Consider the following 72089-nt stretch of genomic DNA (forward strand, 5'->3'; position numbering starts at 1 on the left):
TCAACATAAACGGGTCCGCATGTAGCACTGCATGGCCAACTAGCCTGCCATCAACACAGAGATCAATGGCTTCCATATGTGTGTGTGTGTGTGTGTGTGTATGTGTGCACCTGCTTTTCTGTGTATTCAGTGTGAGTATATATGTGTGTGTGTGTGCGTGTGTATTCCTGATTAAGGAAGCCATGGAGGAGGAAGCACAGAGATGTTTTCCAGTCGGCTCCAGGGGCATCTGGGTAACTGCCCATAGCATAGACAGCTGTTTACTACATCCCTACATTCCTATATCCACTCTATTTCACATCAGGAAGTCAGAGTCCTGGGATTGTTATACTGTATATTTCACGTTGTAAATATTATACGCTCATTTCTTCTTTGCCTCAATAAGTTTTACTGATCCCCCACACCCCAATCATGCTGTCCAAAAATCCAGGCTTTTTGCCATATTCCCCATTCATACATTCTCCTGAGCATGTGTTGAAATTGTCAGTTGTGTGTTTACATAACCCCAATTTGATATATGATTGTTTATATTTATATACTGTATATATATTGGTTTTATATGTATTTATAAAAAACATATTGTATCCTATTACTATTTGCTGTTGCAATAACCCAATTTCCCCATGAGTGAAGTTTCTTTTTGCTGTATGTTATGTTATGCTATCTTATCTTAGGTACACTAAGTAAAATATACTTACCTGACAGCTGCCAGTTATTGCTTTATAACATGTCAAATGCCCAAGCAACATAGCTAGAAACCATAGCGATATATACTGTATTTATCCCGCTACGAATTAACAGCTCTCCACAAATACTGCAAGGTGCTGCAATTTTGATTAATCATAGCGCTTTTAATGCATAACTTCCACTCCACTGGTTGGGATTTCATGGGAAATCAAAACCCACGAACTCTCACACGGGGCCAAATAAAAGTACAAAGGAGATTAGTTGCATTTTTTAATAGTATTACTGCATCATTGAAAGTCATTTCACCTTGAGAAGCTCCAACACGAAACATCTTAAAAAAAATGACAAGACTGCTATTTTCATGAATCAGCCCCGCTTTACTCAAATGAACAGACTTTGCCATTTGAGTCACTGTTTTTAACAGTCACTTCACTTTATAGCCAATAAATGCATAAAACTAAACAAAATGGTCTTTTTTTGTGCAGAAGCTCATATCTATGGTTTTATATCGCCCCGTTGTATGTACATTAATGCTGGCATGTTGAGCAGAGAGAACAGAAGCTGCAAATAAACCATTTCTTCATTAACAATGCATTTTCTGATACGTGGCAACAAGCTATCACTCACACTGATCTATATAGGTCTGCATGCACACACACACACACACACACACACAGAAGCTGTGTAGATTTATAGGCGTGGCCCGAGGAATCAACCTAAGGCGATTGGTGGACGATAGATGCCTCCTGTTTCTCCGATTACACGCATGCAAATCATTCTAATTACTCCAGCGCTAGCAGTCTAAATTTGAATTTGTGATTATAACGTGGAGATCTTTAATTAATACACAGCAATAAATTCCTTTCTGTTCCATCTCTAGGGCACAGAGGAGGGATGAGGGAGAGGAGAGGGAAGAGGGGTGGAAGCTATAAGAGCTTAAAAGGCTCTCTCTGCAAAAATATAGATACATAAATCATACATACACAGGATAATTAGTTCAGCGAGGCAGGGTGACAGTGGAAATGGAAGGGGGAGGCGATAAGCTAGCGGAGGATTGTGAATCTTTAAAGGACGAGTGAAGCCGGGATGGGAAGACACCGTGGACTGCAGGACATTACTGTTATCTGTTAATGAAGACCATCATCTGAGACATTATGGTGAATGATGGGAGAGGGACAGGAAGAGAGGAGGAAGAAAAGAGAGGAAGAAAAGCTAAGAGAGAAGGAGAGATAGATGAAGAGAGATAGATATGGGGAGACTGTGAGTTAGCGTTGTCTCTTTTCCAGAAGGTGATGGTGTCCTTTGGAATGCACCATGCAGTGGACAGAGAGGAGGAAGGCTTTCAGATGACGTAATGACATAACAAATGTTGGAGGTCCACAACATCTGAGAACAGCTGATATGTATTTCTAAAGATATGACTCAGTCGTCTCAACAGAATTGAATAGACATGGTTCATGTGCTGTGTTTGACTGGGAACTGATAATTTCATCACTGTTACACCTGATCGATTTTATGTCAGCTTGTTAGCTATAGCTAACCATACTGTCTGCTCAGTTCACCATCACTGTCTTGTTAACGCATCTGATTCACACACTAGCTAACATGCAAGTTAGCGTTCATAGTGGCTCGTAGGGATGGACTGGGATCAAAAATTGGCCCTGGAATGTTTTTTTGTCCAGACCAGCCCATTGCAATCGGCCAGACACCAACCATCCTTGCTGGTGATTTACAAATCTCTGGCCTCTCTTTATTGCTCTATTGTAAGTCATTAAGTAGAAATGTTTGAAATAAGTAGATGTGGTTGAATAGACAATACGCTCACAGACATAAAAGGCCGCCTGGCTGTAAATGATCCGCTTCTTCAATGAAGACTGAAACAAGAGATGAGGGAAAACAAACGTGAATGAAACTTAGACACATCACATTATGTTCATTCTAGAATCAGGTAGAGACGGTTGAATAGACAATATACTCACAGACATAAATGGTCTATGCTCTGCTGTTCTGCACATGAAGGACTGTCCTCCTGCCTCTCACTCAAACTCTCAGGTGTTACCAGGGAAACTGAGTTATGGCTTGTGAAAAACTTTAGATTTTGAGTACAAAACGCATGAAAATATAAATTGGTCTTAATTTTTTTTTCTTTGGCAAGTGACCATGGTATAAGCGGGATAAAGCCCTTCGAGGTGTCCATTATCAGGAATTAATGGACAACGGGGAGGCCAGAACCGGACACCTCGTCGGGCATTATCCCTTATGTAGTACAGCTTCTGCGAGCGCCCCAGCTTGTCCCTGTTAAAACTGTGGGAGTGAACAGTCTCCTGGTAATTATAATACATCTCCAGATAGAATGCTAGATCAACAGCTTGGTTAATAATGTTACTTAGGACTGAAGTGCTTGCTACTTTGTTGCATAATGTTTAGTTAACATTTTAATACACAAATATTATCACAACACGTGTTTGGACAGTTCTGTCCAAATTCAGCACAGACAACGTTGGCAAATTAGATAACTAGCATATCTAGCTAACAGCATCATGTGCTTACCACATCTGCACTCTGGCCCTGCTGTAGTCCATCACTCTGACGTCCAAAGAAAACATTTATTTTCTTACATTTTACCTCTTGTCCTAATAATTTTATTTTTCTCTCCCATAATTCTTCTCCCTGCTAAGTTTTTCTCCATCTGTTTCTTGCCTTGAATGCCGCACTCTCTCTAACTTTGGTTAGGTAGGTGGCGGTGGTGGAGTGTGTGTGGGGGGGGAATTCTCCCGGTAGTCCCGATGGCTAGTCCATTCCTAGTGGCTAGTAGTTGCATAACCATAGACCGTAAAAATGTATTTGCAGGGTGAACGGAGGCATAAATGACATCAGTTTGTTTAATTCTTGCTTCCCAAATATAATTTAGGTTTCCACATCAGTAGAAATACACTAGCAATTACAAGCTTTGAAAATTGATAACTAAAAAACTCAAAATAGAGATTATTCATTTCACCCCTCTCCCACTCCTGACCACTTTTACCTTTGCACACGTTGAAGGACCTGAGTCTCCTCAGGAAGCCTGCTCTGTCCTTTCCTGTAGAGGGCCTCAGTGTTGTCCGACCAGTCCAGTTTGTTGTTGAGCTGCACTCCTAGGAACTGATAGGAGTTCACCATCTCCACCTCCTCCCCCTGGATGGTGACAGGGTTTGGGGGCTTCCTGCTCCTTCTGAAGTCCACCACCAGCTCCTTGGTCTTCGTGATGTTGAGCTGGAGGTGGTTGTTGTCGCACCAACCTACAAAGCTCTCTACCAGCTCTCTGTATTCCTCCTCATTGTCCTCTGTGATGCAGCCAACAATGGACATCAGAGAACTTCTGTTGGTGGCACGATTCAGAGTTGAAGCGGAAGTCCGAGGTGTAGAGGGTGAAAAGAAATTATGACAGTACGGTTCCTTGGGGTGCGCCGGTGTTGCATACCACCACGTCTGACAGGCTGCCCCGCAGCCGGACGAACTGCGGCCTGCCAGTGAGGTAGTCTGTAATCCAGTCCATGAGGTTGTGGTCTACCTGCATCTCAGAGAGCTTCTCCGCCAGCAGCTAGCTAACTAGCTAACAGTTTGTTCAGGTTAACTGAGCTGACTCTTCTCAAGCTACAACTCAGAGTGATTTGAGACTAGAGCTAAAGACAAGACAGTTTACTGTGTCACAGTAACCTGCATTTGGAAACAAATCTACCTTATCAGACAATTTTGCTTAGAACGTTACTGAATGGATCAGCCACACCACAACAAACTTTTTCAGCTAGCTCTCTTTTTCTAGCCTGTTTTTTTTTTTATAGATTTAGATATTAACAGACAGCCAATTCTCCATTGGACCTCCATGATGGAGCCACATGGTTGATAGCAGATTTGTGATGCAACTGCAAAGCCTCTCTAATGAAAAGAAATGGAGAAATATAAATGAGAAAGACCAGAAATATAGAAATGTGAGAAAGGGAAATCGAGGTTAGCAAGACAGAGTGAGAAGCGATTCTCTCGCGGAGGAAGAGGAAGGAAGGAGTTGTGTTTTAATCTATTCCTCCATCAGAGAGCCTTCCCCTGACTCCGACCAGTGAGTTTTACCTCTAATTAGATTTGATTTAGTTGGGTGTCTCGGTGGACGGCTGCCTGCTCCATAGCAAGGACCCCTCCTCTACACACACTGATCACCAACACCTGTCACCCTGAACACACACACACACACACACCCACACCCACACACACAGTCACAGGTAGCAACAGAGAAACGGCAAACAAAGGGTAATGAGCGCAGACACGTACACACACACCTTTAATGGCAGAACGTCAAAATGGGCATCCAACTCCCTTTCTCTCTCTTTCACACACAAACAAACCCAGCAGACACAAGCCAACAGCACTCAGCAGTTTGTCAGCAACACACACACACACACACACACACACACACACAAACACAAACACACACACACACACACACACACACACACACACACCCAGCCCTTGGCAGGCTTCCCTGTGTCAGACAGGTGCCGGTGGCCTTGTGAAGAGCTCTCTATTCACCGTCTGATTGTACTGACAAACACCAACATCCGCCACACACACAGGCCCGGCGGGAGAAACAAATTCGTGGACGGGCATTAAATTTTCTCGGGGGGCACAATGATTTTTCAACGTAACATAAGAAAAATCATAATAGAACGCCATTAGTTTACACTTTTTGAACGATATTTCACTAACAAAGTTTATTAATTTAATTCTTTGTCAGTTCACAGATTGTTTTGTGGCAAGCAAATATCTCGTTTAAATAGATTTATTTCTTTGCATAAGCAAAACGCCTCTTGTTAATAAGGGTTTCTCTGCAAATTTACAATGTTTATATTTTTTATAATGCGCATTGATTTATTTACTGCTGCTGCACGTCTCCCGTCCAAATGGACCAATTTGCTTTACCATGCTAAAATACAACGACACTAATATATAACTTGTAGCCTACTATATTGTAGGCTATATTATGTATTTTAACCCCCTCAGGTCAACAATGTCGGACTTGTTGCGTATACGACATACTTTATTAATATGTCTGGAACGCTGCATTAGAGAGACTTACTTTTTTTTGCCCAGAAGCTAACCATTGAGGGCTCCGGTGCGATCGTATCCCTTCCAGAAGCTTTGTAATCCAGCCTTGAACTGCAGTGTCTTTTTGGAGACTTTGTAAAATAAATCCATAATGATAAATCCAACACTGAATGTCTTCTGTGATTATTTATCCATTTTTCCGTGTTGAAAACAGTTATTGTTGTTGTTAGCCGTCCACTAGTCTAGCAATTCCACGATGCCTTGGGTTGAGTCTGTTGACCAATCAGAGGCTGTGTTCCTGACTTGTCGACCAATCAGAGGCTGTGTTTCTGATTGTGTGGCAGCTCTGATCTCAAACGCATGCGCAATGGAATAATATGAGATTGACCGCATCCTCCTATCTATATTATTAGGGCAGCACCCGAAATAATGAGTAGAATAGCGTAAATGTAATAAATATAAATATAAATGTAAATATAAAGTATAAATGCTCAGAAATCTTGTGTGTTTTATTTTAGTACCTTCTAGGCTTCAATTTTGGGGGGGCACAAAAGCCCATTTGGACAGGCATTGCCCCCCAATGCCCCCCTGTGCCGCCGGCGCTGCACACACACACACACACACACACTAACCAATGTGTACACACAAAAACGCACACTTATGTTTAGGCTCCCCATACACTTCAACACAAAACCTACAAAAGTACGTGTGTGTGTTTGAGTGTACGTCCACACAGTGTGTGTGTGGCAGGGTTTGGAGTAGATGTGTGTGTATGTGTGTGTCCAACTGTAGTGAAGCGAGACGCTGTTTCTGCCTGTCTATTTGTGTGTGTGTGTGTGTGTGTGTGTATGTGTGTGTGTGTGTGTTTGGGTGTTTGGTAGGGAAAAGACAGGTCAGGTATGGTAGAGTCAAGTCAGATCCCTGTTTAACTTAATGAATGACTGGAACACCATCATCACACACACACACACACACACACACACACAGAAAGAGCGAGAGAGAGAGAGAGAGAGAGAGAGAGAGAGAGAGAGCAGACAGTGGTGCTAATGAGGTCAGGTCTTTCTGTAGCGAGACAGGCTGGCTTTAAACAAGCAGCTGCCACACACACACACACACACACACACACACACACACACACACACACACACAGTGAATTTCACATATGGCATCTCTGCCGCCTACATACAAACACACTGCTGCATGCAACTCACATACATGTATAGAGACATTTGCCTGCGGCCAGTAACAGCTCTATAACATATTGACTATGCCAGGTGCAAACACACACACACACGCACACACACACTCACACACACACATCTAGTCCACTAATGAGGTGAGGCTGAGTTGTCATTTCGAGGTTTTCCCCGAGCCTTCTGGACTCAGGAGGATAGCATGCAGCTGCAGGCCATTTTAGCTTCCCTGTATGCACATAAATGCCGCTTACACACACACACTCACACACACACACACCTCTCGATGTCACACCCTGCCTCTCTGAGTTTCATTCCTTCTCCCCATCTCTCTCTTCGCCTCCATTCCCTCGGTGTCCCCCTCTAGTTTTCCTTTCTGTTCTCCAGCTTCCCTTCATCCCCCCCCCCCCCCCCCCCCCCATCTCTCTCTCACACTCTCTCTCTCTCCTCTACCTACCAGCAGTGTTGTGTGTTGGGTGTATGGTGGTGTGTAGAATACTAATCCCCCTCCAGGCTGCTGCCTCCATCTCCGGGGTCTTCCCTCTCCACCACCCACTTAACCCTGCCAAGGAGACGACCCTGCATTAATGCACTGGAGCTGCTCAGACTGGGACTCGGCTTCATATTCCATTAATACAGTTTAACATCCTTCCTTTGGCTGTTTTTGAGGAGGGTAGCGACGCTTTTTTTTTTTTTTCTTAAATTAGAATTTTGAATTATCCAGGGAAAGTTGACAGAGCTCCATGCTCTTTTCCAAGCAACTCCCTCAACTCTCACATTCACACACTTTCACACTGGGAATTGACCAGTACAACCACAGTCTTCTACTTCAGTACATCGCAGGGGCATCTCAAGAAGTAGTTGTTGAGGGAGGGGAGAGTGTCATGCCAGAAGCACATTACACAACCTTATGTTTCAGGATAACTCACATTTACCGAGCTACCAAGCTACCGTATCCCGTCTCGCATCAAAATACTGCACACGCTTTGCACATTACAAGAGTCAACGACAAGGGACTGCATAGTCTCACTTTGGCCAGACTTCAAACGGGAATTGACGAGACATTGAAGTCTTGCGGGTCTTGGCCCGTGGGACTAGGGCTCGCAAGACGGAAAGCCAAATGGGTCATTCGTGTCGACGTTTGCGCTTTACCGCCAAACAACAAAAATGGATGAACAGCAGCTGGTCGCAATTTTGGAAAAAAGAATAAGAAAGGAACGCTTCTTGGATCTGAGGTAGAAGAAACAGGTGCTCAGTGGTTGGTGGGTACAATACCGAAGAAAATGTACTAGGGATATTCCTTGCTAGTCACGTAGATACATATGAGAAAATAAAGGCATGAATTCCCCAAAGAAAAACCACGGCACTCGGGTACACCACGTGTACAAAAATGTGAAAAGTGTTTATTATATTGGCAACATATTCAACTGGTAACGCGTATTGACCGAGAACTGGTCTTCGTCAGAGTCAAACTGCTGACTTTGACTGCAGACACAGTGCCGTGGTTTTTCTTTGGGGAATTCATATCTTTATTTTGGCAAGGAATATCGCTAGTATATTTTCTTTGGCTGCAATTTTTGTTTGTATATTCATACGTGCAGATGGAAAGAAGAAGAAGAAGACTAGGGTTTGGGCTCGTAGATGGTTGGGTTCTTTGTAGCCATGTTTCCCAGGTGTGCTTTGCAGTAAACAGATTGATGACATATCCTGCTGCAATTGGCCAATGTGACAAATCGCGTCGTACCGCTCTCACACTACAAGAGCAACGACAAGAATATCACATCTTTGAAAATGATTGGGACGTCCTAGACTGCATCGGGAGATTGGGACGTGGTGTGCGGACCTTCTCGCACCATGCCATTTTCAGTCCCATCTTGAAAATGTGTCTGGGACACCTAAATCCCAACCGGCCCGTAGATTCCAACCACCGACCTTCCGGTAACAATCCCGCTTCCACGTCTCCTAAAATCACTTCTCAGGTCTCCTGCCTCTCTAACAGCTTCCTCTCCTACTGACAACACAAGTGCACTTAGCTTCCACCCCAAAGGCCACGTGGGAAATATTACTCTCTCTCTCGACTTCTAACCCCTCCCCTTCATCTACCCAGAATTCCCCCCAGGGGACAAATTCACTTCCTTAGCCTTACCCCCCTTCCACACACACACATGCGCTAGCCTCGTGCAGAATATAAATCACACTTTTAGCTGGTTTCCTCACAGCTCTGGCATTATCAGGAGATATGACATTGTCTCGCCTCCTGTCTCGTCCACTCTCTCCATCCATCCCTCCTCTTCCCCTTCCTTCTCTTTGTCTCATCTAGACTTCTTTATGCCGTGGATCTTTTTAACCTCACCTTAAATGAATGTGTAGGATTTTGTGGCTGTTATGCTGCCCAATCAGCGCCAATAACACCTTCTCATGCGAGCATAAAAATGTCAGTATAGCTGTGACAAACTGCAGCCCCAGTGTTTCATGTTCAATTTCAGCATTTGAGCATCAGATTTGCTGCAAAATGTGTTTGAATTTCTTCCTGGCGGGCTGGTAAACGATGTGAGTATCGGTGATGAAATCTGCCAGTGGGTAAATGACTATGATGATTCGACTGCTGTATATGCGGTGCACATATGCGGAGCACATGAAAATCCTGAATCCATTCTGTGCCCCGCTTCCCACCTCTTCTTTTTCGCACGGTGTCTCATCATTAGAGTGCCATCCTCCTCTATCCATACGCCACCACATCCGTAAATTGTGGAGTGGCTTGAAAATAAACGAGTCTAATGAAATAAAGGGCTTTAATGACAGATCCTACTGCTGAGTAACAGTTTTAATTAGCGCTCCAATTAGCTTCCTTTTAGAAAAACAGCATGTTGCTAATCCTGCCTTGCGCTGAATCCATATTGTTTTGGACCAGAGTGTGACTCCCGTCAAGGGGGGAGAACTCAGCCTCCTCTCCTCTCTTCCAGGCGAGGTTCAATTAATTAATTATTTTCTAAGGATATTTTTGTCACTCCACCTCCTCACATGTTCACGGAGGCTGCTCCCCCCCTCCACCGCCTCCCACACACACACACATACACACTAGGGGCTGAGAGGGCATGGCGACTTTGTACAGCGTCAAACTCTAGCAAACAAAACAATACTGAACTTTCAAAGTGCCAACGAAAATATGCAACCAAAGCTTTTCTTCTTTTTTTTGGAGACAAGCTAGAGAGCTGCACAATTGAGAAGCAGTTAAAGTAAAAATCCACCATAAAACACTTTAACACTGTTAAAAAAATACAGCTATTGCACATTACTTTTCGGTCTATTACCAAACTTCACTGTCCAAAGTGTTCAGCTATTTATAATATCAATGGTAAATGTCAGGTTTTGGTGTCAGTCCCTCAGAATCAAAGAGCGAGGGCTTCTTTCTAGAGCTGCCATTTTGCACCAACGTTCAACAATCACACAGAGAGAAATCCATTGTAGAAGAGACGGAGAGTCCAATTTCTCCATCAACAGTAGCCTCAACAGACCAGAATGCAGAAAGGCATTGTGGGAAATGTGACTAGCCAACGTCTGACATTAGTTGCCCCTGGAGTGTTTATTCACTACAAGCTTTCTAGGACAGTATCAGAGTTATTTTTGCCCATCTTCTATCGATTGTCTTTGTAAAATTTTGAATTAAAAAGGACTCCCCCAGTGTCTCAATAATGCAACGAAAACACACTTTACAGACACTTCGGAATGTATACGTTTCTTACTGTGACAACCAGGCCATCGTTCGTGTATAAAATACTCTATTCTAATGCTCCATAAACAGCTTTCAGGGAAGGTACTTCAAGTGAAATGAAGAAAATGTCAGGAAAAGGTCAGGAAAACTAAATGGTGTCAATACAGGATGCTGTCATCTTTATGCACCAATAGGCAAGACAGGGAAAAACAGATTCCAAGGCCCTGAGAGATTATAGCTGTTAAAGTAGCTGCATTGTGGTTCTTACAGATTTAGGAAGCCTTACAGTTCTCACAGATTTGATTTAGAAGACAAATAAACAAACAAACAAACAAATACATAGCATATGAAATGAGAGTTACGCATGTAACTACGGTTTATGAATTCTGGATGACCGCCAGAGACAGTGCTTAACACTGGATATCATCCTTCTCGGGCACGTGCAGGTCGAGTTGTTTATACCAACGGAGTCACCTGTGACCCAGGATGACGTAGGGCGCTACCAGCCCCACCGTATAAATGGCTCTGTCATCCTGAGTTTTGTCCCTACAGAATCTTCTCATCAGGATTCTGAGTGACAAGGAACTCTGGCGGTCATCCCGAATTCATAGAACCGTAGTTACATGCGTAACTCTCATTCTATATCATTCTTCCTGACTGCCAGAGGCAGTGCTTAACACTGGATGACTATTACCAACAAGGTCACAAGGAATCCCTCACCCACGTCACTGAGAGCAGGCCGCGGGCTGAGGTAGAACAGCAGTCACCATCGCTTTGGGAGCAGCAACATTGACCCTGTAGAATCTGGCAAAGGTGCACGGCAAAGCCCAGGTAGCCACTGCGCATATGTCACCTAGAGGCACACCCCTTAGTGCTGCCCAGGATGTGGAGACACTCCTGGTGGAATGGCCCCTAACATTAAAGGGTACAGGCAGGCTCTTTGATCTGTATGCCTGAGCGATGGCTTCCACAATCCAGCTGGAAAGCCTCTGTTTAGACAAGGCGTGACCCTTCCTGTGCCCACCGTAGCAAACGAACAGCCCATCAGACTGGCGAAAGCTAGCTGTCACCTCCAAATACTGCTTAAGGACCCTTACTGGGCAGAGCAGCACTGCTCTCTCACTTGCTTCACCTTGCATGAGCCCAGGATCATATGCCACTAGCTCAATGCCCCGATTGGCATAGGAAGTAGACAGCGTCTTTGACAAAAAGGAGGGGTTAGGCCACAGGACCATCCCTGAACCGTCAGAGTTCCAGCGCATGCATGCCTGACTCACAGACAGGGCATGAAGCTCACTCACCCGTTTTGCTGAAACTATGGCCAGCAGAAATGCTGTCTTTTTTTTTTTTTTTTTTTTTTTTTGTGATTACATTTTTTTATTCCTTTTCATGAATTTCTTGGTCCTCCAACGTCTGATTGGGTTAGATCCAGACCCAGATTTTAGATCCAGACGTTTTCCAAACTGTATAACTGATTTTCAGTATCAGTTATCACAACCTCAGACATTCACACTGACCAATTTAGCAAGTGGTTAATTTAAGGAAATTGGATTCCAGTGAAAACTGGAAACCCAATTATTGAAATTGTAAAAAAGCATTTGAACCACAAATTAGACTGTAGAAATGAATTGAGATTATCTGTACATATTTGTTTCATATTTTGATTTGGACTGACATTTTAGTGTCAATCACACCAAAATATTTAACTTTCACACATAAAAGTAAAATCCTTTGCTGGCAAGATTATCAAAGTTGTGCTGTATTTTCCTTACACCACTCCTTGGGCTCCAACAGTCTGGTTCCCCACCCCTACATGCCGAGCTGAGATCGCAGTTACGTACACCTTCAGGGTCGAGACCGACCGATTGCCCTCCAACAGGGACTGCAAGAACCTTAACACCATGGGCACGGAGCAACACTCAGGGACCACCTCTTGAGCCCTACACCACTCGCTAAATAACTTCCACCTATTTGCATAAAGCAGCCTGGTGGAAGGTGCCCTGGAGTCCAAGATCGTCTGAACCACCGCCTGGTCGCAGTCATTCAGAAGCGGGTCCGACCCCTCAGAGGCCAAACGTACATCTTTAGACGCTCCGGGTTCGGATGCCAAATGCGTCCCCCCAGCTGAGACAGCAAGTCCTGCTTCCTCGGCAGGGGCCACGGCTCCCCGTCGAGGAGCCTGTGTAGCATGGGAAACCAGGGTCTCCCGGGCCAATACGGGGCCACCAACAACAGTCTGTGATTGCCCTCTTGGACTCTGTGTAGCGTCTCCAATATCAGGGGAACTGGTGGAAAAGCATAAAGGAGGCGGTTCGGCCAGGGATGGCCCAACGTGTCCTGTCCTAGTGGGCTTGTAGTCTCTGCCAAGGAGAACCAGAGGGGGCAATGTGTCAAGGCCTCCGTTGCATAGAGGTCAACCTCCGCCCTGCCGTATTTGCCCCAGAGCATGTCCACAACCTCTGGGTGGAGCCTCTATTCCCCTGCAGGAGGTTTGTGGCGAGAGAGGAAATCTGCCACAGTGTTCTGTAGGCCTGGTAGATAGATGGCCCTGAGACTCACCACTCGAGGGAAGGCCCATAACAGGAGCCGCCATGCCACCCGCAGTGACTGGACAGACCTGGTGCCCCCCTGGTGGTTTATATGGAAGACTGCCAAAGTGTTGTCGGATCGAATGAGGACATGCTTGCCCTTTAGAGATTGCAGGAAGTGTTTGAGCGCCAGAGTTCCAGCACATTTATGTGCTCCACAGCCCCCTTACCATTCTGTGCTGCCACACCGCCCCCCAGCCAGACGTGGAGGCGTCTGTCACCACCACCGTGGGCCCCCATAGGAGCCACCAGGGCGAGCTGGTGGACGGAAGTGATGGCTATTCTGTCCTAGGGGGGGCCGTTGTCTAGAAAAGGATGTAGGCTCCCTTCTCAGACTGGCAAACTGAAGTCTGTTGTGATTCACCTGAATGCTGCGCTCCAGTGCCTGCTGAGCCGCAGGACCAAACATCTCACCTGGGACCACAGGGAGAGAGCGGAGGACCCTCCTACATGGCTCTGACAGCGGAGACTGTGCTAGCCATACCTGCCGGCGGGCCAGCGTTAATGTTGACATAAGCCTGCCAAGCTCTCTTGTCATAAATGCAAATGTCTGCAGTGAAGTGTCACTAATGCTCTGGGTAGAGGAGTCTGCCCCTGAGGCCTGCAAGGACTGGGAAAGGGCCAATATGAGGTGGGACATTGAGTTCCCCATGCGGCCCATGCGGGCAGCAATGTCATAGCTCCTCGTGAGCAGATCGTCCGTGATGCGACACAGCGGCCTGGGGCAGCAGACTGCAGGTCTCAAGGCCTCACCCGGCGACACAATTAGGGGAGCAACCGATGGTTCCACAGCAGGCATGCGGTCCAGTCCATAGCTGCCTGCTTCCTGCATGGCGGCAAGGGCCCTGCTGTCACTGGTATGGTGAGAGAGGGATCTAGGGTCCGGCCAACACCTCCAAAGGTCCTCAATGTAAGGCTCTGAGGGTGGTACTCTGAAGGCAGAAGGCTGTGGAGCTCCCCTAAAGAAGGCACTTGAGGAAGTAGCCACCACTGGGGCCTCATCAAGCCCCAAGCGCGCTAGAGCCATACGTATTACCGGCTTAACTGCAGCTGGGCCGGCCTGCGAGCCCTCCCTGGAACCGCGCTCAGTCCCCTGGGAATTGGCCTCAGATGTGTGGGAGGTAGCCTCTGCCTCTTCCTGCTCTGTTCCCATCCCACAGAACTGACTGCAGGAGGCTCTGGTGGATAGAACATCATCATCCCATTCAGGGGCAAGGGAAGACCTAGCAGGAGGGCTGTCCACTGGGGCCCTTTCCATCACCGTCCTGTCCGGCTGGAGATTAAGAAGCAGAGCCTTAATCTGGGAAAATTCAGACGACAAAGTATCCACCTTAGCAGCCAGAGTGTCCACTCTTTTTGCCTTCTTCTTTGGGGGGCCCCCCCTTGTCTCAGCTGAGGGGCGTCTTGGCCCCGGTACAACCGCCGCAACACCAGATGGGGGTAGCTCACTTGGATTGAGCAAAAGAGCCTCCACCCCAGCTAGCCTGGCCAACTTCAGAGTCCTAGGCATGAAGCTACAATTCATGCATGGGTTCTCTGACAACCCCTCCCTCAGGTGTTCCACACCCAGACATGAGGGGCATTCATCATGGCCATCATCAGCCTGAAGAGGAGCCATGCAGGTACTGCAAGCATGAGCCCCGAGCATGATATCGAACAAATTAAAAATTAGATTATTAAAATCTGCCGAGGCAAGCGAAAGCACCCGCCGATACCTGCACCGCTGATGGCTATCTTATGGCTGCGAGCGGGATGCTCTATGCCTGGCGATAGCCTCCGCTACACGAGAACCGAAAACAGTTGAATCAAGCAACTTAACTAACTTATCTTCCTAACTTAACCGGCTATAATACCCACCTGTGCCAGGGCTAACTCACTGCTAGCGCTGGCCGCTGAAGCGATCGTCAGCTCGTGGTAACAGAGACCGGCGAAAACACCGCTCTGACGAAAAAATAATAAATAGAGCAGACAGCTGTCGGCAGGTCGCAGCCTCTGGAGGACGGAACCCGTAGCTCCAACCTATTTGGTTATGAGGCTTCCACACGAAAAACCGCCAGCTAGTCTTTGTCTTTAGCTTTGTGCTACTTTTCACCTGTATTCGCGAATTTGTACGAGAAGACAGAAGGGACAAAACTCAGGATGACAGAGCCATTTATACGGTGGGGCTGGTAGCGCCATACGTCATCCTGGGTCACAGGTGACTCTGTTGGTATAAACAACTCGACCTGCGCGTGCGCGAGAAGGATGATATCCAGTGTTAAGCACTGCCTCTGGCGGTCAGGAAGAATGATATAGAACTGTATGTTATAGTGGAAAAGCTTGTTTACTCAACTACCTATTTGAACTGTCAAGTCTTAGGTTAATGTGTTGATAGACCTAAGATTGCATCCCTGTCAGCACTGCATATTTAAGGATGCAAATCCTGAAATCCTCAGAATGTCCTTAAAGCCTATGAGACCCTTTGGAAATGTTTAGTAAATGAAAGTCCAGAAATAATGAGATATGTGCTTATCTTTTGAGAAAATCCTGCAGGAAATTGATTTGCCAGTATTGGCTAATCTCTATGACCTTCCAGGTCTACTTAACATGAGGAACCATTCTGCAGTCTGTATACTAGGATCCATAGAAACCAGACAGGTTGTGTGGTACTTCTGGCTTTTCATGGACCTCATACTACTGTCAAATCAGGCAGAAATAAACAATCATGGGCAGCCAATTTCAGACACAATTTTCAACCACTGCCCTTCATTATACAAGCATAAACCAGGTATTCTTGAATAGGTGAAGACAAATAAAAAGGCAATATCTGCGCCTACAATGAAAGCAAGGATTACAGGCAGAACTTTATTAGCAATTTGTATTTCTGCAAATTACTTTTTAACAACCGAAATAGGCTTTGTTTTGACTTATTGGCCCCAATCCAATTTCCATTCTGTTCAATTCCTTTCCTGTCCCTGCTCTGCATCCCCTTTCTGTTGCCTTTTTGTCCTTCCTCTTGTTTGAAAATGATGCCAGTGCAGATAGCAATAAATTCACAAAGACAAACCACTTTACACTTAAAGAACCAAATAGAAATTGCCAATAAAACCACGACCCAAGTCAAATTTAATGACTGTCCGTTGCTGAGAGCTTTCTGGATCTCCTAACATCTCACTAGTGAGTGTAAACAGCACACAGCCGTCATCCCCCCCTCGTGTATCTGTATCTCATTGTCCTATATTGCTGGTGAATGATGATGATATGTTTAAACACAGTAGGTGCTCCAGACTCGGGTTCAATGAGGCATGCCGAGCACAGGTTGTCTCAGCGATAGGAGAACCGTCGCCCAGTGGGCTTTCCAACGGTTGATCCAGTCATTCCCAACCCCGGCGCTCGGCCTTGGGGATTCCTGCCGAGAAAATGGCCAGGCGACGGCCCGGGGCACTGCGCACCGCTATCGATCAAACAAGAATTTGCCCTCCTGTTTCAAGGCCACCTCATGTAGCCTTCGGCTGCATTTTCTCTCAGGGGATTGTTTCTTTAGTTCTGGTCGAAGATGTGATGAGTCGCTGAGAGCGCAAATGTTTCAACATTTAGTTCAGGCCTTTGTCTCTCATTGTTCACGCCTCTCCCTTTCTTCCTTAACCCGTTCCCTGTCTCTGCTCACTTCCCACTCTTCATCCCCTCTCCCTGCTTTCTCTGATCTACGGTTTAAGTAATGCTTCTTTGGTGTGTATGTGTGTGTGTGTGTGTAGATCCCTCCTCTTTCACTGCCTTGCCATCTCCTGCTCCAGTTCCAGTGATCCCATTTTTGGCAGTCCAAGGCAGCATCTGCCGGCAAGAGTGTAAGCTATTGGATTAAACCTTTGGGCATAAACGCTCCATCTGCACATAAGCAGCAGTGTTTAAGTCATGAGTCGCAGGAAAGGAATATCACAGAGTGAGTCCTGAACATCCAGATTCTGTCAGCGTACAGCACTCTGTCAAGCATGAATTTGCAGGTCTGAGTCAGACGTGGGGGTGTTCAACCACCAGATGCCCCTGTTTTAGTAGCCCCCCTAGGCAGGAGCGACGGAGAAGAGGTTCACCTCCAAGCTTCATAACAACAAAGTGGCCGTTTTACAACCACTTCCTGCCCTGGTTTATTTGCCGTCCAGGGAAATAAACAAGATTCCAGAGAGGTAGTCAGTGTGTGGAGTGGGGCTCATGATAGCTCGGTTTCATTACAACGGATAATTTCTTCACCCCTTACAAAAGAACAACAACAGGTAATTGTGGTCAACAGGTAATTCCTGAGATAGAAAGTGAGAATAAAGAAAAGGAGGTCAGGAACAGGATGACATCTCTTTACAACATGGAAGTGTTTATATCGTTGGAACGTCCACATCCATTTTTATTTATGAATTTAAAATTAACCATAAACAAACTGCAGTAGACATTACTCACTTTTTGTAGAGTTGATTGTATTGGTAGGTGTATAACTAATTGATTTTCTGTCCAACCAGTGAACCAGATTTTCTGTCCAGATTTTCTGTCCAAATCTGTCCAATGATTTGCTGCGATGTTTGCTGCCACTTCCACAATTCGTGACACCAAGTGAGAGATATCGGAGATGTCCTACTTGTAATTACCACTAGGAGGCAGATGTGAACTTTTTTCCCAGTCGGCAGCTCACATTTTTACGATAAATCTGAAGTGGCGTGAATGCAGCATAAGGTCTATACCATGTACTTGTAACATCCTAGGTTCAAATCAGGCCTGAGAGCTTTGTCGTGCCATCTTCCCCTCTCTCCCTGCACTGTAAACTGTCCAATAAAGCAGAAAATAAAATGAAAGAAAGGAAACAGGTAGAGCATAAGAGGCTGGAGAAACCAGAGACAAGCTCAGAGCCAGATTCCTAAAAGCTTTGGATGAAGCCTCAGCAGAGGACAAGAAGAGAGAAAGATGCCTTACTGACAAAGGACAGACAGCCTCAGGATGTCTGAGAACTCCAAAGCAAAAACGTAGAGGAGGAGGAGAGATGAGGAGGTTGCGTTTGTCCCCCCATGGCCTCCTGGGTAAGGCGGCGGGCCGAGGCCTCGCTCCCTCGCTAGCTCTCGTTAATAATATGAGCAGTGCTCATAAAGAGCTCTTCGGGGAGACTGGTGAATGGCTGTTTTATGAGAGGGGCGTCCATCTTATCTCCCTAATAGGATTCCCTGCTCCTCATTAAAGACCTTTCTGGTGCTGGCTTCCCTCACTTCCTCTCTGCCTTTGTTTTCTTTTTCTCTGGACCTCGGTTTGGGCTAACCCATCTCTGCTCCACATTTAAATTAATGCAGTGTTCTCCTCTTTCTTGCTACACAGAAAAATAAAGGTGCCGGTTCTTTGTCCATAGAAGAATCATTTCTGATTCCACAAAGAACCTTTCAGACCAAGGTTCTTTAAAGCAGTGGTTCTCAACGTGGGGTCCGGGGACCACCAGGGGCCCTTGAGGGGGTTCCAGGGGGTCCCTGGGAAATTGAGGAATTGTTAAACTTCACCATTATTTCATTTACAAGAAGTTAACACAATTAGAGAATGTAGAAGAATGACTGTTTTGATCATATTTTCTCTGTTATCTCTCTACCTACAATACAGATCATGTAATTCTGGACAAAATCATATCTAACAATAAAAAATATTCTCAGATTTGCGTACAAGAGAGAAAATCTCATCAAATTGGGATCCGTGCACTAAGTTAGGGGTCCTTGATATGAACAAGGTTGAGAATCACTGCTTTAAAGAACCATTTCTGCTCTCCTTTGCTTAGACACCTGCATTGTGTTTCGGTTTATCTGCCCTTGTATAGCCTCATTTGCACAATATACACTATGGAGGGGTTTGGTTATTTTCCACATTTATGCCATCACCCATTATCCAATAACTTAAGAATTAAGAGCCTTTTAATATCCAAAAGAACCATATATTCTTTGGGATATTAATAAAGGTTCTTTGTGGAACCAGAAATGCGTTCTTCTATGGCATCACTCCGAAGAACCATTTTTGGCTCCAGTTCGCACCTTTATTTTTCTGTGTGTACCTGCCACCAGCCACCCCACTGCCTGACTGTTCCATACTTGATCTCCATTTGTATTCATGCAGAACTGTCCTCTTTCCTCTCCCCTCTACCCATCTTTTCCTTTTGTGACTCCCCCCCCACCCTTTCCTCGCTTCTTTTCCCCCCTTCCTCCCCTTGCCAGCCTCTCCTTTCGCTTCTTTTGATAAACGAGGAATGAACGCAGTCTAGTAGAACCGTGTTGATATTTGCCAGTGTCCAGGCATGTCGCCACCTCCCGGAGTCCTCCTCCCCTTCCCCAGAGGCGACAGCTCGGTCACATTTAGAATCACATCTGAATAGAGAAGACAGAGGCTTCACCCTCGGAGGTAACACCTCTCATTGAAGACCCAGGGTGTTTGCAGCAGAGACGGGAAGGGCGGATGGTAGAGAGCTACTTCCTGCTACAAACACACCATCCCATTCACACTTCCTCCACTCCTTGCTCAGAGTCTTCACCTGCACCACACACACACACACACACACCTTCTCACGTTCTTTTGTTCACACATACATGCTGACACACACACACACACACACGTGCAGACTTAAATTCCTCCAGCATTCTACCCGCGTTTGCTATTGTGCTACGTTCTCCTTGTCTTCTTTCACACCCGTTTCTTCACACAGCATTCATCCAACTCCCGAGTGTTATTCTTTTCTTTTAGCTCTGCATTTCATAACTTTACTTCTCCCCTTCCCTCATTCACATCTCATAACCAGATTGGTCTGGATTGGGCTTTCTCTCGCAAAATCACTTCCACTCATAATATTTACATTCTCTTAGACTACAGGCATACCATAGGCAACAACTGAGGAGAGCTGAAAAGCCATCATTATTTCATTTTATGAATTGTGATTGAATGGTTAAGTACCAACTAATTGATGATCAGTTAATTTTCTCCATTGTTTACTAATTAATAATAATATGATGTTGTACATTATTTAATAATAAAATATGTTAAATCAGTGACATGCTGTATTATAACTGCTAAATACTTACATCATTAAAATATGAAATAAATGATTTGTGATTGCCTTGTTAAACAATTTGTTAGTCATTTGTTATCCAGTTTACACTTTTTTAATTTTGTTTTTAAATACTACAGCTAACTATACTATTTATGAATGATTCCCGGCGTTTTTTATTTTTTTAATTTTGTCCCTTTTTCTCTTTTTATTTTGACATCTTTGGTGCTCAGCACTCATTATTGTGGTGTTTCTGCACTACACTTCCCAGAGATCACCTGTCAATCAAACAGTGTGTCCAGTACTGTGATGTCCTTTTCGTTGAAATTTCTGTTGATGAGTTTCTGTAGGTGGCGCTCTTTTCTTTGTCTGTTCAGCCATGGTCGATGCTCATGCTAACTAATCAGTTCTTCCTCTATTTATTCCAAACAAACCGAAAACGTAAAACTCATCACTTCCTGCAGATTTTTCTCCTTTTTGTGCCAAAATTTGTTTCCACTCTGGAAATGATCATGGGAGACGTGTTTGATAAATGACAAATTAGACTAATGTAGGCTATAGCATGACAATTTCCTTGCAGAATCAATGGACGCTTGTGGTTTGAGACAATAAGATCACAAACAAGTGTGATCTCTGTTCATTATAAGGCAACTTGGTAGGTTACTTTAATTCTTTGTAATCCTGTCAAATGTTTTTACCATGTGAAATGCCATTTAATGCTTTAAATTATTTTGTTATTTTCTTCCCTGACGTGAAAGTGCGGTGAAGACACACTACCGGGGGAAACATTTTTTAGGGGAAACAGATTTTGACACAACAAAGCGAAGGGGGTAGGGTCCAGGTCCAAGTCCTTGTGCAGGGTGTGTGTGTGTGTGTGTGTGTGTGTGTGTGTGTGTGCTGGCTATAGAATGTTGTTCACTTGATACTAGATATGCAGAAAATCAAAATTGAATGCTATTGCTGTCAATTCCAGTGTAAAACTGTGTTATTCCTGTGTGCTTTGCAGTGGCAGCTGTTTGTCCCATTGATGGATTATGGCTTCATATTGATGAAGACGTCTGTCAGTTATTTGATAGAGTTTCTAATTGAGTGTGATCCTGTGAAGAGCAGAAGGTAATGCAACTTTCACTTACATACTGTATCCGATGGCGTCCTGTATATCGAACAAAGCAGCACCGACATGAGAAAGAGTCTCACATAAAGCAGTATTGGCGTTTAAGTGCCATCTTCACCATGTCGGTAACTCTCCCTACTTCCCTCTGGAGTACACTGACTCACCTGAAGAGAGAGACGAATGAGTCAGTTGGAAATAGGTCGTTTTGTACTGTCATTATCCAGGGTATTGACTGGCCACCGTTTACTGGAATAGCTGCCATTATCGCCACAGACGTAAGGCTCTGGTCAATGATGGGGAAAAGTTTGACTTGTAGAGTTGGAAAGCAAGTCCAAACTCTCTTTATTTCAACCAAGATAATAATTCTGGAGGATATCTCACTTTGAAGTACTTAAATTTAACACTGAATTTAACAGGTTGTGATTGTGATGTACCAGAATAAGCTGCAAGGATATTTGCATAGAACAGATAGGCTACGCAATAAAATGTAAACAGATATCAGGATTCATTGTCGAGCAACATTTTTCGGGATCTATTTGTTTGTCTTTGAGTCACCAACATGTCGGTACTGAGTCTTTCACATTATTTGGATTAGCCAGGACTAGATATGAAAAATCCAATCTCATTCAGCAGGGAACAGCAGGGCACAACTGAGCCATTTCATTTTGAATATGACAGCTCTGTAATCACTTGTAGTCTGGGCCACAGGTGTAAATTTGAGAAAGTAATCTTGGCTTTCTTTCACTAATGCACTTTCACCTCATTAGCACTCGTCTTCCTTTCACCTCAACCCCCCTCGCCTCCACCCATCCAGTTGGAAGAAATCTTCTGCCTCATTGAGCTCCTCCCTTCATATCAAAATGGAAAATTCAACTCTGATTTATCAGCCAATATAGTAAACAATCTCTCCATACTAATAATGCCCTCACATTATACCTACAATAATACAAAGCTCATTGCTCACAACCCAGGGACATTCATTAGACCAGCAGTAGTCGATTAAGCCGGACTCAGAGAGCTAATTGGCAATGAATTCACAGTCCTGGAAGCACGTTTAGTGCAAATGCTACATGCTAACATGGCTTCAAAGCTATTTATGTGGTATTATTAGCTTTAGCAGGATAAGGCTGGGGCCATACTGGAAGACTTTTAAAGCTGTGCTAGACAACAAACTCACAGATTTTTAGTCTCAGTGGTAAATCTGCTCACACTACACACTAGAATCACTCACTGCACCATATAACTGAGATTATCCTGCTGCTGACATCACTACCTCTAATCTCCAACACATTCACCTCACTGTAAACTGGCTTCCCATTGGCTGTCGGTGGTCTCCACTCACCTTAGTAAACTGGGCTACCATTGGTCTCCATGCAGCTCACTGTAGGCAAGGCAAACTTTATTTATATAGCATATTTCATACGCAAAGCAAATTCAATGGGCTTCACATAAAACACGCAAAAAATACATACACAAACACAAACAACAGCAAAGAAAGAAAGAAAGAAAGATAAAATAGGATAATAAAAAAATAGAAATACATAATAATAAAAAATAATAACACCTATTACACCTACATACAGATGAGCTAGTAAAAGGCCTCAGAATTTTGACTTTAATCTCAGAATTCTGACTTTAATCTGAGAATCTCAGAATTCTGACTTTAAACTCAGAATTCTGACTTTAAACTCAGAATTCAAAGACATTTTTCACATGTGGCCCTAATCCTCTTCCGTAGAAATCAGACCCATAATCCTTTAATTTATCTCCATCTTTAGGGGCTGCTTTGATGCTGGAGTTGGACAATAGTTTTCGGTTTGCAGCATCGACTCAGCAATAGACCTGTATTCATTTATCTGAAGATAACTGAGCTCGATACGATCCAGCTCCTCACAATCGGGCCTTCTGTGGTGTGTCTGGACGTGTTGTTCCAGCACATCTCGACCCTATATATTCCTCCAACTGTTCCTCAGTCTGACAGAGTGACACAGACGTCCCGGCAGCAGCTCATTAGCGGCAGCACGGCGATGACGTTTCGCTTCCATCTTTTCTCCCCGCTTCTGTCTTCGTGGCAGTGAGGGGACGCATAGAACAACAGCGAGGCATGTTTCTTCACAAGCCATTAGACTACCTGTAATATGCAATCTCCCAGAGCTGTCCGACTGCTAAAATGAGTCCTAATAACATGGGAGCACACACTCTGAAACCAAACACACACCCTAATGACGGAAGTGCAATATGATTATCTGGCTCCCAACATGTACTGAGGAGCAGCAATGATGATGGTGCTGGTGTGTGTGTGGTTGTGTGCTAAGTTAAGACGTTACTTGTATTTATTAAACCCTCTTTTCTCCATTTGTCTTTCTTCCTCTTTCTACTCCTTATCTCCCCCATGCTTCTCTTAGCCATATAAAACACTCAGAATTCACTCACAATACGGCATGTTCAAAACAGCATATTAAAGACATGCAGCTGCTATTAAAAAATGACCCGTTGCCTCAGTTTGAGTTATAACTTATTAATGTAATTGAAATCCACAGATGATTTTATAGCGCCTAATTGGCGGAAACATTTGCAGTCGCTTGAATAATTCATTTCTGACATTAGAGATTGCAGAAGCTGGTATTTAACTGGCGTACAACAGTCATTTTGCATCAAGATGATAATGCTAGAAGCCTTATCCAACCGCTGTCATACATATTAGCTTATACAAGAGCTCAAAACATTCAAAACATGGCTCTCAGCGTCAGGATAAGTGTTTTATTCACTGCATTTCATCTAGAATTCTATTGACTCTCACACAAAACATTCATGAGAAAAGCCTATGAAATCCTGTCAGCGATGGGGGCATAACACAATGAGTGTCTATCAAAGAAGAATGGCTTTTTATTCTACTCTGTGTTCAAATTCCCCAATTCTCAGCCTTTTACTGGACAATCAGATTACTGATAAAAAGCTCTGGTTCACCTCAAACACTCAAAACGAACTCACTTCAAAAGGAACACAAAGCAGTCGTCAGGTACTCTTCAGTTTGCAGGCTGCTTGTTGAAGGCAGAGGTGAGTGTATGGATCGGGCTGCTCTTTCTGTAGTGTGTGTGTGTGTGTGTGTGTGTGTGTGTGTTTGTGTGTGTCCAGGAGGAGTTGTGCCCGCAGGCTTTGTCAGCATGGATTAAGAGCAGAAAGGTCAATACAGTCTCCTCAGCCTGCCACCACCGATCAGCCAAGCAGGGGTGAAGTGGCAAAAGAAAGAGTAGAGGGAAAGAAAGAGGCGCCACTCGAACGCTTCAACAGTCCTTTGAGAAAGACGATGTACAGGAATTTGGCATTCCTCCTTTGGCGACATTGTCCATTTACTTTGTTTTTCTGTCTTTGGTGCGTCGGCTGAGTCTTTTCTGTTTCCTTTTGTCCATGCCATGATGTGATATTGATTTATGCCATTATTAACAAAATCAATGGGACAGTCAAATACCAACTCGATGGTGGAATGACTGTGTCATTGTAAATGTGTGAGTAGGTAGGAGTCAGTGCATATGTGATCATTTCTGTGGAATCCAATTTAGCAGTGTTTCACTTTAACACCTGCAGTAACACACTGTTCCAAACACTGTGAGTAAGCAGATGACCAACGATATCGCTTTGGAAAGTGTCTTGACATGGTCTGAACAGAACAGGAGCCAGTCAGCTTTCAGTGTCATTGCTGATGTACAAAACGGGGACCAATCAGCTTTCAGAGTGGTCACTGAGGTACAAAACGAGAACCAGTCAGCATTTAGTGTGGTCACTGAGGTACAAAACGGGAACCAATCAGCTTTCAGCGTGGTCGCTGAGGTACAAAACAGGAAACTATCAGCTTTCCTTTTTTTTCATGAAAATGAGTGATCTAAACCATAATTAGAAAAAGCTTTTGATAGTTTGTAGAACTTCATTCTTTATCATAATGCTCTAAAAATTAATACTTAATCAGTTCTGAACTGTACCATTTCTGATTTAATTTACTGTATACATAATTTAGTGGCATAGGTCTACCTGCAAATTATCCTACTAACCACTTGACCAAACATAATAGTACTTAGCACTTAAAACTGCACTAAGCGATTTTCCGACCACTAGAGGGTGACAGAAACCGCAACACATTTGTAAATGAAGCACAGCAAAACTACTGGTCTATGGAGGCCCCTAAGGACAAACCTAGTGAAGCACCATGCATAAAGGCTAACAGCTAAGCTAAACGTGCCTACGGAGAAATCTCAACGGTTACCAGTCTCACTTTGCCAGATCTTTCTCCCGCTGAAGGTTACATGTCCCACAATGACAAGTGAAGAGATAGGTACCAAGTTTAATAGTTTAACTCGCTCGCTATGAGAGCCATTATGAGAATTTTTTTCAGGAAGCAGGAAGCAAGCTAGTTTTAAAAAAAAAGAAAAGCTACTGAATGGACCAGATTTTGACAACAAGCTTCTCATTTTCGAACATCAGCCTTTTCTCATCCATCTCTAACAGCCTGAACAAAATACAGGAAATACCAGACCAATTTTCCACCACATTTTGAAGGCGGTTGTGGCTGAAATATAAACAAGGCAGCCAGAACATCTTAACTCGCTGCCTTTGCTGCACTGAAACTACTGGCTGCTATTTACTGTTTCATGCTGCTCAGCTGTTCGCTCACTACAACACTCCATGTTAGCCAGTCTATATGCATGTCTTGTTTTGTGGGTTTGATGCGGCCCAGAGTGTGTGGAACAGTCGCTGCACGCCTACTAAATGTGAGTGTTTGGACCACAGGGTGGCCATTCAGGTTCTGGACCGTTTCCACCTGCTGTAGATTCATCAAAGTCAAGGTTTAAAGGCAGAGCAGAGGCTAGCTAATACTTCCATATGGATTCAAAATAAGAGGCGAGGGTCAGCAGAGAGAGAGTAAATAAGAGGTAAAGATAAAGAAATGAAGAAATGTGGCTGTTACACATGAACAGAGGAGAGAGAGAGAGTTTATTCAACACATGAAGGCTAATCAATACTTCTGTTGTCCGGGCCGGACTGGGAGAGGACAGTCACCCTGCACACACACACACACACACACTGTACATGCATGCATATACACAATATAGTGTATATGCATTGCAAGCACATGTGCATACACACACCGACACACACACACACACACACACTTAGCAATCCACCTGGGTTTGAAAGGTGGGAAGGGTTACCATGGGAACAAAGTTTATGTTGCCCTGTGTGTCAGCAGGTAAATATTAAAAATAAATGACCTGATTTTTCATCGCTTTCCTCATTAGGACCACACATACACACACACACACACACACACACACAGACATACACACCTCGTACATGAGGCAAATTGACCGCTGTGCTGAAATATTACTCTAAATGGCGGTGTAATTAACCTGATGTGATTCATGATCGCCACCAATATACATGATAGAGATTGTGTAAGTCTTTCGTTTGTGTGTGTGTGTGTTTATGATGGTGTGAAAGGTTATAGCAGCGTCCCACTGCTGGCTTCAGATTGATGAGGTGGAGGCTGGAGATTAGGATGCTTCTGGTGGAGGGGGGGGTGGGGTGGGGGGTGGCAATATGAAAGCAGGGAAACTGAAAAGAGAGAAGGGTTGAAGGGCAATGGATATGGGTCTTTGGTGTATGTGTGTGTGTGTGTGCACATGCTCGCGTGTAGGTGTGTGTGTGTGTGTGTGTGAACCCTATTAAATGAGATGGGGGCGGTGCTTTTTGGCAGGTGGTAATGGAGACCAGAAGGACTGGGCTCGCCTTCAGCTTCTCAAGGACAAAGCAGAGATTAACGACAGCGCGCGCACACACACACACACGCACACACACATAACTCTTTCCTCATATCATACCCCCTGAGGAGTACAGCCTCCTGTTTCATCACATAAATGATATCAGTATGTGTGCGTGTGTTTGTGGGTTATTTAATGTATTTTATTTATATTATATGCTTTCAGAGACTGCCATCCAATCACTTTTGCCAATTTTGTCTTGTGTGTATATGTATATGTGTATGTGTGTGTATGCCACCTCCCATCCACTACAGCACACACACACACACACACACACACACGCACACACACACACTGACACACACCATTCACATTGAAGCAAACTTGAAGTCATAGTAGTCCCAAACAGTTCTGATCCAGGAAAATCAATCCGAGTACTGTCAAGAGTTTCCACCATGTTCTTCCCCTGTTCATTCAGCGCCGATCATATTTGATTTACATCATATTTGGGGTAGGAAGCACTCGCAGGCTGTAGAAAAAGATGGATGTAGTGAGTGTGACGTCACCCATTGGCTTCTGAAGGGGCGTTTTGAAGACTTTACAGTCACCGCCATATTGAATTTTTTTGGAGCCAGAGAAGCCAAAGCGAGACAAAGGGTGGAATTCAGGTTGTCTGCAGAGCCGCAGCGGCGCCTACTATTGGTCCATAATCAGCGAGCTGTCAATCACTGGACAGGCGACCTGTCAATCTCTAGTAAAACAACCCCGTTTTATCTATTATATGCTGTTAATGACAGAAATATTTTGAAAATCGCCATAAGGACACACATTAGAAGAAGTGAAATTAGCTACTGAGGCCATATTAACTTTATATTTTGAGTGAGAAGTGAATTGACTTGACTTGCATGGAGTCGGGCAGGTTTGGAGTCTTTTTGGAGCCGGCCTCTAGCGGACATTAAAGGAACTGCCACTGCTGCCACTTGTGTATTGGCTTCAAAATTCACCCGTGGTTTTGGCCGCTTAGAAGCACTAGGCAGTGAAGCTCATGGAAACAGAAGCAAACAGAGGTCTTTGGACAGAAAATGTAAAATATAGGCCACAATTATCCTTGGATAAGGTGGAGAGATGAGCTAGAGAAGGTCCAAATCAAACACTGCAGCAACTCGATTGATGCTCATCCAAAATATTAGCTAATGTTAGCAGTCAGCTACATTAGATTAATCTCCAAACCAACTAGCTTTATGAAGTTATAGCTAATGTTAGCAATCAGCTAGATTTGATTTATCTCCAAACCAATTAATTCGTTAACTGTCAGCATTAAGAGCCTTTATAGATATGCAAACAATATGTTTCATGGTGCTTCTTTGTTTACCTATATTAACTGAGTCTGCTAGCTAACACTAGTGTTAGGTGAGCTGAGATAAATATAACATAGGTAACTGCTAACATTAGCTAATGTTATTTGGTTTTGAGATAAATCTAACGTAGCTGACTGCTAACATTAGCTAAACATCAATGCAGTTATTATTGTAGTCTTTAATTTGGACTTTCTCCAGCTCTCATCTCTTCACCATATCTAAGGATACTTTTGGTGTAGATTTTTTTTGCCCAAATGCTGACTTTGCCTGTTTCCATCTGCTTCACTGTCCTCCAAGTAGGGTTTCGCACCCAGAATATGATATAAATCAAATATGGCCACCATGTGAATTAAGCTCCTCAGAGTGTCTCAGCTCTGAAAGATATTGATGTTCAAACGTTATACACAGCAATAACGTGATTTCTCTTCAGCTTTGCCTCTTCAACTCTTGCTCTCTCATTATTTTGTTTTTCTTCATCTCTTCTCTTGCTCTCAGCAGGGTCACTTGCCCATCTTCCATCTCTCAGCCTTTGATTTGTTGTCATTTTGCTTTGTGTGTTTAATTCTATTTAGATGTTTCTCTTTATTCTTCTCAACATCTCAAGATGTTTTTCTGTGGTTCTGTCCCTTTCTTATACACCCTCAACACACACACACACATGCGGAAATACAGACGCAACCACACTGTATATACGCACTAAGTCATGGACACACGCACACTTACAAATATATATACACACACAAGCACGCATGCAGACACACACACACACACACACACACACACACACGCAAACAAACATGCATGCTTGCATGTACACACACAAGTATACACACATTCATGCACACAAGCACACCCAAACACACGCAAACACGCACACACACACACCAAGCTGCGCTTTCCCAGAACTGAGTGATTCCATTTTACCACTCTGTCAAGTGAAAACAAGGAGTATCAATCATCGCCATGGTGACACGAAGCTCTTAATGCGACTGTAGCAATGAGAGAGAGAGAGAGAGATAGAGAGAGAGAGAGAGTGTTGAGACTGAGTTGAAATAAGTGAGGGAGAAATTAAGAAAGGGAGTGATCAAGTGATTAAAGAGAAGGAAGAATAGAGAGAGGAATGGAAGGATAAGGGGAGTATAAGACAGTATGAATGTGTGTGTAGACTGCAAGAGATTTCAACCTTGTAACTCACTATTACCTCCTCCCCCACAGGAGATCCAGGATGGATGACCCACACTCTGTCAACACACACACACACACACACACACACACACACACACACACACACACACACACACACACACACACACTTTCTCTCTCAAAATGGGTCACCAAATTATTCTGGTATTTACTGAATAAAATCATTAGCTAGGTTTCTATCCAAGTATTTTTGTGTGAATTGTGATGTATTTCTTGCCGAAAAAAATCAAGGGGAGTGAATCAATAGAATTCCTTCAATTTTGCTTGTCGATCCTGAAAAGAACTCTTGGTTCAACTGCATTTGATGGACAACTGGAGGTAGGGTAAAACTGAGAAACATTTTATGCAGCGACCAAAAAAGTGTTAAACAAATAAAAACTTCTTATATTTATAATCTTATATTTTAGATGGATCTTGATGGAAAAGCAAAGGCATTGGACAGAAATTCATACATAGGCATCAACTTCACTATTTATATTTGTTTTCAAGTATTTAAGCATAAGCCTTTTGATCAAATTGGCTTTAAGATAATGAAAAACAGTACATTCAATCAGGTGTCCCCAAACTTTTGATGGACAGTGTAAATAAACACAGTATATTAGTATATTAACACATATTTGGTGTATAAACATAAGCATGACTTAATGCAGTCTTGCAGCAGCTTGAGAACAAGCTAACAAGGTAATGACTATCCCAGGTAAGTATGCAGCTAGCAAACAGGATAATTGCTAACCAAGGTAAGTATTACAGCTAAACATGTAGCTAAACAAGGTAAGTAGATAGCAAACAGTAGGCAACAGCTAACCCAAGGTAAATATAGCTAAGCATAGACATGTTGCCAATGTTAGCTAGTACAATGAACCACATCCATCAATTAAAGTATGAAATATTGTGCTAAACTCAGAAATATTGCCATACAAAATTAGATTAGTGTCTGAAGCACAAATTAACCTACTGACAATACTCTCAAAGGGATGAAATGTAGCAGATGTCGATAGATAATGAAGGCAAGAACAGAGGATTCTTTTCTCTCAAAAAGGATAAACTGAATGCTGAACTGAATGACTTCCTGTCAACTATGACGTCATCAGCGTCAACAAAGCTTCTTAAAGGAACAGTGTATTTTGAGTGCAACTATATATACGTAAGCCCTGTTCTTTGCTGCAGACAGTACAACAGGCATGGTTCAATTTCATAGTAAAACAGGTTAAAAATTGGCTTTGGCCATTCTGAAAGATTGTAAAATAAATGTCCACCACGGTCTCCAGAAATATCATACGTGTTGTTTCTAACATGTAGAAGTCTCCATCATGGTTGTATGACCATTGTGTTCTTGACTCGAAGTCATGATGGGTGTCTCCCCTCTCTTCTCCTCTTCTGTCACATTAAAACACAGCCTTCCTCTGGAGTCCACCACTCTTCATCCCATCCGTTCTCAATCTCCATCATCAATCTACACCATTTCCTCCATCATCAATCTGTCCATCCCTACATTCAACCTCCCATTCTATCTTCCTCTCGTTATGCCCATTTACCTTCTACCCATCAATCACCCTCTCTCCTCCCATCATCACCCTGCTCCTCTTATTTCAGCTCCATGTTACATCCTACTGTACACACACACACACACACACACACACACACGCACACACACACACACACATATATCCAATCTCTGGCCACGAGCTACTTGCTCAGCATTCATGGTGGTGGAATGAGGAGAGCAAGATGGTGGGAGTGGAGGAGGAGGAAGAGGTAGAGAAGGAAGAAGGAGAGGAGGAGGGAAGCAGGAGTGGAAGAGGAGGATGAAGGGAGTGGAGGAGAATGGCTAGGATGGATGGAGTGGAGGAGGATGGGGGGAGGAGGTTGAGGGAGTGGAGAAGAAAGATGAGAGAGGTGGAGGAGGATAGAGGGAAGGAGTGGAGGAGGATGGAGGGAGTGAAGAGGGAACGGATCATTCATGTACAAAAACACATCTGTAGCTCTATTGCAGAGAACACACACATCAACACATGCATCTTCACACGCATCAGCACACACACATCAACACACACATCAACAAACACATCCACACACACATCAACACATGTGATGACCTTTCATCTTTCTCTTGTCAGCACTTATGCCCATGCATAACTAACTAACATAGTGTGTGTGTGTGTGTGTGTGATGGTGTGTCTTTTTGACATTCGTATTTTCACAAAACAAAGTGTTGACAGTGGCGTTTGCGGCAGTGTGTGTGTGTGTGTGTGTGTGTGTGCTGGTTCGTTAGTCAGTGTGTATAATGAGCCAGGTTGGTGCAGTGCCAGCCCTCTAACACACGCTGAAGATGAAGGGCACAGCAAGGGTACAGTGATTGATGGCTGCTCTCTGCTTATATTCAATACCATTATCTACTTGTGTGTGTGTGTGTGTGTGTGTGTGTGTGTGTGTGTGTGTCTGTGAGTGAGTATTCACTGGTTTGTGTGCATTCCAGACTACCTGTCACAGTGTGTGATGAGTGCATGTTAACTAGTCTTTTACAGACAGTTGGTATGAATGGGCAGGTGTGTGTGTGTGTGTGTGTGTGTGCGCGCGCGCGTGCGTGTGTGTGTGTGTGACAGATGTGGAGATGCGGAGGGCATACAGGGTGTGTGCTGTCAGTGTGCTGGTAGTGAGGGACACAGGACTGAATGCTGCTCTGGGAATGTAAATAGGCCTCCCTCAGTCAGAGAGAGAGAGAGAGAGAGAGAGAGAGAGAGGCAGGGAAAGATTAGTGGAATCAGGGTGGTAGTAGCCTAGAGGTTTGGAAAGCAGCCTTGTAGCCAGGCGGTGGCCAGTTCAAATCCCAGACCAGCTGGGAAAACGACTGAGGAATTCAGTAAGTTTCGTAGCAATCGTCCAATCACAAGCCAAGTTATAAACTAAAATGTCATAGGCCACGCCCATCGGAAGTAATTTGAACCAAATTTTGGATTTTGATCATTACCTGTCCACTGAGTATGTGTATCAAATTTCATGAGATTTGGTTCACCCAATAGTGAGAAATTAATTCGTTTTGGCACCACCTATTAGACAATTTTGAAGTGCTTTTATTCTCATAGTTGTTGCCAACTATTAAGTTTGGTGAAAATTGATCACACTGTCGATGGACACCCGGTCAAGTTTGTTAGTTAATTGTGACCATGTTGTTAAACTGATCGGGAAAAGAAATATTATCTTTGTGTATTGGTCTGATAGTGCTGTGTACACATTTTGGAAGCAAAAAAAATCAAAAATCGAAGAAGAAGAAGAAGCAAAAAAACAGTTTTTCGTGTAACGCAAAATGGCGGAAAATCCAATATGGCAGAAATTGACTACACTATGTGAACCTGACTTGGCATGACCCAAGGAATCTATAGGAAAAAAAATAATTTTTCTACGTCAAATGGTTCCAAAGTTATTGGCCAAAAAGTAATGTGTCTTGTTACAGCGCCACCATCTGGCTGATCTGTGTAATTTTTGTTGCCTGAGTATCAGCTGAGTAGAAGAGGAAGAAGAAGAAGAATACTAACAAATACAATATGGTTTCTAGCACTACGTGCTTGAATCCCTAAAATAAACAATCGGGGCCTGTTTCACATAAACTCAATCAGATTAATTAATTTATTTATTTGGATTTCTTCTGATGCTCCAACTGTCAATTTTAATTCAGCACTGGCTTGATGATGAAGGCTGTAGTCGATGAGGAGGCAAAAATTCATCTTGATTTCGGAGCAGAATCGAAGCAGTTTAATAGACCTGAGAGTCATCCGTGCATACAGTGTGAAGTATTGATGAGATAATCGAGTCTCCGCTGCAGCTAGATAAGATTATTGCCTGAAGCTTGGTCTAGCCTGAAGGTATCACACTTGCACCTTGGGGTGGGGGCGATGGCACCTGAACAAACCTGTAAAAACAATTACACCTCTCATCTGAGGGTAAGAAGTGTGCAGCTGAAGAATATATCTTTCCCACAAGTCCTTGTTACCAAAAGCACTTGGTGATCACAGTCCTTGCAGGGGAGCATGGGGCAAGCAATTTTGCGCTATATAAACTGTATGTTTAGATTTGCAGCATTGATTTATACTATGCAGGGCTAAGCTTTTTGAGATAGTTATTTTTTACTTGTCTGAAAGCACAAATCACTTGTCCACAAATACAAATCACCAATGCACATTACAGTGTGTGCTGAATCAATAAAAACAAGAGCCGTCAATTACAATGACATTTAATAACAAAATAACTGTGACAAAATACCTGCGATATGGTATTAATTTCATGGTTTGATGGGGCCTCTGACAAACAGCACTTTATATTGAGTTAACTGAAGAGCTAATTGGAGGTAAGTTTAGGTTAAGTGGGTTAGGTGTTTGTGTATGTGTGTGTGCGTGTGTGTGTGTGTTCGGAGCGTTGTTGATTGATGCGGTCCACAGACATCATCCCTAAACCTGTGTTGTGTTGCGGCCTTCGTGCTAGCCGAAACAATGTTGATAAAGCCGTGTTTAACTGGAGGCTGGATGCTCTCATGAAATTTGACATATTAATAGGGGTTTGGGGAGAAAAAATAACCTTGGCAGCTTTGAAAGGTACAATGTGCAGACAAGGACAATCCTGCATCAGCTGGATGTGGGCTGAATCCTATATTTTTACTATTCCTCAATGACAGAACACAACACAAGTCTGTAATCTCTGCAAACCAGTAATCCCTTAAAATACCCTTACATTTACCCTTAATTCATGCAAAATCCCCTTAAAATGAGTTAAGGAAGTTATTAATGGAGGAGACCCCATCACACCCCTTAATGTTTGACTGCTTACTGTCTAATTTAATGTGAAATTCAGGGAGACAGGAACTTTCCATTAATAACTCATTAACAACCTGTAAACCTGTACAAAAGGCATAAAAAACCCTGTAATTTCTAGTGTCTCCACTAACGAACCCATGAATAAATCCCTTAAAAACCCATGATACTAACATTACTTTTTTAAAGCTATGTTATTTTTAATGGATAATTAATGTTTATGTAATGAGAAATTAAGGACGTTTCAAGGATAAAATTAAGGGGTTTGGTTTCTGAGGTCTACCATAACTGCCATGCTGCTCTCCTGTCACAGTATGACAGACCATTTTCACATGTTCACACCTTCATGTTCAACTACTCAACTGTTATGTTTGGAAAAATGTGGCATGAAGGAAAAAAGAGTCTCACGCTGGTGTGTTGACGCTGGTGTTTGCCAGTCAATGTTGTGCAATTATTTTTGAAGCAATTTCATATTTCTTCAGTCAGTTTGAGACAACAGCTGTTTAAAAGAGGAATAGTCAGCACTTTTAGTAGACATCGTCATTTCTAATACAATTCTGTGTTGAGCCTGTGGGTATTTCATGAAGGATTGGCAGCCTGGTCAAGTAACTCCCAAAGACCCTCTGAAAGACCAGCATGTTCCAGCCTGTAAAAGAAAATAAACTTGGAACAGCCGCTTTATTGACTGCTTACTTCCCCAGCCAGTGCACAACTGTAGTTTCCTTTATGGCCAACAAAATCAAAAGTTATAATGGTGGGGTTTATTTGAGTTAGTGCAGAAGTATTGATTTAATATCATGAAATAGTCATGAAGCAATGCCAGGTCGTTGCAAAATTTACCACGCTGCCAAGGCTCTGGGTGAGAGTAAAACCCTTTAGGCTACTAATATTTAGCATAAATAAATTACTACTTAGGTCACCTCAAAATAGCAATGCAAGCTGTGGGAGGAATGAAGTATCAATACTACAAGCAAAAACTTTCTCCTTAAACAATGAATTATACCACCGTGAGATGTAAACCTCTATCTCCAAAGCATAAGCTTCACCATAATTAACAAAAAACACTCATATTTATCAGTTGATTCCGATGTATATTCAGGATTTGGTGTTAAAATGAGCTGTGTCAATGTGTGGAGGATAACTTTCAATTCAAGCATGACAATGAAAAACACCAAAAAAAGTGTGAAGGTTTTCACCCCACAGCAGCAATACATTTGGTAGCTTTGCCAGATGCTGAGGAAAATAATCTTGGCCATAAAGCCCCATGAAAGGTAATTCTGTGATTGCCTTGTAAATTGTAAATACTTTATATCTCGGAATTCTGAACATATAAAGTCAAAATTCTGAGATAAAAAGTCTGAATTGTGAGAAAAAGTCTGAATTCTGAGAAATAAAGTCTGAATTGTGAGAAAAAAAGTCAGAATTGTGAGAAATAAAGTCAGAATTGTGAGATACAAAGTCAGAATTCTGAGATAAAAAATCAGAATTCTGAGATATAAAGTCAGAATTGTGAGAAATAAAGCCAGAACTCTATTTTATTGAGTGGCGGGAATGGGCTTCCATAAATATGTAATTTGTGGTCTTGTGTGCATATACAAATGTTATAAAAAAATATGAAAATTCAATTGTACTTAAATTTACCAGTTTTGCTTTTGCTTAGGCGGAGTTTTCCAAGGTGGTAGCTGACATTGTAAATCTCCAACTAATCATAATAGAGAAAGCTGGCGTCATATACCGCATTCCCGCTCTAATGAAATCATTAATTTTTCGTTCTCTTTGCGTCTGAACCCCGTGTTTTGTTGTGTGACTAGCTAGCTAACTAGCTAGCTTGGATTGGGAGTGTTTCAGAATAACAGGAGATGCAGGATTCAGACATTTACATTGTAGGCATTTAGCTGATGCTCTTATCCAGAATTACAATGAGCGATGTTCAGGTAGGATTTTGGTGTCTTGCTCAAGGACCTTGACAGGACAAATGGTGTCTGCTGGGATGGAACCCAGTGACCTTTCTGTTATGAAGCAGCCTCCCTAACCAGTAGGCCGCCTGATGGGAGAGGATGTCATGCAATTATGAATCACTGATGCCCTGTCAGAGTGTTTATAGAGCACAGGCATGTACGGGCATTTAACTTTCCATTGTCCTGAATTGATTTATAATAGCTGGCCTATTGATTTGCTGTGGCAGCTTTGCAGCTCTCTTACATACATTCATAACAGGAAGCATGTTAGAAACACTTGGTTTGACTGCTGTATGATTGATGGACTGGGAGGGCTGAGTGCTCCGTTTGACCTGCATGCCATGGCAGGGATGTGCATACTAATACATTAACTCTTTATTGTCTGTATGATGTGACCTCTGACTCTTGACCTCCTTACTATTGGTTGCTTGTTTTATGATGTAGGAATCACCAGCCTGTAGGTTGTAATTACACAGAAACATCCATGACGCTTATGAGATTTTCTGTGCCTAATATAAAATACTGGCCCCCATGCAACAGCTAATGCACCCAGTTAACAATAAATGCAACTTTCCATTTGAAATTTATGTTTAACCATTTACCACATGTTTTGAGAGATTTATGGTCATGCAATGCTGACAACTGAATTTAAGGGCTCTATTTTCATGCCAGCGCAGATCAAGCACAGCGACTTTGTGCCGGTAATTTTGCAGTAATTTACTGGGCGGGAGGGCACTAGAGGGGAGTGTCAATACAAATCGGGTGTTGCAGTGCCGTTTTGGTGTCCAAAAACATACTTGCACCTCCGCCTTCTCAGACCACCTCTTAGTGTAGACGCAGCCATTCTGTGCTACTTTCGTGGCTTTAGTTGGTAAAAGCGCACCCACATAGACCACACACACCTCACATAAACCCCTTTATGTATGTTATCTTGCCTGTTTCACTTTGATATAGATTCTTTAACTAGTAGACACGTTTACATGCACATCAAAAATGCGGCTAGATTAAGGGGTGATTCTTACGTCATCCACAACTGGTTGTAGACTGTATGGGTGTATGAAATCTATTAGGTGAATAGTGTCAGTTCAGTTGTGCATTTTTGACTCATACATTCTCACTTGGTCACACCCAAGTGAGCTTGCGCTATGTGCACATGAAAAAAACATGTTAAAAGTGATGCTGTGTACGTTTGTTATTGTTCACCTCACCTGGAAGTCTCTCCGAATAAGAGAGTCACAGATATGACTAAAATGTAAGTGTAAATGTACATTCCATAGTAAGAACATTGGAAATGGATCTCCATCTTCTGTGCAGTACATGCGTATAAACCTCAATCTCTCCTCAGAGCTGATTAGATAAAGTTTATATTGATGCTATGTCTTCACCACAGGAAGCCAAGTTACCCATTTCAACCTCAGAGCTCCCTTCTCTTCTAGCCGATACCTGAGATGTGCAATTAAGAGCACATTACCCTTGCAGTCTTAAAATAAAGCCTTCTAAAAGCTTAACGCACTATGGGGGCAAGCCATCACACACTTCATCATCAACATCATCTTTGTCAGTCTGCTCAATGCTTCACAGGCGCTTTGCAGCAGCTAACAATGTAATGGATGTGATTCTGCATTCTAGTGTTCAGTAGATAGACAGATTGATGGATAATATGTATACTGGCCTGCAGACTAATGACTTACAATGCACCTACCTATAGGGCTTTCAGTTTATAATAACTTAAATTTGTCTAGCACCTTTCAAAACAGCAGTTTCAAAGTGCTCCACAGATATAACAAATATATAAACAAAATTAATAATATGAAATACAAGCAAATACAAGAAACCCAGCAACATAAAAGCACAACATAAAAGCTCAGAGATGTATGGGGGGCCAGCCCATTTAAAGCTTCAGAAGTAACAAGTAAAATCTTGAAATCTATTCTAAAATCAATAGGAAGCCAATGCAAGAGTTGCAATAATCAATTCTAAAAAAAATGGTCTAACTTCAGAGATGACTCTTAAACGCTGATAAAAACAGCACTGGACAATTTTTTTGACATGTTTTTTTTTTTTACAAAACTATGCATAGATTCTACATTAAAAGGTTATGTGCACACAAAAGATGAAAAGTACCCACGTACAAAAATAATTAGATTTATAAAACTGTGTGTGCGCACACTAGCACGCAATTTCTCCTTTATAAATTCCAATAATCGTGAACTGGTAAAAAAAAGTTAGGTAGAAAAAAGTTGCAGCTGACCCAGATATCCTAAATGTGCCTTTTATTTTTGGAAAGCGTGAACATAACCACGCATTCAATATTTCACATTCATCTGATTTGCCGAAAAAAGTGCATAACAAACTTAAGAACATACTAGGCACGTTTTTTATGCTCATTTTCTGACGGGGTATCAGACAGTGGGTGCGACCAGTGGTGAAGAGGTGGCTGTACAGGATGGCTGTGCGCGCGGAAACCGGCATCTCCAATGTGCCCTGTGCACCTCAAAACCATAACGCATCATTATTTTATAACCGGATGACATTATGACATTAGGCTACTTGATCCCCTTGACTTCCAGCAATTGAGCTAAGCTAACCGTCCCCATACCTTCAAACTGCACACAGGCATTGACGAGTTTGTCTGATTCTGGGTAAATAGGAAAAAAAAAGCCAAATTCCCCAAAAACCAAACAAGGGCAAGACTGATACCCAAAATGATGACATAATTTACGTGCTCTATAGTTACTTTCCTTTGTAAAGAGTTGGCAACACTGGATAGGGCTGCTGTCATTCTAGAAGAACCTCTGCCAGATGGTTAAACCCATGATGGGATGATGACATTCTTCCTCCTAATAATGAAAAAGGGGGAAGAACAAGAAGCCAGCAAGTCAATCGTATTAACCAGCAGCTACAAAAAAGAAAAGGCTGTATAGCTGGCTCCATTAAAGGAATAGTTCACCTAAAAAAATAATTTTGTCTGAAGTGAATGAAGACAATTCCAAAAAGGACAAAAAATTACCATAAAATTACTCCAAACATCATAATCCAAGTGTTCTGAAGCCAAACGATTGCACTGTGGGTCCAAACGTTCAATATTTACTTCATTATCTCCTAGATTTTCTGCACCACGCCAACCGACACTACAGCAGTAAGCAGATGTTGCCTTACTGTTGGAAATATTGTAATTACAGGTAGAGTGTGCTTGAATGACCCAATAAAGTGATAAATGGGAAAGTTGAATTTTACATGATACCCAAGATGCGAAGATGTGACATTCTCACTCTTTGTTTAACTTTCAGGTGCCACGTGTAACAACTTTTAGCCAATAAACCTATTAAAATATCAGTTACAAAACTGATGCAAATATTCTCCTCTTCATTCTTCCGTAAAGTAGCTCTGTACCACCTGGTTTCTAGGTTTCAAGCTACTTTTGTTTCAGGGTCCATTTTGTTATTTCTGACTAAAAATACACAGCAAGTTGTATTTACGACCGTAAAACTCGGAAGTGAAGTCAGCACGATTGTTCCACCAGATCGCTGTAGGGCGACCAGAGCTCCGTGAGTGGGGGAAATCTGGGGGATAATCGGGTGAATATTGGACTTTTTGTTTCACAGAGCAATCGTTTGGCTTCCCATTTCCAAAATCCATATACGTATGCAAGACTCTGGCGTGGCCTCTCATTGTGACAATGAGAAACATGGATATTGTGGATAAAGCCAGAGCTAGCGAACATTATCTAGCTCCCGATAACTAACACTAACTTTGAAGTACACTCAACTAAATTGACCTACAGCCACAACACAATAATTCATTTCATGTATCATTCTTTTTCTAGCCTGGTTGTTATACATTTATTTTATAGATTTATTAACTTTATTTTTTTTACTTTATTGTGCTCAGCCAGTTCTCCAATGGACATTCATGATGGAGCCAGATGTAGCTGGAGATTTGTGATGCAACTGAAAAGCCTATGATGATACCTAAACTATATGTAGGCTGGTAAGTCATGTCCTGCCTTGTGCCACAGCCATTGATTGTAAATATAGACAGATAGAGGTGGGTGTATGAGGGAGAAACAAATGGCAATAGTAAAAATGGTTGGAAGGAGAGAATGAAATACAAAGATACAAGCAAGGGAAAATATCTCTCATGTCCCATTGGTTTTTTGACATCATATGTGAGATGTCAGGTGGTGTGAATTGCCACTTTGTCTTAATGTTGAGTAATGTCTATTTTCACAGCATGGTGGGGACCATCTATGTCTAAAATAGATGTACTGCTCTTTTATCTTCATTCAGCTTGTCTTAAAGAGCCATTTAGATTTGTCCAAATGCCTCTAACATGACTATGGAGCGTTTGGGAAACTCCAGGCAGCTCTTCTGCCTAATCTGTCATGATCAGTGCAGACAGGCAGGCTACGACATGCATGCTGAATGCACACAAATATTCATATACGCACAAATGTGTGAATGCAAACACTGGACCATGCTTTTGATAAGGTGGTGAAGCCCTACATAAGGAGTACTGCTTCTACCAAACGACTAACCAAGACCCAATTCTTTTCTCCAACCTTTGCTCAAATTGCTTTTCCTCTCTAACCTCACAGCTACTACCAGTACCACCTAGCCAATGTGGAATTTCTTAAGTCTGGGCAATGCTAACAAAACATCTTGGCTAACAGGCTACTATGATACGAACAGACAGCTAACCTACCTGACCGTAGTAATATACAGTAGTAGAGTGGATCTACTACCACAAAATACTATTTATTCCTATTGAAGGCTTAGCTGATGAAGACAGAGCTATACAGTTGGTTTGACTAACTGTTGACGTACTTCGCTTTGCAATGTAATGGTTAACAGTTATCAACGTATCAAGAACAACATCATTAACAGACAGTTTCATTTATGAATTTATTACCTCTCTGGTAGCCACTTGTAATTACAATGCTAATAAATTATGTAGTATGTATGCTAATATAAAGAAGTAACACAGGAATATAACAGCAGTTCCGCTAATTACACTAATTATGTGTGGCTAAGCCCCTCGGGGAAGACAGTCATGTGGCCAACCTGCTCATCTTCAAACATCCTCCATCATCTTCCTTACTATGCTCAAGATGTGTCTTTATGTTTTTAATATTGATTAATATGAATTAATATTTACTCAGAGAAGATCTCACATCTGTTTTGGGAAAACCCCATCTCCACTGCACTGCAAGCACTTCATACCAAAGACAAGTCTGAGGTTTGAATACCAATGTAATCTCAATTTATCTCACCTCTGAATCACAGCCTAAGTGGTTGAAAAGGGCTATCATGAGGAAGGTGTGTGTGTGTGTGTGTGTTGGGTTTTTTTTTTGGGGGGGGGGTTATGTACATAGGGGCAGGAATAGATAAGAGATGACACAGTAAGAGATGGTGTAGTGGGTTGGTTCTCTCGAGTTTTTCTGCTAAAATGAGGTACATATTAGAACTGTAAGGGCCCAAATATGCTAAACATACTTTCTCAGATACCGTTTGGTTTGTGTTTTGACAAAAAGATTTTTGAAGCTTGAGCCATATTTTGATGCAGTTATAAATTCTACAATGGTTGTATATTTTATGCTAGATGTATACTGTATACTAGATGTATACAATGTTATGTTCATTTTAACCTTATCACCAGTGCTCCAAGTGGGCTGGTACTCGCCGGTACACAGTACCGGCACTTCTACATTTTACTCTTTGGCGTACCGTGACTGTTTCTTGCGCACCGGCACTTCTCAAACGCTGCCGGTACTCTTTTCTGCCCAATCAGGTTCTCTGGGCGATCCATGGCCCTAAATAAACTACATTACCCAGGGGGCACGGCGTGACGGAAATCGGATCACCTGTTCCGCTCTCGCCTGCCTGCTTTTCCCTGTCGGCGGCTAGTAGAGCGTCAGTAATGTCTCAAGAATGAGGGAATAAGAGGCGAGCCACTCCTAAAAGTTAAACATTTATTGAAACAAATGTCTCAACTGTATTAACGGTTCGGTACTTTATGAAACTGTCACCATAAAGTGAACTCTCCGGGCGGTGGACAAACTTTCCTAACATGTAAATCTTTAAAGGAGAGAGATGCTGATGAACCAGCAGTCAAAGAACCTGACAATAAATGAATAACAATGTTCGTCCTCCCAAAAATGTCTAGTGCTTGCTGAATTTAGAATATAACCTAATTGTCTACTCTTTCTTTAGAATAGCCTATTTGGTTAATCTAACACAGCAGAGCCTGCGCTTGTTTCTGTCTAACTCCCTCTTCTATCCGTGTCTGTCTCTGTTGTGTCCATAGGGAACATGAAGTGCCAGTTTAATAGCAAGAGACTACCACATGTCTCCTCTGATAGATGTGGAGTCGCCTTGTCTTCATCGCTCCCCAGCTACTTCTCCATTGCAGGCCTGATGACTTCATTGCACCACACACCAAAGCTAGTATAGATAGTCAATTATTTTTGACTCTAATAATTGAAATGGTTGTCCCCTTGATGAAATAAATGTATGTTTTGAACATCAGCAATATCTCCTAGTATCTTTAATTCACTGTAGAAATTCAACATGTAATACTTAATGATTTGAGATGCTGATACCGGCCGATACACACACCAACATGTGAATAAGGGGAGTACCGGCACTTATTTTTTTCCATTTCAAGCACTGCTTATCACTAGTTAACCCCCACCCCTCCCTCTTTTTCCTCTTCCTTTATATTGGCTTCCTTTATATTGGTGGTTGTTTGCCTTATGATTATGACTATAGTTTACCCTCCTTTTTATTTAGCCCTACTACTTTTTAAGCCTAAAATGTACTCAGAAGACAGAGGATAGATGCCCCACCCCTTGCCACTACACACCACACACACACACACTCACACACACACACACAAACAGCCAGACACACTCAGATCCTGTTGTCTTGTAAACCCATGGCGTTGGGACTTTGATAACATTTTTCACACCTGGGCGAATGAGGGGGTTCAGTTTCAGCATTAGATCTGCTTTGCTCTGAGACTCACCACACTCAGGAGAAAACCTCTGACTGCTTCCACAGATGGCAAGTAACAAAATCAATAGCTCAGACTCTCTGTCATCAATATTTTATAACCACTATGAGCTGGAGTGAGAGGAGGAGGAGGAAGAAAGGGGATGGCGACACCAACGAAGGAGAAACAGACAAATAAAAGGAAGAGCGGTTAAACGGAAGAGAAACATAATAGGAAGCAAGACAGAAATATAAAAGAGGACAGGGAGTGTGAAAGTGAGATGGACTGAGGGAAGAAAGAGAAATTAATCTTGGAGAAGGGCCTTGATAGACGTTTGTCTCAGTGCTTAATCACTCAATCAGCAGTGAAGCCAAACTAAGCTCATGAATAAATCAGTCGATGCTGGTAATGTGTCAATTTGCATGCCTTTAGATGCTCCCATTCGGTGGCTGTGTTTTCAGTTGCGTGGGAGAGTTGACAGCTTTGTAGTTTGTGTTTTTCATTTTTGTTTTTTTCTCTCTTCAGTGGCGCTTTTGAACGAGGACAGGTTTTTAGCAGCACAAAATTATATAAGATAAAGTCATTCTGCAGTAGTTATGCTCGAATGGTATTTCACACAGAGATGGCGAGGAGAAGAGAAGTGTGGGAGGGAGAGATGAAACCCTTTGCTTTTCGTCTTGGGTTTTTCCTCTGAAGTTTTAGGCTGGTTTTTGCTGAGGGAAATGTTAAGCTGTGGACCTCTTCAGTTACACTGAGGCCTTCAAAAGAAGATGAAGGCAAAGATGCAGAGAAAGGGAGAGAGGGAGGATGAGCAGCACAACAGAGGAAACAAAGAGACCAAAAAAATCATCTTTCATGGAAAATGAACGGCTAGATATGGATGGAATGGGAAGGGTGTTTATTTCAATCCAAAGGTCTGTGATTATGCTGAGTTCAGTCATTATCTAATTATTAATTCATAGCATATTATCATTTGTTTTTAGTTCAGCAGTCACAGTGCAAAATGTGTGGTCCATGCCAGGACACGAGTCAACATGCCACAGTGTGGTTCTTCATGCCACAGCAACTCTGCCATGTTTTCCACCAGAGAAACAGTTGATGTTCGGGGGTTTGGAGCATCTGGAGGGGGAATAGGCAGCAGATGGCAGGAGGGAAGAGAAAAGAGAGGAGAGAGGGATGGAGGGGAAGGCAATCACCAGGCTGAGCGAGAAGACATTTGGCTGGAGAAGAGAAAATGTGGAAATAAAGGGAGGGATGTAGAAGAAGCGAAGAGAAGGGGGGGTAGAGGACCACATTGGAAGTGTTTTGTGTAACACTTTCATGTGCCATCCTGTGGGTTCAATGTAATATGCTAAGTCCTTTAACATGTTTGATTTTTTTTTTTTTACCCATAATATATTCAATTCAATTCAAAGAGAAGGTGTTGAGTGGGTTAGTACTGTACAAGAAGAGAGAGAATTCAGAAAGGGTGGTGACAGCTGACAAGGAGAGAGCTGGCTGGGGATGAAGATGAGTCAAGAAAAAAAAGGAGGAGGAGGAACTTAAACGCATTTCAAAACTTAACACGCACAAACAATGACAATGCAGCAAACTTTTATAGGAGCCTCATTAAAACAAAAGCCTGAAGAGCCTGGTGCAACTTTCAAAAGTTTCCTGACGAGACCAAAGAGTTAAGCATAATTTCTCTGCTTTGTAAGACCTTGTGTAGTGCTTTCACATCAAAACAGTGACGCCACAATCGGAAACTTCTACAGTATATAACAACTTTTCATTTACCATGGTTCTTAGAAACTCAGAGTAAGAGTTCTGTTCACATTCTTGGCATTAAGTCAAGCTCGTTCGATATGGGTGTTGGACAGGATGTCAAGTGTCAAGATGGTGACGTTAGGGTGGCATCTCTGCTTCTTTGCCGATGATGTTGTGCTTTTGGCTTCATCAAACTATGATCTCCAATGTGCTAACTGGAGTCTGATTGGAGTAGTTCCTCCAAATCTGAGACCACGGTTCTCCTGGAAAAGGAGGCCTGTCCCTTCAGCTGCCCCAAGTAGAGAAGCTGAGGTATCTTGATTTTAGGTATCTCATTCACCAGTGAGGGTAAGAGGGCTTGTGAGATTGCCTGCCAGTTAGGTGCAGTGGCTACAGTAATGTGGGCATTGTACCATGGTTGTAAAGAGAGCTGATCCATAAAGCAAAACTCTCGATTTACTGGTCAACCATTCCAGCCCTCACCTATTGTCATGAGCTCTGGGTAGTGACCGAAAGAATGAGTGTGTTAGTGGGAACCGTGGGTTAGAGTATGTAAGTATGTAATGGGGTTTTCATAACAGATGTTTGGTTGAATTAGGTCCATGACACTTACAGAAGGGCAACAATGCAAATATTAAACATTTTGCAGCTGACTGGTAATGGACTGGTAATCAATTACAACCTTGATGCTTTTCACAGCTACTAGCATAGTGGGAAAGTACATACTAGGCAAAACTTTGGAAAATGTCTATTTGAAGTTGCTTTAGAAATCATGAGCCAGCCTGAACCCTGCACATTTTTAGAATGTTGAATGATGAATGTACATAATATAGAATGATGCATAGTCTACTGTTCATACAATGTCTTGCACTGTGTGTGTGTGTAGTCCTGTTGTCCCTGCACCACATTACCATGTGTGTCAGCATGTACTATGAAACTGTCTCAGTTGTCAGTATGTCTCTGTACCATTTCCATGTCCATTTGTTGTACTTGGTGATTACAGTGATTCTGATACTGATCCCGAAATTAAACATCAGCAAGAAATTGTTTCAAAATACAATTTTAAACTGTATCAATTTTGGATAATTTTTTTGAGGACCACCCTTTTTAATGTTGTTTGTCCTGTATGCCATTGCTGATAACTGGAAATGTTGCCTCTCGATTATATTAGTGTCCACAGCAATGCAGAATGAAGGTTTAAACAATCACAAAGTGTTACGTTTTCATCCACCTCTTGTAGCCTATTTCCCATTTGTCTGGCAGTCTTTATGCTTGGAGTGGATGCAGTGGTGTCAACTGCGAGGTTCCCTTCATGTCAATCATTTTTCAAGCAGCAAATTTAAAAATCATGTAGAGTGATGGCTTGCTTTCCTCAACTAGCAACTCAACAGTATGGAAATGTAGCATGGCAAGAAGGGACAGGATAGAGAAATCTACAGAGAGATTCCCAGTGAGTGAGTTTTCTCTGGAATTCTGACAGCAGAAACCAATCCAGTCCAAACCAATCCACAGAAACCAATCCAAACCTCGGTGAGTCCAGTTGGTCTTGTCCTGACTCTAGTTGCATCTGAAGAAATGCAGTGTCTAGAGTAACTTTAGAAATAAATGATTAAGAGTGATTCTTGGTCTGCTTTGATGTTTGGGCTGCAGACCAGAGTTTGCTCCCTCCTACTGTGACACTGAGAAATCCTATTCTTTCTCTCCTTTGGCTCACTTGATCCCCTCTCCTTGAGACACATCTCAGGCTCAGCTCCCCTGGGAGATTTCTCTCTCCCATTTCTTATTCAATCAATCTTGCTGCATTATCATTTTCTATATCTGGAGCATTAGCTTCCTGACCACAGGGGAGCCGGCAACCCCCCTCTCTGGCTGATGGCAGCCGGGGTTATACAGGAATAATAATCAATCACTGAGTGCCCTGCCACAACGAGCGCAGGTCCTGAATCCAGATAAGAAAGCCTTGCATTACACTGCTGCACACCCCGTACATTTGCTTTGTCCTCTAGACTTTTAGGAGAACGGCAATATTTTTTGCAACTGTTCTTTTCTCGCACTTTGTCGGCTGTTTGTGGCGCAATGTCAACAGCAATATTGGCCAACCAATTTTTGAAAAATAAAGATGTCCGATTCGTGATATGATATTTATGAGGCTGAATGTTCTGGAAGCAAATATTCCACAGTCTTTTTCCCAAAGGTAACAGCTGGCGCAGCAGTGTATATTGGTGTTCATTATCCACCGCAATACGCTGCAGTCCAGAATGTCATCTCACCTGCAATGGAGTCTGCTGCTTCTTCAATTTCAGGGCCAATGTGAAGGCAGTAGCGGTGGCAGTCTCACAATGCGAGTAAACACATCTGAATGCCAGCCATTTCATTCCTGTCCCAGTTATATGAATTCAATCTTGTTTATTTGTCTTTTTTCTTCCCATGGGGCAGCTGGCCCCACTTTTGTCCTATAGTGAAAAGTAATCACGAGAACCACATTTCCACAACGCCCACCCCTGGGCTCTGACCTCCCAGAGACAGGCTGGGAGGAAAAAAGGATGCGGATGCTATCACCACAAGAGGACAGATATGACAGCAGGCTTTCCTGACTTTACCAGAGGGTCACAGGTTTGATCCACGTGATAAACAGGATGTTACTAAGCGAGGAATCAAATACTTACAATATGTGTTCTGACCAGGGCTGGAAACCAACTTACCTGTTGGCTGTAGAGAGTAGAGGAGAGAACACTAACTTACCAGCACTACAACTTACCACTATTTTACCAGTATTTGCCAGTATTTGTTTGGTGGCTGGTGGTCATTTCCCAGTCTGGCTCTGACCGCTGTGTGCGCCTCGTCTTTCTCATTGGGAATTAGCAATGTAATAAATCCCAAATTACTCTAAATTCCTAAAAGATGAAATGCACATTGAAACATTTTACTGACTATCATTTCACCGAAAATCACCATATCTCTCTGTGTGAGTGTAGTTCTATGTCCCTGTGACTCTCCTCCTCTTTTTCCATCTAGCAGAGGACAGATCAGTCCTTTCCTGCCTGGCTAGATGATTCAAGAGCTGCGAGTCAGAACCAGGAGTTAGCGCAGCATGGAGGGAATCAATCAACTTGATGAGGGAGCTAGCTAGCGTGGCGGCTATAGGGCCAGACGGCGCCCGCTACGCCGCCATGCCAAATGTACGCCGTCCCCTCTGATTGGTAAACAGATGATAGATGCCTCTCTCTGGCGTCCTTGGAAGGGGTCGTCACCCTCAGCCAAAAGCCGGCCTGTCCGTTCTCTCACTGCTGGGAGGGTCGGCCAGGGAGGCTGAGGCGATATTCACTCAATGCAATAAAAGTAAACTGGGGTTGACACGGAACAAGAGGCTCTGACACAGAGGCACAAACATACTGCACAGGTTATTAAGTCAAGCTCCTGTGATGGATGGCAAGATTTCATTGTGGTCTGTCCCTGATGGGCAAAAGTGGAAAATGTGGTGGGAAAAAGTGCAGGAGGGTTGTGTGTGTGTGTGTGTGCGTGCGTGTTTGTGTGTAACGTTAAGACTAAAAATAAATTGCAGAAATCAATACCTGACAGCAGTGAGGAGGAATGACTCCATCGTCCTCTGTTATTTAATCATGCCATATCTTATCAGGTAATATCATATGGTTGCTATTATAGCTATTACATGACTAATGTTACTTTCAAATAGTTGCAAATTTCCATAATGGCCTTTCATTTATCATTGATGAAGGTGAATGTAAACCCTGCATACACATACCAAACATTAAACAAGTTTCCCCCAGAGACGGAGGTTACATCTGTCTTGGCAGCAGATGAATGCCTTTGAACAGGGTGCAGGGTGGGGTATAGACTGTTCTGGAAACGTCCTGCAGAGGAGGCATCAGGTACATTCATTACACTGAAGATGACTATCCGTTACATGTCTTTCCTTGCTCCTTTCTTCATCATGAGAAAGAGTGAAACAATAAAGGAGGAGTGGATGCTGGCGACGAAGGCCAGGCGAGAGAGGCGGGCAAATCATGACCTGGCGCTTCAACAGACGGAAGCCAGCGATCATATCTAGCGCTCTCGCTCTCTAATTCACTATCGGTCATCAGAGGCTTATTGCAAAGTGGGCTGGTTTAGATAAGCCACTCTGGTGCCGTGTTAATTGATTGTTTTCTGGACTCTGAGCCTGCTGATTTCTCATTGGTCTGTTTATAGGTTGTGGTCAGAGTCTTAATGAGAAGCAGCCAAGGAAAACAGGATGTTAGGAGGTTATGATCATGTTGACAGGATTGCAACGCTATCCAGGTACTGAGATTGGCGCTATGTTGAGATCAATACAATTTGCCTTTGGAATGTCATTGAAGCCTGTTCCTGCTGTAACTTTGTTATGGGGAAGGGTATTATGTTACCGTTACTGTCATTATGAGGATAAGTCTTACTAGTGAGATTTGCCATAAGGATGGAAAATATATGTGCTGTTACTTTGTAATGGGGGTTGATGAGTTTGGTTAGTAACCTTATAACAGAGATGACATCAGTCAGTACTGTAACTTTTTCACAGGACTACATTTGATCTTAGTGAATAGATTTGATCTAACAAATGAAACCAAACCCCTTAATTTTATCCCTGAAATGTCCTTAATTTCTCCATTACATAAACATTAATTATCCATTACACATAACATAGCTTTAAAAAAGTAAGGTTAGTATCATGGGTTTGTAAGGGATTTATTCATGGATTGGTTCACAGAGACTCTAGTAATTAAGGGCCTTTTGTACATGGTTTACAGGGTTATTAAGTGGAAATTAATGGAGAAGTTCCTTTCTCCCTACATTTTTCATTAAATTAGAAAGTAAGGAGTCAAGATTAATGGGTGTTTAAGGAGGTTTCAATGGGGTCCCGTGCATTAATAACTCCCTTAATTAATTCTAAGGGAATTTTGCATGTATTAAAGGGGGGGTATCCTAGGATGTGGCAATTCTTAGTATTTATGGTGATTTTGGTTCTTGGAGGTGTGAAGTAATCACAATTAAAAAAACGGAATCATGTTATTATGCCATTTCCCCACAGTCAACAACTATAAAAGACGCTCCCTTGTACAAGCCAATCAGATTTTACTCCAGTGTCTATGTAGACACTGGACTGTCTGAAATCAACCAATCAACGCTAAGAGGAGGGCGGAAGTGAATAGCTAAAGCTATAACTAAACAATTTTTACTGAAAAAAAACATAACAGATGCATTTTATAGACACCAGGTAATTATATAAAATTGTTGAAAAAGCAAATGATACCCCTCCTTTAAGGGGTGAATTAATGTAAATTAATGAAAATGTAAGGTTATTTTAAGGAATTACTGGTTCTTAGAGTGATCTGGTAAAGGTAAATTAAACAGTTCAGCATTGCAGCTTCATTATGGGGATAGAATAATGACTAGTGACACACACAGGCATACACATAGTGACAGTGGCTGTCCAGTGGTGTGGTAGGGTTTTTGTGGTGTGTTGTGTTATCCATCCCTGATGGTCAAGGTCTAATCACATCTAACAGTCACACTGTTAAGTCTATCTGGGGCCCTCCAACTTTATGATGGCGATGGAAAACTTCTATACTTCTACCTCTAATATTCCAGAAATATCCTCACCTGGCATCATTGCATTTTTATTGTGTAGAACATGGCATGTGGTTAATGTCATTATAATTTTGTTCAAACCAATGGGTGACAAATTGTGTGACAAAAAGTGCCGTTGTCATTGATGGAGAGGAGGATTTCTATCAGAAGGAAAAGAAATGATGAGGGCAATTACTCAAAACTGTTGTATTTTAAGCAGCGAGGCTATTCTCACTGTTATAAGGGATAATTAGATATAAACCAAGGACCACTGGAACCCTTCATTGTAGAAAATGCCATCCCATAATCAGTAGATTTTGTCTATGACTTTATTCTATTAAGTGATTTGAATAAGTCCTCTTATTCATAGTATTCTGTTACATCACCACACAGCCATCTTGGTTGGAAAATAATAGGTGATTGTAATACATTAGCAGGTGATTATAACCAAATGACAGCCACAGCCAATGAGCTGTGTATATGGTAAAGTACCATAATGGTAGAAAATGCATGTGACATCATGGGAATACTATGAATAAGCATGGATTCCTCCATATGCAATGATTGGTCTGATTTTTAATTAAGTGAAATAGACGTTACAGTGAATGATTAGAGGGGATCCAACCCTCTTCTCTGTTGCAACCCCACTTTGTGGCTAAGAAGACTGCTGGATTTTTATATAAAAATCTTGCCTAGTGCAGCTTTAAGTGAAAAGTTAACATTTGTCAAATGAATGGCTTTTTTTTTTATCATCATTGTGGGAGATATCATCAAATCAAATGAATCAAATCAAATCTTTCTGTAGAAGACTGAGGTGCCGTTCAAAAATTGATGAACAGAAACAAGACTCCTAAAAGACACTTCCCCATGTGGCTGTGGCCTAATGATCGGAGAAGTTGAATTTGAGCTAATAATGCAGTTAAAAAGTCTTAATATTGAATGATGATTATTTCAGAGTTCATAAAGTGTGAAAGGTTCAGTGTAGCTGTCCCAAAATTGGGCCTCGATGAGCCATTGTGGAATGAAATGCTTCTGAGAGAAAGAAAAACTGAGGTTTAAATTGAAAATGAATGTTTTTAGTATAATGGAAGCAGAACAATGCTGTCACAATGAAATATCAAGTATGGAGATGCTGTAAGAATGTCTTCAAACTCCCTTCACATCATTTCTCTTAGATCTCAGTGATCGTGTGTGTGTGTGTGTGTGTGTGTGTGTGCGTGCGTGTGTGTGTGTGTTCCCTTCCTTGACCTCCAGAAAAAAATAAGTTGCTCATGCGCCGGGTGTCTCATAAATTGCAGCATGGTGAGCCGCTGTGTCACAACACTGAAGGCTGCTTTATGAAGTCCAACTGGAGAAACGATTAATATTTAATAGGGAGTTATTTTTCACCCTGGGAGAAACTGCGGCTCACAATCAGCATTCAGTCAAGCTGCTTATTAGATTGAGACAAGCCATTTCTATATTACAATTGACAAATTGGAAAACAAAGGTTATTGCAGTCTGAAAAAAGAATGCGGCAGGAATACAAAGTTGCACCTTCCTCTGTCCATACAAGTGTAGATGGTCGGTAGTGGCTTGTGTGTGTGTGTGTGTGTGTGTGTGTACGTGTGTGTGATAATGGGGAGGGGCTTATCTTAAAACATACGATGGATGTCAGGGCCACTGATTCCAATCTGGTAATTTCACACTCGGATAGACACTCAATATGCTATAACAGAGAGTGAATCCTCTCCCTATTTGCCTTAACCTCTGCAGCTCCTCTTTCCCTCCACCCACCATGGCCTTTTTCCCCCACAGCTTAAAAAACTATTTTAGGAAGATTTTTTTTTTCATTTGTAACTTACTTTTAGCGCTGAAGTTTAAGTAAACCACCTGACAGTGTTCAACAAAGGCACAGTGCTATGAAACTGTCGGATGCCACCTCAATAGAGAAAGTACTTTCCTCAACTTTGAAGTAACTTTTAATGCAGTTGGAAATGTGATGGTAGAAATGCTGCGTCATTCTCCCCCGGTCCTGCCGCTCTCCCTGAGCAAGCGTATCCATGTTCTGCTGCAGCCTGGTCTCCTGAAAAAGTCTCCTGAAGTCTTAAAATGCAAATATGTGCACGAAAAGTGCGGGGTGGTGGATGCGCGTATGCGTTTGCCTCCGATGCATTTGCCTTCAATGCCAGCGACTGGGGTTCAATTCCCAGCGTGTACAACGAAGAGTCAAGTTTTCATTTGTATCGCAAGTTTTCTTATTTAACCATGACAAAAGCCTTTCCCTAACCAAGTTGTTTTAGTTGCCTAACTATAACCTTAACCCAAACCGTGCATAAAGGCTAATAGCTAAGCTAAACGTACCTACAGAGAAGTGTTGTCGGTTACCAGTCTTGCTTTGACAGATCTTTTTCCTGCTGAAGGTTGCATGTCCCACAATGACAAGTGAAGAGGCAGGTAGCAAGTTTATTAGTTTAACAAGTTTACTCGCTCGCTTCATCGATTCTGCCATTACAAGAAATTCTTTCAGGTATGGGAAGGGGTGAGCACCACTTTTAAACAGCGAGGGGGGAGACAAGCTAGTTTTAAAAAAATGAAAAGCTAAGGACTGGGAGGAGCTTCGCTCCGGAGCGGAACAAGCTTTAGAAAAGAGATGAAAACAGCAACACAGCTGCTGCTGTGTGGATATTGGTTTATATCATTATGTCCAGGGCAGGAGTTTCACGGGGGCCACGACGGCTATGGCCTTATGCCCCCTCAGTTTGGCCTTATGCCCCTCAAAAAATGATATGCCCTGCAGCCACAGTGGCCTTGATGCCCCGCCCGCACTGCCCCAGCTGATTTTGCCGTTTTCTCCTCTGCCACTTTCCTGTCAATACGGTTTTTAGACACCAGTGTGTTTTGTTGAGATTCTGAATTCTTATTGGGCAACATCAAGTGAAACGCTGCGCACATAACCAGTGGTGGGTTCGATTTCGAGCCTGGTATGAACCGCTGGAAAACCGGGCTATTTATGACGATAGTTTGACATAATCTAGCACCGGCCAACCAGGAGACTTAATCGAACTCATCCTGATGTGCCAATGCCGCAAATCTGTGACTGAGTGAACTTCTGAGACAGACCACAAAGAGGTCGACTGAGCTGAGGTAAGAAAGTTTGATAAATTAGCGAACGAATAAGAATGCGATATATACGCATTGCTCGTATATCGCTACAACGTTGACTTAGCTGACCTAGTGGTCTAAGAAGTGTTACGTGCCTAATGAGTATTATAGCCTAATGTTTGTAACATTAATGTTAACAAACGTAATGTTAGCTAACGCTTGCTAGCTAGCTGTCAAATCAATGTTATGTTTTTATGTTAGGTAGGCTAACACCGGTAGCTGGCTTCGTTACAACATTAACGTTACTTTCATTCTTTTTTTTCCCCCAGCAACCGTCATGCCAAACAAGCAGTGGAGGGAGAAGATTCTGAAGAAGTGCTTTCAGGATGCAGCAAAAAACTGCAAAACAATGGACATTTTTTTTAGAAGGTGGGTGGAAAATTATGATTCAAGAAGCAACAATATAGTTAGTTAGCTAGCTAACAACACACCAAAATAACTGTAAGCCAGTTATTGTTCAGTGAATCAGTGTTATGACTCTGGCAGTAAGTAGTAGGAGTGAGAAGCCCTTTCTTTTGTCATTTTTCTCCTGTTTTGTTTGAGTAGAAGTTAGGTTAGAGCGTTGTCTTTTGTTTTAACTTTATTTCTTTTGTTAGGGAAGTTTAGGGTTTTTGAATTGGGATTGTTTTGTTTGTTGTTTTGGGCATGGCTCTGCTCTGAAGTTTAAAGAAAATAAAACTGCTACATTTTGAACATTGATTGTGGTGCGGCTGACCATTCTTGGGAGTGGGAAGAGGGGGGGGGGGCACCGAACGTGTTGGGTCCTGGTTTTCCCTTACACAAGGGCCGTAACATGTTTTGGGGGCTCGTCCGGGATCTGAACCCGGGACCTCTCGCACCGAAGCGAGAATCATACCCGTAGACCCGTCTTATTCTTGGAAATGACTTGGCTGGCGGAAAAGTTTTCCCGTGTCCCGAGGTAATTGACAACCCGAGTCCCAGTGGTTGCGTTTCTGTGCCAGCTGCGCTAAACTCGCCCCTGTGTTTCCTGTGTGTGCCGTAACACGTGCGCAGGCAAAAAAATACGACGACCTTGTGGATTTGAGTGACTCTTTTATGAGCCTCCCGGGTCAAAACAGTCCATCCCCAGAGTGTAAAGAAAACGTGTTAATTGAGTTTCACCCTGACGATGAAAGTCTGAAAATGTCGGTAGATAAGGAGCATTTGATTGGAGAACAGCAGTCTGACCCTACTTTGTCGTCTTGCCTTGCTTTAGTGAAACAGCAAATGTCTGAAAAATCTGTGTCTTACCTAGTTGATGATGGTGTTCTAATGCGCCGCTGGTTTCCTCTCTCTGGTTTTACGCATGACTCCGTGTGCCAAATTGTAGTGCCGCAGCCTTTCCGTTTCCAGGTCCTCAGTTTAGCTCATGACCATTGTTTGTCCGGACACTTAGGAATCAGGAAAACTTACAATCGTGTCCTTCGGTATTTCTTCTGGCCCGGACTTAAGTCCGATGTAGCGAAATTCTGTCGTTCGTGCCATACATGTCAAGTGTCCGGTAAGCCAAATCAAACGATTCCCGCTGCTCCATTAAAGCCAATTCCTGTCATCGGTGAACCATTTGAGCACGTTATTGTGGATTGTGTTGGTCCATTACCAAAAACAAAATCTGGTCATCAGTACATTCTCACGGTGATGTGTGCTGCCACACGATATCCTGAAGCCGTCCCGTTGCGCACATTAAAAGCGCGTGCTATTGTGAAAGCGCTTGTAAAGTTCTTTTCCACTTTCGGTCTTCCTAAAAGCATTCAAAGTGACCAGGGTTCAAATTTTATGTCCAAGTTTTTTGCCCAGGTCATGGCAGAGCTTAATGTTAAGCACCGTACTTCCAGCGCTTATAATCCAGAGAGTCAGGGCGCATTAGAAAGATTCCACCAAACACTGAAAGCCATGCTTCGTAAGTTCTGCACTGAGTCAAACCGTGAGTGGGATGAAGGGTTGCCACTCTTGTTGTTCGCTGTGAGGGAAACTTTGCAGGAGTCTTTAGGCTTCAGTCCAGCCGATTTAGTTTTCGGGCACACAGTACGCGGTCCCCTGCGCCTGCTGCGTGAAAAGTGGCTCTCTGATAAGTCCGGTTCCAAAGAAAACATTTTGGACTATGTGAGTTCATTTCGGGAGAGACTGCATCGGGCATGTGATTTGGCCCGTGACTCTCTCTCGTTTGCTCAATCCAAAATGAAGAGAAACTATGACAAGAAATCCGTGGCACGGACATTTCAGCCAGGTGACCGCGTGCTAGTTTTGTTACCTCTTATTGGCTCTGGACTGCAGGCAAAGTTTTCTGGTCCGTATGAGATTGACCGCAAACTAAGTGAAACTGATTATGTGATCAAAACCCCCGATCGTAAAAAGAAAACTCGTGTGTGTCATATCAACATGCTCAAAAGTTATGTTGAGCGTGGAAGTGGAGTTACTTCGTGTCCTGTAGTTGCACCTGTTGCCTCCGTGGTTGTTGTTAAATCTCCGTATGATCCCAGGGAGGACGGGCTAGATGACAGATGTGATTCTGTTTCTGGTGTACGCCTCCGAAATTCTGAAGTGTTGTCAAATTTAGATGCATACTTGGTGCATCTGCCTGATTCGGCCAGGGGTGATATTAGTGGGCTTATCAAGAACTATCCAACCCTTTTCAGTGACATTCCTAGTCAAACTAACGTACTGAGTCATGATATTGATGTGGGTGATCACAAACCCATAAAGCAGCGCGCCTATCGTGCCCATCCGGCAAAACGTGCTTTAATGCAACAGGAGGTAAATTATCTTCTTGAACATGGTTTTGCTGTTCCAAGTAGTAGTCCGTGGAGTTCACCTTCGTTACTTGTGCCCAAACCTGATCAGACTCCACGTTTCTGTAATGATTTTCGTAAACTGAACAGCATCACCAAACCAGATTCGTTTCCACTTCCACGCATGGATGATTTGGTTGACCGTGTAGGTTCAGCTAAATTTGTCACAAAGTTAGATCTTCTTAAAGGATATTGGCAAGTCCCACTTACACCACGTGCGTCTGAAATCAGTGCTTTTGTTACTCCTGATAATTTTTTGCAATATACAGTAATGCCGTTCGGTTTGAGAAATGCACCAGCGACCTTTCAGCGGTTGATGAACATGGTGCTTAGTGGTGTTCGAAACTGTGAGGTTTATTTGGATGATATAGTGGTCTATACATCCACTTGGTCCGAACATGTGGAAATCCTCAGTGAAGTTTTTGCTCGTTTGTGCAAAGCCTCCCTCACACTAAATTTGGCGAAATGTGAGTTTGGTAAGGCTGTTGTTACGTATTTGGGTAAGCAGGTGGGACAGGGTTGTGTGAGCCCAGTCGCTGCCAAGGTGCAGGCAGTCTTAGACTACCCAGCTCCCCAAACGCGCCGTGAACTCCGTCGTTTTTTGGGGATGGCTGGGTATTACCGTGCGTTCTGCAAAAACTTTGCTGAGGTTACAGCTCCATTGACGAGCTTGTCAAGTCCCAAACAACCGTTTAAGTGGTCAGAGGAATGTCAGTTTGCTTTTGAGGCTGCCAAAGCTCTCCTCTGCAGTGCGCCTGTTCTCGCAGCTCCAAATTTCACCCGCGCCTTTAAGCTGGAAGTTGATGCCAGCGCTTGTGGAGTGGGGGCAGTGCTTCTGCAGGAGGATGACCGTGGCATTGACCATCCGGTCGGATATTTCTCCAAAAAGCTTAAAAAGCACCAATTGCACTATAGCACTATTGAAAAGGAGGCCCTATCCTTGCTGTTGGCTTTACAATACTTTACTGTGTATCTTAGCTCTAGCCCCGTGCCGACTGTCATTTTCTCTGACCACAACCCACTTGTGTTTTTGACTCGGATGCAGAACAGCAACCAGCGGCTGATGCGTTGGTCCCTATTACTGCAGGACTTTAATATTGAAATTCGTTATAAGAAAGGTTTGGAGAATGTTATGGCTGACGCGTTATCTAGATGTTATGGTTAGATCTGGTTAAATCCAACATTTTCTTAAGGGGGAAAATGTTTGATTTTTTTTGGGGGGGGGAGGTGTTATGACTCTGGTCATTTGTGTTTATGTTTGTGTGGGTTAACGGCTCTCTTCTCTCCTCAATGTGTGCATTCCAGTGTGTGTGATTTGATTCAGGTGTTGGTGTTCTCCTGGATTGGCTTAGGGGACAGGATTGCTGCTGGCTGATTGGCTACCAGGGAGGATTTAAACCAGCTGAGGCCAACCTGCCCCCCCCCTCTCTCTTGCTCCATCCCATTTCCAATAATGGAGGCTGCCCTGCTAGAGCATTGAGCTGTGTGTGTGTGTGTGTGTGTGTGTGTGTCTTTAGCTGGTAACCTTGTGAGTAAACCTAAGTTGTGGGTTTTGATGTAGACCCCGCCCGAATGTGTTAGACATCATTTGTAAAACTGGAATTTGTTTTCTATGATGTAAATATTCTTTACTAAAAGTAGCAGTAAGTAGTAGGAGTGAGAAGCCCTTTCTTTTGTCATTTTTCTCCTGTTTTGTTTGAGTAGAAGTTAGGTTAGAGCGTTGTCTTTTGTTTTAACTTTATTTCTTTTGTTAGGGAAGTTTAGGGTTTTTCAATTAGGATTGTTTTGTTTGTTGTTTTGGGCATGGCTCTGCTCTAAAGTTTAAAGAAAATAAAACTGCTACATTTTGAACATTGATTGTGGTGCGGCTGACCATTCTTGGGAGGGGGGGGGGGCACCGAACGTGTTGGGTACCGAACGTGTTGGGTCCTGGTTTTCCCTTACACCAGGGCCGTAACAATCAGTTTATCATGTAATTTGCTGTTAGCCATCTTTACCCAGTTGATGTATTATGTGTCAATATTTTTCAGTCAGAGTAAGGCAGACCAGGGAGGTGACACAGAAGGACAGCCAAAAAACAAATGACAGAGTGACAGGTTTACAAGTAATACATGGAGAAGGAGAACAGGCAAAAGGAGACAAAGAAAGTCCAGGGCACAGAGATGAGGGAGAAGGAGAACAGGCAGGAGGAGACGCTGAAGGACCAAGACACAGAGATGCGAGAGGAGGAGAAACCCTTAAGTAAAATTCATTATTTCCGTGGACTTAAAATCATTGTTTTATTTGATGGCCTTGCTGCCCTGGCATTTGGCCTTTGTGCCCTCAAAAAATTGACAACACCAAAGGCCAAGTGGCCTTGCCCCTAAAATGATTAAATTGAAATTCCAGGCCTGATTATGTCTCAATGAAATCTCCACATAGCACAGCATAGCATTAGTTTCAGGAGCTTAATCCTTTGTTGATGATGTAATGTTAGCGTAGGACTTGCTAAGTGCTTAGCAGTAGGCTAATGTTACATGTTAGGTTGTAGTGAGCAATTATTGGTAGTTTGATTTCATAAATCATTGTTATATTTTCAGGTGGCTTTTCAAAACTTGAAAATGTGTTGACTGTTGTTTAGTTAGCGTCAGCTGTAGCCAGTCATTGTTGGCTGTCTTAGTTTGGATGGCTCAGCTAGCAAGCCTGGAGAGCTGGACCTAGCGCTTAGCTTGTTCTCCCTTAAAGCCGTTTCACAGCAAATGCAAATTTCGGTGCAGATTATTCGTACAGAAATTTATAAAAATAGATTTCGTGGGTTATCATGGAAGCTTGCACACCAGGATGGAATTTTCATGCGGCAAGAAAAACATTCGGAACCACTTTGTCTTCTGTGGAATTCTGTGTGTGCCTTCCGATCGCTAAAAGGCTTGGGTACGGGGATGATGGTTAACGCCCATCCAGCCTGTGACCACACCGCCGTGCGCCTTTACGCACAGGTGAGGCAGAGGCACACACTCTGATCCATGTTCACTCATACAGTGGACTAGGAAGGCTAATATAGATATAGGCACAAATTAAATTATCACCAGCCAAACTGAGTATGGTAGCGCTTCACAGAGAACATATGTAAACTATGATCTATTTTCTCCACAGCTGTAGCCAGAACAGCAGCTGGTCTCACCTCATACATGCTGCAAGTCGTTGCTCAGGGTCGATTGGCACCGCGCCATGTAAAATCCATTGCATAGGCTTTTTAACCATTGTAATATCAGTATTTTGGTGTATTTTTTTCTATTGTTGAGATTTTAAATTAAAATTTCTGAAACACTGGAAATACTTTCATGACTTTTTGAAAGATTCATTACGCAGCACTGCGCTTCTGTATTTCCATGGAATATCCACACATGAATATCAACAGCTACTCATCAGAAACATCTTTTTATACAAAGCATGCCAAGGAACTGCTTCAGAAAAATCCAGTGAAAGAGTGTTGACTGTGGGAAGCGTTGCCAGATGTACGATAATTATCGTATTTGTACGATAATTTTGCCCTCTGTACGATCAATAATGCCAAAAGTCCCATAATGTACGATAATTTGATCATTTTGTGACACTTAGTATTAGTAGTTGTAATCAGTCTATGCTATCGGATAGTAAAATATGGATCCTACATCTGTGTTTACACATCTCTTCTCACGTGATGTCTTTCCAGCCAATCATGCTTGTTGTGATGATGAACGTGAGTCCCGTGATGTGAACGTGAGTCACGTTCACATCACAACAAGCATGATTGGCTGGCTGGCTGGCTCATTTGAAGAGAGTTTACGGGGGACACATTTGTGTAACGGTAACAGAGTAACATGTGATGTGCCGATGAGTAGAGGTCCGCTGTGAATCCGTACTGATGCCACAGCCCAGAGTGACTGGAGAACACTACCCATTAAGAAATCAGGGTTACAGACACATAGAGTAGCCTATTTGAAGATTGCACAACGGTAGGCTCTTGTTCTCTTGGTTATGACTCGCGTACGATAATTTTCCTCAAAATACGATAATTTTAAGCCTCTGGTACAATACTTTAACATTTCCCATCTGGCAACGCTGACTGTGGGTCGGAGGAATAAGAGAGGAGACGAGTGCTGCGTAATGCACGTTCCCAAAAGGATTTAATGGACAGAGCGCAAAAGCTGAGTGATCCATCTCTCCGTGGTCTCCTTCTTTCTTTTCTATATTCGTTTAGTTTCAATTATAAATATTCTTCATGGACTAATGAGTAGTCCTAAACACCCCAATGATATTATACCATTTTAACTTTTATTTAGGCTACGAGAGCCATAACTATATATATAAAAAAAAAAAAAATACAGATTCCACAAGTGACATTTATAATCACTTATGTGTGAGCACTGTTGTTGCTCAATCATGGAGAAAGTTTGATTATTGAATGACTTTTGTGTTACAGCCTACATAGGCTATATCAGTATATCAGTATGATAGTTATAGGCTCCTGGATGAGCCTATAAACTTTCTGTGTTCCGTCCGCCTTTCCAAAATAGGATGACACTTGATGACCCAACACTTTCTCCTCTTTTTACTGTTTAAAAGAATGAAGATAACGTTGTTGTGACTGCTACTTTCTATGTCCATTTTCTCTCTCACAATTTTTTTTCTGTTGGTGCGAAATTGGAACATCAGAATGCGAAAATGTCGCACCGGGGTGTGTGTAATCTTCACATGCTGAAAATTCCCCCACGAATATTCCGCAAATCCATCCCGCATTTTCATGTCGCACTGGTGTGAAACAGCTTTAATTCTCTTATATTATTCTTATTATTATTCTTATACTCAAACTCAATTCTTGTACTTTCAAATATACTGTTTCACTTATACTTTTTTACATTTATATTTACACTGTTTTTGTCTCTGATGTTGATCATATTTGTGATACATTTTGAGTTCTATCATTATATGAAATAGGCTTTATAAATAATTTGATTTGATTTCACTTCTGCTAAATGAGAAAACTTCAATCCACCAATATTTCAAACATCTTTGAAGAGAAAAAGGAAAAAAAACTCTCCACCCTCCCTCCAGCTCTGTCTCTGCAGCAGCCCTCTCTATTTTTACCTTTCCCTTCATGTCTACAACCTTTCTCTTACTCTCGCTCTTCCTGTCTCCTCTGTTCACTTCTACCTGGTGATGATGATGCTTCCAACACATTCTCCCTCACTTCACTCACTCTCCATCTCTCTCTCTCTCTGCCTCCCTCCCTCTGCTATTCTCTCCATCCCTGAGCTTACAGTGCCCTTGAGAGTCTATGATCTCATCTGGAAGACAAAGTCAGCCGGCTGGAAAGGACGGAAGAAAGGAGAAGTGAGAGGAGGGGGAGGAGGGAGAGGAAACTAAATCCCATTGCAGTGTGAAATAGGGAGTAGCCCCCTCCCCCCCCTCCATTTACTGCCTGGCGTCTGATCTGTATGGCGGGCATCACATAAAGAAAGGCTGTGGTGATTTACAGCCAGGAGGCCTTCCAGTCAATCCATGTGCTGTGGTGATCTGGAGCCGACAGCAATACACTGACCAGACCCTACTGTTCTGGAGGGGGTAACGTGTGTGTGTGTGTGTGTGCGCGCGCATGAACATGTGATGTCTGCATCTTTTTACACACAGTATTAAGAATGCATGTGTATATGTAACTGTCTATGCGTGTTAAAGTCACTGTGTGTGATGGTCTTTGACTTCATATGTGATGGTGTGTGTGGTAGTGTGTCTATGAAGGTGTGTGATGGTGTGTATTATTGCATATGTGATGGTGTGTGTGACTGTGTGTGTGAAGGTGTGGGACTTTGTGTGGCTACAGCTACAGTAGTGTGATGCTGATATAACTTCTTACTGTAACTTGCTTTTCTTTTTGAAACATGAAAACTCCTACACTTACTTTAAAGGCATTTCTTATTCTTTGTATTACTAACATGTTACACTCAGAAATTAAAGTTGTAACTGCAACCATATAGGTTTCTTTGACTTGAACATTTGAACATTTTATGGTTCTAGGTAAATCCTTGCCCTTCTGAGAGCCATCCTTTTGGAACCTGGATTTCTAACAGTGCGTTCACACTGTGAGCAACTTGGTTGATGTGTCACTCTATTCTGATTTTACAGAGTTAAGCTGGCAAACGCTAATTAGGTAGCATAATCGAAAATGAACAGAAAAAAACTCAAAAAACCCAACAGAAAAATAAAATGACTTCTCCAAGCATCATTTTTGAGATGTTTATTCCTGTAGTCTTTCAAATAAAAGTTGTACAGAACTGAGACTCTTTGAATGGCTGTAATCAACTTCTCGTCAGTTTTGCGCTTGCCAGGCAAAACTATTGTTCATGGAACAAAATCACATTGGTAGGGCAACAGGGAAGCACGGAAATCTGATTGGCTGTTGACAGCTGATGACTGTGAAAAGCTGAGTGGCAGCCAACTTTTCTCAGCGGACAAGGTTGTTGACTCGCACATCGACCCTGGGTTTCCCTGGTTGCTCTGCTCTATAGGAAATTAATGGACTTCTGGTAGCTTATTGATCGTGTTGCTCGCAGTGTGGAAGCATGGTAAGAGTGTAGACTGTAACCCAGCGTTCACATCTGTTACTACAAAAACAACAAGTGTTGCTCTTGTCTCTTCTCTCCTGGAGTCTGTCGCTTGCTGGCGTGTCTGTGCTTAACCCCACATTTACATATCCAACTCCGATTGGGCAGTTATGTTCTGATGTTGTTTAGCTTTTTTATGCTAAAAACATAGCTATTGCCTTTAACTTACTACTACTAGATATCAATGTGTTTTCATTTCATGCTTTTAAGTTTTTTTTTTTTTCCAGCTATGATGATGATGAAGATAGCTTATACCAATTGTATTTGGTTTATATGTCACTGTCCAATCAATTCATTTCCCGCATCATTTTTCTTGGTCAACTCCCTGTAGCTTGACAGAGAAACATCATACAGTACCAGGAACCCGGACATGATTAGCTTTTCCTCCATGTTGTACGTAGGAACTAATGTTGTGTGTTTGTGTTTGTCGTGGGACTCGCGGACAAGCATGCTGACTGGATCGCTTGAGTTGTTCATAGCACATTTTCATAAAGTTGATGTCACGGGTTAAGGTTGGCGGACTAAGGCAGAGACACAACACGAGGAGGCAGCAGGACCGTTCAAAATAAAGATTTATTTGAGGGAAGGGTGAGAGGACGAGGCTGGCCTGGAGAGTGGAGGAGTCCCGGGCTGCGGTCGAATAGTCTTTTTTGCTTAGGAAGGTTCCTAACTGAGTGAAATGACCCGGAAGTACCTAAGTGGCAGCCATGATAAGAGCTGTTCGAATTCTCTACATGCTAAGGAAAGGTGCTTCAATGCTTCCTTACTTAGCTCCTTTAGCATAGGATACACTGGACCATCCTTTACGAAAGGAAAGGAGATAATGCCGTCCCACAATTCTTTGCGGCAGCAACGACGCACCATTCGGCCGTTCACGAAAACAAACGATCATGACCGACAAGGGACGCAGATCAAGCAAGTTACCGTTGCTTATTAAGCATGTTCCATCTTATGCCATAACTATATGCTTACATGTTTTGAACTGTCACCAATATGTTAAACCCATAGAGGCGAACTATGAACGTTACGCTGCTGTCGTAAAATGATCAAAGTGAAGTTAACATTGTAGCGTAACCTATGCTCAGTTTGCATTAGTTATTTCTTCATTCTGAGCGTTGTTGTATTGCCGGCCTTTAGGAATATCATTAATTAATTTTACTTCAGTCACAGATGCTGAAACCCTTGCCTTAATAGAGGCCTGTATTAGCCATAACAACTTCAAAGCACAATCAAGTCAACATTTCAAGGTGTTTACTGAGTTGTGTGGTGGTTCTTAAGCTATTATATGCATAGGCTTATAATCAGATCATAATCAGCATATTAACCATAACACAGAAGTCTGTCTTTCAAGAAAAAGGGATATGAGACGTTTTTAGCCAGATGATGTTTTTAATTCAACATGTTTGAAACTTAAGAATGATGATATGTACAGTAGTAGATTTGTAGGCCTAACAAGTTATGCCTATCTTGCATGAATTTAACAATAATTTTCATACAGTCATACTAATTGGGATTCATGTCGATAAATATGAGCGGACAGGAGGGTGAGCGTGAGCAACCATTCTCAATGTGACAACCATTTCGTTTCACTTTTGTGACTGGTAGCCTATATTCCTTTTTTATTTCAATTCCAACCTTGGTGATGAAGCAATATTTTTCACCGGGTTGTCCACGTTTATATAGCCTACATGAAACAACGCGGTAAGAACGCACGGGGCGAAGTATCTAAGATGAGCTTTTAGTAGTCCATCTCCGGAACATTGTAGTTTCACCACGGCAGACCCACGTCATTAACATCCGCCGTCGCATAATTACGTAGCCTAGTGTAAGTGCAGTCGGATTCTCTTAGCACCGCGGTTGTCTTTTCCTAAGTCCTTATGAATTCTCCTTCACATCTTTCCTTGACCTCATGACGTTTTCCAACGAGGTCAAGGAAAAGTGGTTAGGAATAGGAGTTAGGACGTATTTTTTTGACTATTCGACCGCAGCCCTAGGCTTGACAGCTGACTGACGAAGCAGCAGACTGGACGAAGGACTGACAGGGTTCCAGAGCTGGAGCAGGCGGCAGGAGTCAGGACAGGATAGGGTGAACTGAGTCAACAATCTGGCGGAGTCTGGAGGTTTGAGCCGGGCTTAAGTAGTAGGGATGATTGGGTGATGAGTTGCAGCTGAGCAGACCGGCTCCTGACTCCGGACACCTGACTCCAGCTCTGTAATCAGACCACACACAAAGAGAGAAAGAGAGACTAGGAGGCAGAGGGCATGACAGTTGAACAGTTGAAGTTTTCAACTTTTCACTTTTTGTCATTGTTGCTGATGTCTTCTTGTGTTGCCAGCTGCCTTCGTAAATGTCTGACTTCCTGTTAAATTGCTTTTATAATAATAGATGTGAATGCCCGTCCTTTCCTCCTCCAGGTTCCCCAGTTCAGTTGTCCAGCATGAATCTCACATTCAAGAAATGAATGTAAGACATTGGGCCTCATGCAAGAACCACTCGTACGAACAGATTCGTTCTTAAATCACTCGTACGAGCGATTTAAGAGAACTTGCCGCATTCACCAATTTTCTCGTATTTAGAATTTTCTCTTAGGTACGAACAAAATGTACGAGTGGTCCAGACCTGTCGTATGAGTCACATACAATCAACCTGCCGTTCTCCAAAGCAAAAAAAAAAACTTTGTTGTTGACTAATGGATTGTATCTCTGTCACTTTGAAGAAATGTTGAGTTTGAATATATAAATGACACTGTAAAGTAATGTATAATCATGTTGAGATTAATCAGTACAGTGGTTATAGTCATAGGAAAAATAGCAAGGGAGCACTTTTGGCTTTTTCAAAAGAAGGTAGTGCATAATTTATTTTACCAGAGCCGCATAAAATCTCATAAGTATCCATGCGGGTTACATAGTAGCCTATAAGTGCGCTCAATACAAAGACAAAACAAAAAACACTAATTTGCCAGGTTATTTGACAAACATTCAGATGAGACAAAGGCAAGGTTAGATTGTATTGGGGGAAATACATTATAGAGGGAGATAAATCTGATTTCTAGGCTATTTTACTCCAGTTGATAACATTAATGTGGGTGCAAGTGAATTTAAACTTTAAAAAGAGAAATGGCTTTAGGTCTTACCAGGTTGAGGTGCAAGTCGCTGTCCAGGGCAACATCGCTGAACACCTGACACTGCTATATCGCCAATTATGGCAGGTATAGGCCTATTCTTTCATCTGTCTGTGTAACGGAGAATTCCTCCTGGCCCTCCTGTTGCAGTCATAGATCGCCTTGCTTTTTGCATCTAATTTCATGTCAAGCCATTTCTTTTTTTTTATTTCTGTGACGGTGCCCTAACGACAAATCACTATAGTCCTATAATATTCCTATAATACTCCGATATGGACTTAGAGTGTCTGTGGTACTCAATAGTGAGTTTATAGTGACCTTATCATGGTATTTTTGTCTTCTGTAGTATCACTATAATATTCCTATAGGGAATTAGCTTTGTTGGGATATTTATTTAGTATTCATCTAAAATGTATAGGAATACTATAGTTGTTTTTCGTAAGGGGACGCACAACAGACAACACTGCATTAATAGCACAAGTTATTTTCTCCCATTCCTTGGCTTTAGCAGGGCCTTTGATTCCACTATTGAATTATATTAAATATTATATGCTTTGGTTGACTTATTTCTGATAGTAGGACTTCAGTCTCAGAGCTGGTAGACTTCTTCTTGGTCTTCCGTGTCATTTTTATGAATGAAGCTTCCCGACATATGGGCCGGATGCCTAACCTTATATGGCATTATTGGGGCGTCAATTATGCAAATTCACAATTCTCATGAACGCGTGTTCATTTAGAACAGGTGCCATTCATCATGTTTACGCAGGTCATTTACGACTGTTTTCTGAAGATACGAGCGTTTGGTGAATCTGACGTGGCACACTCGTACGAGTCCACCTCACGAAAAAAGTGCGAGAAATTTAAGATAAGAATCCGAAAATGTTCTTGCATGAGGCCCAATGTCACCAGCAAAACATATAAATAACTTATCACAGAGCTCAGTCTTTTACAAACTAGTACCCTTTTACTTACATGAACACGAAACAGCAGATTGGAGGTGGAGGAGTTGGTTCAAAAGAAGCAAGAACCCACAAGAAAACTTTAAAGACGATCAGATGAATGATGAATCTCCAGAGATGGATTCTCTCTATAGAAACATAATGAGAGGAGAGCTTTTACTGTTGCTTAAGGTAGAAATGTAAGTGTGTGTGTGTGTGTGTGTGTGTGTGTGTGTGAGAGAGAGAGAGGGTGGCCTGGAGTGAGAAACATCTTTAATCATTGATCAGAGTAGAGAGAAGCCCTCATTACCTCAGCGTGTGCATGATTGCTAACTGACTCAGAGAGGCTGTGGATATGTCTGTAGATAGATGCAGAATTCATTCAGATACACAATTAAAACTGATTTAAAAGTGGTCTAATGGTTGGTGAGGTGAACAGGGTGGGAGTTAAGTTGGGCAGTAGGTTATCACTAATATATGTGTCTGATATAGTCATTTTATTAAAAATCAGATCTGGTCCAGTCAGTGTGGTCCACCTCTGATATGATGGGCATGATGCAGTTTGATTGATTACATATTTATTGTAGAATTGATCAACACTACACTGGTTGTTTATGGGAAGCCCTTAAAGGAAATAGTTCATCCAAAGATGAAAATTTGGTCATCTACTCAGCCTCATGTCAGTCGAAACACTGGTGAAGTGTGTATGTCCACAAAACACACAGTGAGTTAGCTAGTACTGCTCTGTATCAGCTAAAAGAACTAAAGTGGCTGGGTCCTGGTTCTTTAGAGTTCCAAAAAGCACAAAAAAATTACAATTATTAATTATAGAATTACACCAAATAGCTTGTGCAAAATAATCCAAGTGTTCTAAAGCCAAACGATTGCACTGTGGGTCCAAAAGTCCACTATTTACCTCATTAGCTCCTAGATTTTCTGCACTTCGAATGCTGTCTGAAATCAAATGCTTCTAACTGCAAATGGGAAAGTCAAATTGTATATGATACCCAAGATGCCAAGATGTGACATTCCCAAACTTTTAGATGTCACGCATGTACAACATCTTTTAGCCTAAAAGCCTCTCAAAATATCAATTACAAAACTGATGCAAATATTCTCCTCTTCATTCTGCTGTTGCAACACAAAGCAGGTCTGTACCACTTGCATTCTAAAATAGTCACCAAATAAACCTACTTTTGTTTCAGGGTCCATTTTGTTATTTCTGACCAGAAAGTAATTGAATACACTTCCGACTGTAAAAACCTAGAAGTAGGCGTTAACGCGGAGCAAATGAAGGCAGCAACACTCCACCAGATCACTGTAGGGTGAGATAATGAGGTAATATTAGACTTTTGGACCCACAGTGAAATCGTTTGGTTTCAGAAGACTTGGATTGTGCTGCATGAGCTGTATGCTAATTTTTTGCCCTTTTTGAAACTCTTAAAGCTGCACTAAGCGATTTTCCAACCACTAGAGGGTGACAGAAACCGCAGCACATTTGTCAAATAAACCACAGCAAAGCTGGTGGACTACGGATGCCCCCAAGGACAAATCGTGCATAAAGGCTAATAACTAAGCTAAACATACCTGTTGAGAAGTGTTGCCGGTTATCAGTCTCGCTTTGCCATATTTTTCTCCCACTGAAGGTTACATGTCCCACAATGACGGTGAAGTGAAGCGGTAGTTAGCAAGTTTACTCGTTTTAACAACTTTACTTTATCAATTCCGCCATTACAAGATTTTTTTCAGGGATGGGAGGGGGAGAGCGCAGCTTTCAAACAGCGAGGGAGGAGACGAGCTAGTTTAAAAAAAAAGGAAAAACTACTGTTTGGTCCAAGTTTGACAATAAGCTTTAGAAAAGAGGTGAAAGCAAACTCTGTGTGTTGTGTTGACATACAAACTTCCCCAATGTTTCCACTAACATGAGGGTGAGTCGATAATGACAGAATTTTCATTTTTGGGTGAACTATTCCTTAAACCTGAATTGATTCTAATGAGACATTTTGATCCGATTCCACACATGTATGCATGAATATGTTTTTATTATTAGCATTATTACTATTGTTTTCTTTTAGTAGTAGTAGTAGTAGTAGTAGTAGTAGTAGTAGTAGTAGTAGTAGTAGTAGTAGTAGTAGTATTAGTAGTAGTAGTAGTATTACTGGGTTTCGGTGGAGAGTTCTAGTGATGGTCTAACTGTTGATGACACTGGATTTTTACAAATTTTGCCACAAAACAAATTTTTAAATATTGAATATAGGGGGAAAATATTGGCTATTGGCAGTTTAAATCCAAAATATTAGTATTGGCACTGACCTTCAAAAACCGATATCAGTCGAACCTTAATGGTGTTACGGCCCGGTGTGGTGAGGACCCAAGTGCAAACACAGAGACAAGGGGCAGGATCACAGTTCAAAAAACAGTTTAATTACTGAATTGGAAGCTGGTAGCTGGAAGCTGGAGCGAGGGCCTGGGCAGGCAGTCGGAAACCCTGGAGCTGAGGATAGGCCCGCAGCTGGGCCAAGGCAGGACAGGGAAGGAGCCGAGGTAAGCCAGGCAGAGCAGGCTCCCAAGAGCGGGGAGCCGAACTGATCCGATGAAGGAAGCAGGCGAGGCAAGAAGGCTGGAGTCTGGCTGGCGGGCTGAATGGTAGCCGAGTCCTTGGAAAAACCAAGTGTATGATCCGGCGGAGAGTGGATGGCAAACTGGGGATAAATACTGTGGGCTGATAGGAAGCAGGTGAGCAGACGAGCAGACCGGTGATGAGCTGATTACAGGCAGGTGTGGAGGGAAGGTGCAGAGACGGGAGGAAAGACCAAGGGCATCTAGTGGCTGGCAGGAGGATGGCAGGACTGGGGAGTGAAAGGGGTGGTGACCAGGACACAGGGGCAGACACAAGGGCTAGGGCTAAGAGGGCAGACACTAGAGCTGAAAGGGGCAAATCATGGCAGACAGGGGCAGACCATGACAAATGGGCTCCTATAGGTGTGAATCTGGACATGTATTTACTAGGGATGGGACAATATGCTTATCTCACGATACAATTCGATACACGATATAGGTTTCATGATTCGATACAACCATGATACAATGTAATAAATAAAAGTTCAATGACAACCAAGTATGACTGTGCAGAATTATGTATTTTTACTGAGCCACAAATCTTTCCATCAATGACACTGGCTTGCTGGAATGTAAACAAAAATGTCCAAATATAATTTGGATGGAGAGCTCGTGAAATTGTGATGGTCAAGCCATCTAATTTGTGATTACTACAGCAGAATAAAATGTAACTAATATTGTGATTAATTTTTCTGCCCCACGATACATATTGTCACATTTTTGTATTGTGATATATTGAATTTTGTGTTTTTTTCTCCCATTCCTTGTATTTATCCCTCCCTTTCCATGCAACTGTTCGCTCAGGCGGTTGCTGGAAATAAAAATATATTGTTTGCTTGAGTAGTTAAATATGGGCCTAAAAAATAAATTGGAAAAGTGTGTGTTTGCCGCGCGTTTCATTCTTTGATGAACCAGACATGATTTTTGTTAAGACAGATAGATGCCTCCCAGGAACTGCTGTACAGATGGAGTAGAAGCACACAAGCACAAACACCACTGACTTCAATGCATGGCTTATTACGGTTATGAGATCAAATCAAATCAGTGACATTCGGAAGGTCTCCGAGGCCAAGGCTGTCAAAGTCACAACTTTCATCTAGAGGCAGAAGGTGAGTGTCTTGAGAAGTGAAAATGGAACATAAAAAGAGGCCGAGCGCATGCGGTGGTCGCGCAGATTCATCAGAAAACAGCTTCTCCATTTTTCTCTCGCTTACACTAATACATTTTCTCTTTCTTTGCGGTCATCTCTCTTTCTCCCTCTTTGTTAGACAATTTCCCAACATCCCTCCGATTTTCTGTCATGTCCCCCTTTGCTTTACCTTTCCCTCGTTCTTCCCCTCTTTCTCTTTCTTTGACATGTCTCATCACTCCTCCTTGCTCTCTAGCCTTTAAAGTGAATTCAGTTTTTCTTGCCCCATGGCACGAAATGAACATAATATATCTGCAAGTGGTTGATAGGGTTGTTGATCAATACCAATAACTCTACAATTACTTGGCCAGGTGCTGAGATTTCTGGCTTTCAAAACCTACAGACATTTATTTATATGAAAATGTCGCCGATTATTACGTATTGGCAGTGAAAGGGACAGTCCTGGGCTTGGCTGTCTATTTATTTTACGAGCTGTTAGATAACAGGCTGTCTCAAACTAGTTAAATAATTGGAGGACAATGTTACAGTCTAAGACTGCTGAAAGCCATGTTTCACGGACTTTTATGATTCCTGAGGCCTTGTAAGGTGGGCCGCTCATGGTGGTCTGTGGTAATGTTAAGAAAAGTGGTGACCAGGAAATGATGAAGATTTCTCAAGATCTTCTGAGCCATCTGCACCTCTGTTTATGAAACTCCATCTTCTGACAATTTTTGATATCAACATTTTGCAAACTTGTGTCTTCATGTTCGAGCTTAAACAAATGAACAGCCTCTTGCTGGCACAAGACAGTCAAAAAACCTTCACCTCGCACTGTGCCACACCTCAAGAAATCAATTTTCAATTCGATATAGGGGGGTCACAGTTTGAAATACATTTTCTTATTTAGCAGATTTATC

This window comes from Centroberyx gerrardi, chromosome 6, assembly GCF_048128805.1.
Source record: "Centroberyx gerrardi isolate f3 chromosome 6, fCenGer3.hap1.cur.20231027, whole genome shotgun sequence".
Lineage (NCBI taxonomy): Eukaryota > Metazoa > Chordata > Actinopteri > Beryciformes > Berycidae > Centroberyx > Centroberyx gerrardi.